At 37.4% G+C, this 70,365-nt stretch overlaps 6 protein-coding genes and 1 non-coding gene across 11 annotated transcripts in view; 6 read left to right on the top strand and 1 right to left on the bottom strand.

Annotated features, from left to right (window-relative positions):
* Positions 1 to 4,896, top strand: part of LOC137710696 (glutamate--cysteine ligase, chloroplastic-like) — a 6,413-nt gene extending 1,517 nt beyond the window's left edge. Inside the window, exons 3-16 of one of the 2 annotated variants that reach the window (XM_068449797.1) lie at positions 124 to 274; positions 460 to 567; positions 734 to 826; positions 1,243 to 1,326; positions 1,484 to 1,552; positions 1,629 to 1,699; positions 1,816 to 1,884; positions 2,598 to 2,691; positions 2,800 to 2,889; positions 2,977 to 3,057; positions 3,353 to 3,445; positions 4,073 to 4,153; positions 4,242 to 4,311; positions 4,502 to 4,896. In XM_068449797.1, coding sequence (XP_068305898.1) covers positions 124 to 274; positions 460 to 567; positions 734 to 826; positions 1,243 to 1,326; positions 1,484 to 1,552; positions 1,629 to 1,699; positions 1,816 to 1,884; positions 2,598 to 2,691; positions 2,800 to 2,889; positions 2,977 to 3,057; positions 3,353 to 3,445; positions 4,073 to 4,153; positions 4,242 to 4,311; positions 4,502 to 4,590 — 1,243 coding nt within the window. In that variant the 3' untranslated portion in view covers positions 4,591 to 4,896. Of the gene's footprint in view, positions 1 to 123; positions 275 to 459; positions 568 to 733; positions 827 to 1,242; positions 1,327 to 1,483; positions 1,553 to 1,628; positions 1,700 to 1,815; positions 1,885 to 2,597; positions 2,692 to 2,799; positions 2,890 to 2,976; positions 3,058 to 3,352; positions 3,446 to 4,069; positions 4,154 to 4,241; positions 4,312 to 4,501 lie in introns of those variants that run through there. The other variant, XR_011065002.1, reaches the window with a different exon arrangement.
* Positions 4,897 to 6,095: 1,199 nt separating this feature from the next.
* On the top strand, positions 6,096 to 9,487 carry LOC137709896 (cation/H(+) antiporter 2-like). The gene is made up of 4 exons (XM_068448877.1): positions 6,096 to 6,248; positions 6,519 to 7,514; positions 7,843 to 8,780; positions 9,205 to 9,487. Exons 1-4 carry the CDS (start codon positions 6,096 to 6,098, stop codon positions 9,485 to 9,487), a joined length of 2,370 nt encoding a protein of 789 aa, XP_068304978.1.
* Positions 9,488 to 19,758: 10,271 nt separating this feature from the next.
* On the top strand, positions 19,759 to 20,319 carry LOC137710056 (uncharacterized). The gene has a single exon (XM_068449014.1). The coding sequence runs from the start codon at positions 19,759 to 19,761 to the stop codon at positions 20,317 to 20,319; it is 561 nt and encodes a 186-aa protein (XP_068305115.1).
* A 19,195-nt stretch (positions 20,320 to 39,514) lies between these two features.
* On the top strand, positions 39,515 to 42,951 carry LOC137711537 (glutamate--cysteine ligase, chloroplastic-like). Its single transcript, XM_068450784.1, has 15 exons — positions 39,515 to 39,762; positions 40,278 to 40,428; positions 40,529 to 40,636; positions 40,794 to 40,886; positions 40,990 to 41,073; positions 41,157 to 41,225; positions 41,301 to 41,371; positions 41,487 to 41,555; positions 41,656 to 41,749; positions 41,877 to 41,966; positions 42,050 to 42,130; positions 42,291 to 42,383; positions 42,497 to 42,577; positions 42,659 to 42,728; positions 42,827 to 42,951. The coding sequence occupies exons 1-15, from the start codon at positions 39,515 to 39,517 to the stop codon at positions 42,913 to 42,915; spliced, it is 1,491 nt and encodes a 496-aa protein (XP_068306885.1). The 3' UTR covers positions 42,916 to 42,951.
* A 4,627-nt stretch (positions 42,952 to 47,578) lies between these two features.
* LOC137710589 (tubulin beta-4 chain-like) lies at positions 47,579 to 50,264 on the top strand. The gene is made up of 3 exons (XM_068449656.1): positions 47,579 to 48,124; positions 48,703 to 48,972; positions 49,318 to 50,264. Exons 1-3 carry the CDS (start codon positions 47,731 to 47,733, stop codon positions 49,983 to 49,985), a joined length of 1,332 nt encoding a protein of 443 aa, XP_068305757.1. The 5' UTR covers positions 47,579 to 47,730; the 3' UTR covers positions 49,986 to 50,264.
* A 1,986-nt stretch (positions 50,265 to 52,250) lies between these two features.
* TRNAC-GCA (transfer RNA cysteine (anticodon GCA)) lies at positions 52,251 to 52,322 on the top strand. The gene has a single exon. It is a non-coding gene; the product is annotated as a tRNA-Cys (tRNA).
* A 504-nt stretch (positions 52,323 to 52,826) lies between these two features.
* Positions 52,827 to 61,601, bottom strand: LOC137710619 (serine/threonine-protein kinase BSK7-like). 4 transcript variants are annotated; one of them, XM_068449689.1, is made up of 12 exons: positions 61,258 to 61,601; positions 60,492 to 60,752; positions 59,600 to 59,814; positions 59,293 to 59,510; positions 58,215 to 58,350; positions 57,389 to 57,522; positions 57,175 to 57,280; positions 56,815 to 56,900; positions 56,224 to 56,412; positions 55,625 to 55,780; positions 54,917 to 55,030; positions 52,827 to 53,566 (listed from the first exon to the last, which is right to left on the bottom strand). In XM_068449689.1, the coding sequence occupies exons 3-12, from the start codon at positions 59,679 to 59,681 to the stop codon at positions 53,321 to 53,323; spliced, it is 1,467 nt and encodes a 488-aa protein (XP_068305790.1). In that variant the 5' UTR covers positions 59,682 to 59,814; positions 60,492 to 60,752; positions 61,258 to 61,601; the 3' UTR covers positions 52,827 to 53,320. The 4 variants fall into 4 exon arrangements, 3 of the variants coding, with proteins under 3 accessions (XP_068305790.1, XP_068305791.1, XP_068305792.1); XM_068449690.1 differs by lacking the exon at positions 60,492 to 60,752; XM_068449691.1 differs by lacking the exons at positions 60,492 to 60,752; positions 61,258 to 61,601 and adding an exon at positions 60,154 to 60,425.
* Positions 61,602 to 70,365: the final 8,764 nt, after the last annotated feature.

The raw sequence follows: 70,365 nt of genomic DNA, 5'->3' as shown, positions 1-70,365 counted from the left end.
TAATTCAATGTGGATTGAAAGTCAGTGAGGATACAGAGTGTTATTTCTGTATATCTCCCTCTATATACCCAGTTTGTTGGATAACTGGTCATAAGTGAAAATTCACACTTGCTCAATCCTCAGAATTGGCACAGAGCACGAGAAATTTGGTTTTGAGCTGAAGACCTTACGTCCTATAAAATATGAACAAATAGCCGAGTTGCTTAATGTTATTTCCGAGAGATTTGATTGGGAAAAAGTTATGGAAGGCGACAAAATTATTGGACTCAAACAGGTATTCTTCTTCTACTCTTCAACTTTAGATGATGCTCATAAGTTGTTTTACTTCCCTTGATTATCTGTCATACGGAAGTTAATATTTTGTAACCCCTTGTAACTCATGCATCCTCATATTTCCATTTGAAATTAGTTATCATGAAACCCTTGTCATTTGAAAAAAAATATGACATTATGGGACAGGGTAAGCAAAGCATATCACTGGAGCCTGGAGGTCAATTTGAACTTAGTGGCGCACCTCTTGCGACACTGCATCAAACTTGTGCTGAAGTCAATTCGCACCTTTATCAGGTCAGAAAAAACAACAGTACTTTACAATGAAGTGCAAAGTATTGTCATATTTCATGCATAAATTGATTTTAAGTAAAGTCTAGTTGACAAATGAAGTTTCTATTTGTTGTTTTTATTGTTGTTTTGTATTTGGTGAGTAAATTTGTTCTCTATTAACTTTTATTAGGTCAAAGCAATTACAGAGGAAATGGGAATTGGATTTCTTGGAATCGGTTTTCAGCCCAAATGGGGACTTAAGGACATACCTATTATGCCCAAGGTATTTTTGAATCCTCTTCTCAACCATATGGCAATGCACGAACCCATCTTTTGTTTAGATTGGAAATTGAGATGCACAGCCGCACAGTTGCTGAAGCGTTCCTCTTTATTCCACTTTACTGGTTATTGGAAGGCTATAGAAGGGTTGCAGCTTTATTTGATGGATAATTTTAATCATTTTCTTGAAACAACCTCTTATTAGTTTTATAATGAGAAAAGGAACACCAAAGCACATCACTCTTCTAAAGTAACTCTTGTCATTAGATGAGTAACTCTTGTCATTGGATGCTAATATCAAACGCTGCTTTTGAAATTTCATCCTGTATTTACTTGTTGTCCCAATTTGGTCTAATAAAAGCTTTACTTTCATTGCTTTTATATACTTTGGTTGCATGCTGATTGAGAATTTTGGTTCAGGGAAGATATGATATTATGAGAAATTACATGCCAAAAGTTGGCACCCTTGGACTTGATATGATGTTCAGAACTTGCACTGTACAGGTAAGATCTTTGTTACTAATCTAATCAGGTACTTTTGACGAATACTTCTTACGCTAGTTATGTTTCATAATCTGGTATTCCATTGATTTTGGTGAGGAGTCAAATATTTGTAGCTCATGCAAATCCTTTCTCCCCCTCCCCCCAACCAACTTTTTAGGTTAATCTGGACTTCAGTTCTGAAGCAGACATGATAAGGAAATTTCGTGCTGGTCTTGCCTTGCAGCCTGTGAGGAATTGTGGTATCTTGTTTTGATGTAAAATTGTTACTTATGTGGTATCTAACCTCTCAACAAATGAAACAGATAGCAACAGCTCTATTCGCAAATTCACCTTTCACTGAAGGAAAGCCAAATGGTTTTCTAAGCATGAGAAGGTTTCTATTGTTCTCATGTTCTTGTCGTATATATGCTATTAAAATTTTCTGTGGTGTCCGTATTGTTTTTGGTTGAGACTTGGCATCTCTATTGATTTTTCTACATGTTGGAACAGCCAAATTTGGACTGATACGGACAATAATCGCGCTGGCATGCTTCCTTTTGTTTTCGATGACTCTTTTGGGTAAGGCTTTTACTTGTACTTTATGAATTAGTACTTGCTTTTTGTGGCTAGAATTTTGTACTTCAGAATCCAAATATTTGATGATAGATGACATCACTTAGTATAGAAAGTTCAGTGTCTGTTAAGAAACAGGTCCTTGATCTCCCTGTTATGCCTTATCTGCTTTTTTGTTTGTTCATTAATGTGCTATTCTTAAAAATATCAGCCAAACAAATCAAAACCTGATGTGAGAACATTCTCTGATGTTTGGTCTGCGTGCAATTTTGGTCTTTGGATATACAACTTTTGGCTGTTTACCAAAGTATAGTCTCGTTGGTCATACTTTCTATCACTGCTCTATTTGGATGCTAAAAACGGAGTTATGTCTGGTTTGTGATTGGTTAATGATTTTTTTTATATGAATGGTTTTGTATGGAGAATTGAAATATGGAGTACATGAATGGTATAATGAATTTAGAATGGTTCTAGATGATATATAAATATATATATGTGTGTATATATATATATTCTCACTTAACTTCTATTGTCTATACTATTTAGCTCTGCACATAGTGTGTAATGCTTGAATTGATTTCCAGTTGTAACTTTAGTGGCCATTTTTGTGTGGTCATTGCTTACTGAAGGCTTATACGCCGTTCGAAGTTGTACAATTATCTATTAATGATTCAATTATTTTTATATGTATTGTTTATTTTATTTTATTTGATATGCAGGTTTGAGCAGTATGTAGATTATGCTCTTGATGTTCCCATGTACTTTGTTTATCGGAACAAGAAGTATATCGATTGCACTGGAATGACCTTCCGGGTTTCTATCTTTCCTTTACGGTCTTGTAATTTGAGGCTTTCTTCTGTAGTTATCTTTGTTTGAAGCTACTAATTTTTTGAAGACATTGGTATTGTTATCTCCATACAGGACTTTTTGGCAGGGAAGCTTCCTTGCATTCCGGGTGAATTGCCAACCCTGAACGATTGGGAGAATCATTTGACAACTATATTCCCTGAGGTTGATGCTAGCATCAAATAATCAAATTACCTCCTCATGTTTTCGAATGCTGTTCCCTAATTATACGATATTTATTTTTTCATTCAGGTCAGGCTAAAAAGATACTTGGAGATGAGGGGTGCTGATGGAGGGCCTTGGAGGAGATTATGTGCTTTGCCCGCATTTTGGGTAAGTGACACTTTATACATAACTAGTTAATCTGAACTTATATGCAAGTCACAAGCGTACATTTTAAATATTTCACTTTTTATTAACATTATCTTCTCTTAATTACGTACAGATAGAACAAATAATTATCATCTTATATCTACCAGTGTTTCTTTTTTTATCCTCTGTGGCTCATGTGTTGTCTGTGAAATGCTAAAACAGGTCTGAATGACAGCTATCTAGCTTCTGTAGGTTATGCTATTAACTACTAATAGCCAGCAACATAAGCTGATTGTGATTTTGTCTCAAACTTCAGGTAGGTATTTTGTACGACGAGGTTTCCTTACAAAATGTGTTAGACCTTACAGCTGATTGGACCCCTGAAGAAAGACAGATGCTGAGAAATAAGGTGATCCTATACAACAAAGCCCATTTGTTTGTCTTAATGAAAAGAAAGTATAAAACTCCTTTTCATTTATCTTTGCATGCATGAATTCAAACTTGTGTCATCTGAGCTCTATTCTAGACATTATGTGCGTTTGAAAAAGTTGAGAAAAAATCACCCTGGGGAGTGGTTGACACTTGCACATACGGCTTATGCTGTCAGGTTGCAAGTTTTTTGCATTTGTTTGTAGCTTGTTTTATGCCACTTTTGGAGCCTAGGAAGAGACATTTGGTGCTGGAATGGAATCACAATGTGGGCAGCCAGGGAAATTAGATGGCCTAGCCATTGTGGTCAAAGTCCAGCTATAGGGATCTAGTGATATGTTTTACTAATTTCTTTCCCGTTTGCTAATCTTCTGAACCTGTGACCAATCTTCTGTCTTTCTGTTTTCTCCTAATAAAATCAATAGCGAAATTGCACGGCTTTGGAATTTGCTTGTTTAGCTTTCCTTCAAATCTATATTTATTTATGAAGTTTGAAGTTTGAACTACAGGATAAATTTCATACTTCTGTTCTTTATTAGAGATAAACCTCTTACGTTTCTAAACGGTGATTAATTTGCAAACCTAATTGTAAAGTTACTTTTAGTAGGTCCCCATAACTGGTCTAAAGACGCCATTTCGGGATGGATTGCTCAAGCATGTAGCTCAAGATGTTGTAAAGTTGGCAAGGGTAAATTGTGCTTCTCTCGGTGCTCTCTTTAAGTTTTTGTGAGCCTGTGTCTGTGCATGACCAGATTATGGCATCCTTTCTTCTACAGGATGGCCTGGAAAGACGAGGCTTCAAAGAAACAGGATTCTTGAATGAGGTGGCGGAGGTGGTTAGAACTGGTATGTAATGGGGAGTGCCTCTCGGATCTCTTTTGTTTTTCTATTTTCCCATATGATCGCGCTGTTGCACCATCTCTTTCGAAAAGCCAAGCCAACTTTCTATTATCGACCATGATGTGCACTCTAGTTTCTATAGGTTGTCCTTTTCGGGGGAATATGGTGTTTACGTCGAACGTTAATTGTATTGCAGGTGTAACACCAGCTGAGAAGCTTTTGGAATTGTACAATGGGAAATGGGGACAACAGATGGACCCTGTTTTCGAGGAGCTACTCTACTGAGGCACGAGGCGGCTTCAGCGGCGTCATTTTGTGTGTAAACCTTTTCAAATTTTCAGGTGTAATCCTATTTTCCATTTTAGCCGCTTTCAGTTTGTGCCTTTTACAGAGGAATAATTTGTGATGTAAATCTTAGGCATGGGGTAAACGTTTACTTTGGACCGAACATAGTCAAATCATTGTTCCGGTTTAGTCTTGGAAGGTTAAAATAATTCAAAACTTGTTGAGATGAATCCATTTGAACAACCTAATGATATTTTGTGGGAGAGAGTGAACACAAGTTCATCTTTGTTTCATCCCACTTGAATAGATCTGTTATTTGTTTTTCTTACATGCGAAGTTTGAAACTAGAAGAATTCGAACTTGGGTGCAAGGAGGCGAACTCATTATCCTGATGAACAAACCTAAGTCACGTATATAGTTATGCTATTCAGTGTAGTAAAAGTGGCAATGTCTCATGTCATGGTAGATAGTTCGATGCAGTGTTAAACTCGACACGCTTAACCACTTGAGCTCCGCTCCAAGCTCATTGCTTACGACGATGCATTTGTCGAGCTCTGGCATTATCAAACGAAAAGAAGAGGGTGGTTGTACGTGACAGGGGAAGAAGAAACAACCCTGATGTTAAATTCTAATCTGCGTATTATTGATGTTATTAATTCATATATTACAGTAAGTAAATGTAAATTATATTTTTTTAACAAAGACCAATTCATTAAGATAATTAGAAACTACAAGAAGAAAAGGGTCCAGGAAAGACTCCAGGACCCCAGCAGCTAAGCAAAGACCCCCATAAGGGAATTCCGGCCCTAAGGCTGGGTAAGAAGACCAGCAGCATAGCTCGAGTCGCCACCCAAATGGACTAGTTCATTTGTTCTTAAATACTTCATGCTGCTGATTGTGATTTTCTTTACAATCCCAGGTTAGTTTATCGTACGATGAAGTTTTCCTACAAAATGTGCTAGATATGATAGCTGATTGGACCGCCGAAGAAAGACAGATGTTGAGAGATAAGGTGATGTCAAATTCTGAACGAAGCTCATTCGTCTGCGATGGTTAATAAGCGATAATATGAAACTTAAAATTTTGGATGATTGAATCTAATAGTACATGTCCAGGACTGTGTTCTAAGTTTTCTTTCTTACCTGTTTGTGCTGTGTTGGGGTTAAAATGTTGTACCAAACTAATTTTATACTGTATAGTTTTGGGCTAGGAAAAAGGAGACCAGCTTGACTATGTCAAATTTACTAGACATCTGGAAATGGCGACACGTGGCGTTATTAAACGATAAAAAAAAAAAATTCCTCTCTCTCCCCACTTTCTCTCTCCTCTGGCCGTGGGAGAGGAATTATTTTTTTCATTGCATAACCTCTTTCCTCACAACCATAACCTCTTTGTTGCATCTCTGACAACAAAACAAATCTGCAGGTCTTTTGTCTCCTCCTCCGATCAATATACAATATTTCTGAACATATTCATTTACGTTAATTTCCATACTCCTCACAAAAATGGAGGCTACTCACAAATTCGTATGCCAAGACGATTTGGTCAACCCTTTATCCTCCATGGGCATGCAAGTAGCTTGCATCCTTGTCATCTCACATTTCTTTCACATTCTTCTCAAGGCCTTGGGACAACCAGGCCCCATTGCTCAGATTCTTGTAAGTATATCATTTTCCTCATCTGCAAATACATTTGTCGGTCCGAATCGTTCATCGAGGGTATTAATGTTCGAACTTGGGATTTGGATTATAGTCTCATAACATACGTAACATGTTAAATTAACTCGCATACATATGTTATATCAGGCTGGTTTGGTTTGTTAATAGAAATCATCGGTCGCAATTAACATGTGATTTTGGTTGGTCGTCTCATAACAAAATATGTCAAATTAACTCGCATGTACATGCTATTTTGTTTTATATATTCAGGCTGGTTTGGTGTTGGGTCCGTCAGGGTTGTCTAATATTTCTGAAATAAAAGAATTCTTCTTTCAAGCTTCTGCTGCAGAATACTACGAGATGTTCGGGTTCTTCTGCCGGATTCTCTTCATGTTCCTATTCGGTTTGGAGATAGACATTGCTTATATACGCCACAACCTACGCATTGTGTGTATCGTTGCCTACGGTGGTGCCTCAGTAGGCGGCATTTTTGGCCTTGTTGCCTCCTTCTTTATCTCCAAGCACTTAATGGCTGAAAATGCCAAACTGAACGCTAGTTTCGTTTTTTGCATCATGTTACTTGTAGCGTACACATCTTCACCAGTTGTCAATCGCTTAGGAGCAGAGTTAAGGTTTTCAACTTCTGACATTGGTCGCTTGGCAGCATCTGCAGCTATGGTCGTCGAACTTACCTGCTTACTTGTTTTCAATTTGATCATCGCGTTCTCAAAAGTTACTAATATACGGGATGGCTTCTTGATCCTCCTAGGCATGGTTCCAATACTTTTTGGGTTCAAGTACTTGGCAGTCTGGTTGAACAAACGAACCAATAAGCAAAAGTACCTCAGAAACCCCGAGGTGTTTCTCATTTTATCTATTCTAATAGCTGGTTCAATGATCATTGAAATGCGCATGTTTAACAGTGTGATAGCTTGTTTTGTTGCCGGCATGGTGTTCCCCAAGGAAGGCAAAACGGCAAGAACTTTGTTGCACAAACTTACTTACTCTGTCCACAACTTTGTACTCCCAGTTTACTTCGGCTATATTGGCTTCCAATTTGATGCGAGTCATTTGAAAAGCTGGAGAAATGTACTGATTGTGTTCATACTTGTGCTGTTGAGCCTCAGTAGCAAGATTGGTGGAACTCTTGCGGTTTGCCACTATTTGAAGATTCCACCAAACGAGGGGCTTTTCCTTGGTTTTGTCTTGAGCTTGAAGGGACATGCTGATATCTTGTTTGTTGGCAGCGCCTCAAAGGCACTAGTTGTAAGGTTCTTAACTTCGATTACGTTGTTTGGAAATTTTGATTGCACATTCAACTGCAAAAGACTAATCTTGCATATATCAGTAACATGTTTAATGACTACATTGCTGATCCCATCTTTCAAACGGCCGAGAGGAAACTTTAATAACGCTACTTATACCACATTCACTAGTCATCTCGAATAACAGACACGAGACACGGCTATTCAAATGAGTTGGTTGTTTCGTACGTGTGGTGTAAGTAGTTTTATTTGCAGATTTCATGCACCAATTCCATGCATCCTTACCTAAATTAATTGGGTATTAAATTTTCATTTTTCTATTGTTTCAGACTTGGAACCCGACGGCTTACAACTTGTTACTAATGACAATAGTGATTAACACCGTAATATCAGGGCCAGTTGTGGCTTTGTTAATGAAAAGAGAAGAAAGACTCTTCACTCATACACACACATCCCTTGGCTTTGAGCTGGAAAAGCCCGATCAGAGTGAGCTTCGACTGCTGGCCTGTGTGTACGGCCCTCGCCACATGTCAGCCATACTCTCGGTCATCGCCTCAATGCGGGGCTCCCAAACAGCCTCCATCATGCCCTACATGGCCCACCTGATCGAGCTGAATCGGAAACGCCGCACCAACGTGTCGTATCACGAGCTGGAGGCCGACGAAATGAGCGACGAAGAAGAGTACGGTGGAAACGATGTGCTCGAAATCCACGCAGCTGTGGATGCCTTCACTGCTGAGACTCGAATACTAATCAACCTCAATAAGGCCGTCTCGACAGTGTCGAATTTGCATGAGGACGTGTGCAGCGCTGCCGAGGACTTGCGTGCGACTATCATTTTATTGCCCTTTCACAAGCATCAAAGAATCGACGGGAAAATGGAATCTGGAAAAGAGGCGGTGCGGACGACAAACCAAAAAATTCTTCGTCATGCTCCGAGTTCCGTTGGGATTATTGTCGAAAAGGGGCTTGCTGGGGCGCTAGGGTTTTCGCAGTTGTTCACGGTGGACGTTGTGCAACATGTTGCAACCCTCTTCTTTGGCGGACCGGATGACCGCGAGGCGATTGCTTGGAGTACAAGGATCGCGAATCATCCTAGAGTTAATTTGACAGTGATTAGGTTTCTGCCAGCAGAATCATCGAATACGAGGAATATGAAGGTGGAGAATGAACTGGGGAATAATGACATTGAAGTTTTCATGGCTTTGTCGAGTTTAGAAACCGGGAATGACATTGACAATGCTTTTCTCAATGACTTTTATAATGGGTACGTACGACTCTTTCTTAATTAATTTGGATATGGAAGTCTAATATTTGTCACTTTATATGGGACATCTCATATCATTTTTTTTGGTTGAAAACGGGGCTTATAGCCCAAACAAAGAAAGCAAAAATAAGTCTAGGCCACATCCCAAGTCGATTCTCATAAACAAACATTTGAACAAGAAGGAGGATTATCAAAATAGTGATTTCATAGGTGTAGAGCAAGACTATAGTTAGCTAAACTATTAGCTACAAATTCTTTTCTCTGCAGACATGTCGTAATTTGCATTGCTAAGATCTTAAAAGCAACTCTTGACAAGTAAAAATAATTGAGTCTCATATAATTTTAGGCAAAACGTCTTAAATTAATTTAACTAATTTTGCAAATTTATATATTCTAAACATTTGTTTCTTAATTTGTTGGCTAGGTATGTGGCATCAGGTAAAGTTGGGTATGTTGAAAAGCAGGTGAACAATGGAGCAGAAACAGTGGCAGCTCTAAGAGACATAGGGGACTTGTATTCTCTTTTTATAGTAGGGAAGGGTGGACGAGGACACTCTCCATTGACAACTGAACTAAGTGACTGGGAAGAGTGCCCTGAATTGGGAACCGTTGGGGATCTCTTGGCTTCTTCAGATCTTAATATCAATGGTTCAATTTTGGTCGTTCAACAACATAGGAATTCTAAGAAAAACCTTATAGATGATTAGCTATAGTTAATTTATGTTCTTTAACTATATTATATAATATTGTGATTTAGTACTTCTTCAAATATTGTATATACAGAAATATAGATTTTGAATTTTGGTTGGGCGTTCCCATTTTTATGTCTTACCATTTTTCACTTACTGTTTGTTAGGATGATAGGAAATAAACTTGAAATTTAGACAAAATTTAGAATTTGTAAATTGATATGACCAATTCCATTGTTGAAGGAAAAAAAATGTATGAAATTAGAGGATTCGTTAATTAACTCATGCTTAAAATCAAATTAAATGCAAAAGCTAGATATGCGTATATTCAAAAACCAAATCCTTTACAAAATCTTCATGGCCTAAGGGTTGATATTGTTCCAAACAAAAGTTGAAGGATGATATGATAATACTCTTGAAGCTCTCTTTGGTTCCTAGAACTAACGTTATCACCTTTGAGGAAAAGACCTTCAAAGATGTAGCCTTCATTTGCTCTCCTTGCATTCTTCTAGGTGTGAGTAAGATCTCCAAAAGTCACCATGATAGATGACCTCTAAGTATCTTCACCAACCTTGATTTGAAAAAAAGATGAGATGACTATATATGAAGAGAGAATTGTGCTATCACTCTCTCCTCATAGTAGCTAAGTTTTGTGGAGAGAATGAGAAGAATGGTGGCTCTCCTCCTTTTCTTTGCTCTCCAAAACCGCTAAGTTAGATGTATTTATAAAGTGGCTTATATAGGTGGGTCATTTGTGTGAAACCTTGGCCATTTTACTCCCCAAACCGGCCATTTAGCGTAGGTGTGTCTTTTGGGATCTCCCACTTAAGTTGTCATGCACAACTTGAGTTAAATACCCAATGGTCCTAGGAACCCGAAAATTACTTTTAAGGCTCAATACAATATCCTATGTGCATATAATTAATTAACTAATCTTAACCTACCCACATTAAGAGCATCTGCAATGGAGACCCTAAATGGAGTCTTTACAACCGTATAGTCCCTAAATATAGGGACAAATGACTTTCAATGGACCGAATTGAAGTCCTCAAATTATCTCAATACATAGGGACTCGCCAGATACCTCATCAAAATTCTTAAATGTAAGGACTACATATAGGGACTCAAATAGTGGACTCCATATTAGTTTTGAATGGGAACGGTGCTGCTCTTTATGTTTTTTTTTCTTGTTTTTTGAACCCACCCAATTGGATTAACTTCTCATTTGCATTTTTTTTTTCTAATTCTTGAAAAATCAATGGTAGAGATAGTTTTTTTTTCCCCTTCTTTCTTTGTTTCTTATCAATGGTTACAATATTTGAATGATATGAATAATAATTTTTTTAATATTTTAGTCCCTACATTTAGGGATTATACTATAAGGAATTTTCATTGTAAACAATATTCTTTTACGGACTCGAATATTCCTCTAAAGCTCCTAAATGAGTCCTTAAAGGTGGTGGTGGGAGTCCCCAAGTAGGGACTCCTATTGGAGATGCTCTAATTAATTGATCTCACCATCTTCTGAAGTTTCCAGAGCCTTAAGCTTATCAGTGTGCAGTCCATTAGGTTATAATTAGCGAAGTATTGGGAGGATAGAACTCTTACTAATCAATTAAAACTATCTTTTATTTCTACCTTTAACAAGGATTAAGTATTGATAATCAACATGGCTGCATATTCAAAACAAGTTGGAATGACAAAGCAAAGACATGACTAGGCCTGGTCCCTGCCTAGTTGGAATGACATTCAAAACAAGTTATTGAATAAGTTCTTTTCAACTCAGAAGACTAATGAACTGAGAGACAAGATCATGCAATTCACTCAATCAACAAATGAGACGTTTTACAAGGCTTGAGAATAATTCAACAATTTGTTTACTCGATCATTTGTCTTTCACTGTAACGAAAAAAATTTCATCCTAAGATGTTCTCCAGTGATTCCTAGAAACCATGTTAGAATATCTATAAAATGAGTCAATGGATCTTTAGATTTAAACCATAAAAAGATGACATTATACTAATATGAACATTTTCAACTCAAAGTTTCTGGCAGCATCGAGAAGGACAATGCTTAATGGCAACGTAGGAATAGTCGAGATATCAAAGTCTCCTATTGTTTCATTCTATACTAGTTGCATCTTTTCTTCCTCTAGCCGATCGTTCTTCCCATTGTTTCATTCTCTTACTACTCTATGTGTGCTCGCGTACGAATGGTTGGCTTGTAGCATCCATATATTCTTGTGAAGATGGCCTAGAAAGAAGAAGCCTGAACAAATCTGGATTTTTGGATGAGGTGGCGGACGTTGCTAGAGCTGATATGTAATTAGGAGTTAAGCTAAGCCGATTTTATATTATTAAGCAAGATGTACACCAAACTAATTCAGATGGTTTAACTAAACTACTCAGTCTTGGGGTTAAATATTTACCAAACTAATTTGTTACCGTTTGGGTTAATATTTGAATATTGGGCTTGAATGAATGAAAGCCCAAGAATGCCAAATTAAAGGAAGACTTGCCCGAAGCACCAGCATCAGGCTCAGAAGCAAAACGAAGCCTTTTCAGCCAAGACATAAAGACATAAAACACGTGTCTATAACTTAAGTGACAAGTGATGGAGACTAACCTATTATCAGCCAAGAAACACTTTCCAGTGGCACTACATGTAAAAAGCTGATGACTCACTACCCTTCAAGAGCTATCGGGTAAGAGCAATACCCTGACCTTCGGGCCAAATTGCCTATAAAAGGGAGAAGAAACAACAGAGACAAGGACACTCAACCGATCAAACAACAAGTATACAAACTCTGCTCTCAAGCCAATTCGTACTCTTTAAGCCTGAAATAAACTCAGACTCAGTCTCTTTAGCAAAAGTTTCCTCATAAAAGCTATCTTTTGTCTAGTATAAAAACTCTACTACCTCCCTTAGTGTTGTAGTATCGATTCCTTAGTGTAAACTTGTTTAGCATCCATCCCTTTTTAGCATACAAGCCCTGTAAATTCAAAGAGAAGTGGACGCAAGAGGTTCAACCTTACTAAACAAGGTGAAATCTTGCATGAGTCTCTTTGTTTGTTCTTTAAATTAGTAGATCTATTGATTAATGTACTCTTCAGCATGTATTCAAGTCATTTCCACCTTGTTTTCTATTTTAAAAGTCTTATTTGCATCGGGATCTAGATAACTAAATGGATTTATTTTCATTAAGAGCAATTTGGAACAAAACAAATGACTTAAGGGGATCCAGACTCCCTCTATTCGAACATACGAGATCATGAACTAAAAGCCCTTGTTTACAAGGCAAGAAAAGAACTTAATACATACTTAACCCATCTGTGACAATCCTTTGATTCAAGAAGTTTAGTAACTTGGGGTGTAAGTAATCGACTTGAAACACATTTGTTCTACATCTACTATACTGAGATAGCAGTGGCACGCCTAAACACTTAGTTAGTTTTGATTGTGAGCCTCAAGGCCTACACCTAAGGCCCCATAAAGGCACATTTCAGAACTAACTTCAAGCTCTTATTACGGACAAAAGCCAGGCAAGAGCCCGATTACCAAATATACACGTCTAAAGTGCCAATTCCTTGGGGACCTGTGCTGAGGTTCAGAAACCTTCTCCAGAGAAATCTTTGCCTAAACATAGTTTTGGCACGCCCAGTGGACCCATTTAGTCTTGTATGCAAAGAAAGAGGGGAAAGGAAAGACCCATTTAGTCTTGTATGCAAAGAAAGAGGAGAAAGGAAAGAACCTTAATGTGGAATGCGGAATACGGGCCACCGCAGTGTTTACCAAGATCAAGCATGACAGATCATTCAGAAGATTTCCCTTCCTTACGAGGATCAACCATTCTAGAAAGCCTGAATTCATTTGAGAAGTCAGGAGGAAAGGTGACTGATGAAGACTTGCAAGCTGTCATGGTGCAAGTGTTGAAAAGTATAGAGAATATTACTTTGGAAACCAGAGGAGAAGTGAGTAGACTTTGTTCCTTAACAGGGAGTCTACAAAGAAGATTAGATCTAGAGTACTCTACTCTAAAAAATGGTTATGCTAGGGAAATGATGAGAGAAACACGTCATGAGAAAGAACTAGTTATTCCCCTATTTCCTTTGCTTGAGGAAAAGAAGGATAAAAGGGAAAAATAAGGAGGGATCTGGAGTTAGTCAGCCAATATCAGAGGAGATTTTGGAAACATAATTGCTTGACCCTCTATTATTTTCACTAGATAGTAAGGGGCAGAGTGGGCAAGAAAGAAAGAAGTATGGGATGCCTCAACTAATTGGAGAATCCAGCAGGAAATGTGAGCTCATAACTACAGAAAAACCTCCCCCTTATAGGCTACCACCATTGGCTAATAAGGGATGAGATGCCAGATGGAGACAGCCTGAACTAAAGAATAAGACTTTCTCGGGCAATGATCGTAGCCTGAAGTAGGGACCACTTTATACCCCACACAATAATGCGGTCAACCAGAAGCTTATAGATAAATTGGCCGAATTAAGAAGAATGGTGGTAGGGGATGCTTAGCCTTAAGTTCGCTCGCTGTTTAGAATCATGTATTAGAAGCCTTACCTTGAATACATTGATGAGCATAACCCTTTTCCCCTTAACTTAAAGATGCCCGCGTTCCCAACATTTAGTGGATAAGATGGCAATGTGTCCTCCAGAAATCACATCTTCAAGTTCTTCAATCACTTTGTGGTGTTTGAAGACAATCCTAATTATAAGTTAAGATTTTTGGGAACTCGCTAGTTGGCCTAGCATCTCTACGGTATTCTCTGTTGCCCCCCAATTCTATTGCTAATTGGGGCAAATGGAGATGGCTTTCCATGACCAGTTTTATAGGGTGAAGCCTGAGATGACTATCAACGATCTAGTTAAGGTCAAGCAATATGAGCACGAGTCTACAGAAGACTTCATGATGACGTTTAGAAAGACAAGGATGAAATGCTAGTTTCTTATTAATCATGCCCAACTTATATCCATTACTCAGAAGACATTGAGGCTGCCTTTGAGAAAGAAGTTTTATGATGTACAGTTCAATGAGCTACAAGAGCTGGTAATTCCTACCACAAAGTATGATAAGCTGTTGATTGAAGAACACAAGTGAAACGCTTATCCAAGGTGTCTTCTTTCTACAAAAATAAAGCTGCAATTCACCAAGTAGAGTTTGAAGGAGTAGAGCTAAAAGAAAGTGATGGTCATCAAGGAGAGGGAATTGAAATGTGTACCGCAGAGATGACTACTCCCTTTAAACCTATGATGGTAAAAAGGTTAGTCCAACCAATCAAAGACCAGAAAGTGGTGATGAATGATGGTAGATTTGTCCCTATGAAGCCCCCTAAATACTAGAGTTATTCTTTTGATTTAACTAAAGCCAGAAACTGGTGATGAATGATGGTAGATTTGTCCCTATGAAGCCCCCTAAATACTAGAGTTATTCTTTTGATTTAACCAAAGCCTTGGAGATCTATGAAGAGTTGGTGCGAGCAAGAGTGATTGTGTCTGATAGCACCAAAAAGATGCCTAAACCAGAAGAATTAAGAGGAAAGAAGTATTGCAAGCTGCACTATACTTTCAATCATTCCATAACCAATTGTGTCCAATTCAGGGTTTGGATACAAGACTTCATAGTCAAGGGAAAGTTGTTCTTGGAGAAACCGTAGGCTAACATGATGATTGACACAGATCCATTCCCAGAAGCCCCAATAAACATGATTAACCTGACTTGGGCTGAGAAAGGGAAGGGAAAAGCCACTTAGGAAGTGAAAGTAGAAATGAAGCAAGTTGACAGACCTACAAAAGGAGCTATCAAGTTGCCCGAGAAACCCAAAATAGCTATAATTAAAGGGTTGTTGTGTAACAAGTGCTAATGTGAATGCGAGCTAGAAGTACCAACATCAGGAACTATTGTTGATCATAATAAGAGAGAAAGAAAAGCAAAAAGCCCACAAAAGCATTATGCGGACAACTGAAAAAGAGACTTTCATAAATGTTTTCCAAATGTTAAGGGGAGATTCTGAACCAAAAGGGTTGTCCGAGGTATTCAGAAACTATGAAGCCTCAAAAGAAATAGAGGACAAGGAGGCCAAAATGCCAAAATGGATGAATGTAAGGCTTCCCCAACTAGGTTATAATGATGTCATAATGAAAGGAACAACAAAAAACCCAATTACCCCAGTCACTAAGAGAGACTTGCACGAAAATGGTATATGGTAGGGAAGGATAGAAAACCAATGAAGGAAATTGAAGCTTTTATGATCATGAAAGTCCAAAGGCAACACAAAACTCATATGAAATCATTAAAAGTCCCTGTTATATCAGAAGCCTCTGAAAATATGAAGTTTGAAAAAGTGCCTCATAGGGGAAGAAATCAACTTCAATGGAGAAGCAAAAAGGAGGTAGAAAGAATAGCAAGACTGAGGGAGAAGAAGATCATGTACCACAAAACCTTCATCCTAGAAAGTACAAAATCTTGAGGAGAGCTCAATAAGATATGATAATGGTGCTAACCCCAAGATGGAGTTGAGAACCAATATGTTTTGGGACTATTTCACCTGAGAGAGAAATACGCTCACCTTTGTTGTTTGAAACCATTTGTGAAATTCCAGGGCAAGTGCTAAACTTTGGTATAACTAGGAATGAAAAAGTGCCCGAACTAATGTTGCCAAAAGAAGCACAGGCTTGGTTAGATGAGTTTACAGACCATATTAGAGGAAATAAGAAGGATTTACATGGACCTAGAAACTTCCACGTAAACATGACATATGTACTATCTACCATGTTTTGCACTGAACCTGGTTAACCTACCACAATGGAAGGTGATTACTTGGCGACAAAACCTATGGTAGCATATGTTAATGTTGAAGAAACAAGAAAAGGGAAATCCAGCCAGACAGGTTTGCTCGAATTATCAAGGAAAGAGCCCGAGAGAGTGTATTCTGACAGAATGGTCTTCAGCCGCCCGAGTATGTCTTTGGCTAACCATCTCAAGCCCATATACGAAACTGCTTATCTGGAGGGAGTACCCTTCAAGAGGGTTCTGATTGATGGAGGAGCTGCGGTCAATAAAATACCATTGAAACAAATGAAGAAGTTAGGAAGAAGTTAAGAAGAAGTGAGGAAGATCTTATTCCTATTGACTTGACATTTTCTAGCTTTCTAGAGCCATTACCAGAACTTATAGGATACTACCCTTGAAAGTTGACTTGGGATCTAAGAAAATCATGCTAACTTTCTTTATGGTGGATAGTAGTTCCATTTATGGAGCTTTATTTGGCAAAGATTGAATTCACCAAAGTCTGTCTATGCCATCTACATTACATCAACAGATTACAGTTTACCATGAAACCAAGACCAAATAACCAGGGTTTTGGGAGATGGTAGAGGCCGAATCACGACCATTTTTCCATACAGCTAATATTGCAAAAGCCATCTTTTATAATTCCATCATTGGAATTCTGCAGTGCCTAGGAGCTGATGAGAACGGTCGCCCGACCAAGGTGACGGCCCAAAAGCTCTTGGAACGAGGATTGTTTCTTAGTAGGGAAGAATGGGATAAACCCCATATCATCCCGGCTCCCCAACACCAGCAATGTCAGAACAAAGAAGAAATGACCAAGTAGTTGCAATCAAATCCTTAATCAAAAGACTGTTGGTGTATGGGAGAGAGAGGAAGCAAGAAAGGGAGAGCCCAACCTCAAGTAGGAAGAACACAAGAGAGGAAGAGTTTTTTGAGAAAGAGATAGAGGTAGCCATACACAAGGCTGAGTGTATATATGACTTGGATTGGCCCAATGACACGCTTGAGAGCCCATAATTAGTTGAATTTTTGTGTACAGAACATGACAAGCCAACATCAGAGGTACAAGACCCCTTAGAAACCATTGATTTGGGAACTAAGGAGGATCCAAAGCCTATACAAATTAGTGGCCTGTTAGAGGCAGAAGATTGGGCAAATATAGTTAGCCTTCTGCACAAGTTTAAAGATTGTTTTGCTTGGCATTACACTGAAATGCCAGGTTTAGATTCAACCTTAGTAGAACATAAGATGCCTATCAAGGAGAGATATGAACTTGTAAAGCAAGCAACACGAAGGATGTCCAAGGAGATAGAAGAAAAGGTGAAAGAAAAAATTGAAAGGCTGGTAAAAGTTGGATTTATTAGGCTTGCCAAGTATGTTGAGTGGTTGGCCAATATTGTACCTGTATTAAAAGCTATAACTAATGCAGTTCGATGTTGTGTTGACTATAGAAACATTAATGGAGCCACGCCTAAAGATGAATACCCCATGCCAATGGCTGACCTATAGATAGATGCAGTTGCGAAACACAAAGTTTTATCTTTCATGCTGGTTATAATAAGATAAAAATGGCAAAAGAAGACATACATAAAACAACTTTTAGTTGCTTAGGACATGTCGGAGTATATGAATACTTTATAATGCCATTCAGACTAAAAAATGCTGGTGCAACTTATCAAAGAGCAATGAATGCCATTTTTCATAACTTAATTGGCCATAGCGTGGAAGTATACATTGATGACTTCGTGGTGAAATCTAAAACTGAAGAACAACACCTAGTCGACCTCAAACAAACCTTAACAAGAATGAGGACCCATAAGTTGAAAATGAATTCTAAGAAATTTGCTTTTGGGATAAGATCGGGCAACTTCTTGGGATTCTTTGTTCATCAAAGAGGAGTAAAGGTCGACAAAACCAAGGCTTGGGCAATAATGGAATCACCCTCTCCCACCAATAAAGTACAATTGCAACGGCTTTTGGGAAAAGTCAACTTCAAAAGGAGATTTATTGCTAACTTAGTGGGCAAGATTCAACCGTTGACTCCTCTATTAAGATTGAAAGATAAATAAGAGTTCAAGTGGGGCCCACCACACCAAGAGGCCTTTGACAGAATAAAGGCTTACTTGACGTCTCCACCAGTGTTCATGCTACCTCAGAGAGGGAAGCCTTTAAAGCTTTACATCTTTACCTCCGAAAAGTCAATGGGAAGTCTGTTAGCCCAAAACAATGAAGGTGGGAAAGAGAAGGCGATATACTACCTCAATAAAATCCTTACTGAGGTAGAGACAAGATATACCGCAGTGGAAAAGTTGTGTTTGGCTTTGTACCTCACTGCTTGCAAATTAAGGCATCACATGTTGCCTTGCCACATTTACATCATTGCCAAGACCGATGTAATCAAATACATGCTATCAAAACCAATGCTAACTGGAAGGATTGGAAAGTGGATTCTAGCACTATCAAACTTCAGTTTTCAGTATGTACCTCAGAGACTTCTTGGCCGAGCACCAAGAATCACAGGATGAACTTTATCAATATCCAGGGACTTTAGAGGTATCCAGTCTCTAGATCCCACCAAGCAGAGCTCTCTCGAGCAAAGAGGAATGGATTCAACAAGAGGTAAAAAGGATAACTAGCCTCTGGATCACTCATTGGAAGTTGTATTTTGATGGATCTTGTAGTCAAAGTGCTACTGGGGCTAGGATCATCATTATTAATCCTAAGGGGGTTCACCATTGCTATTCATTCCTTATGGATTATCAAGATACTACCAACAATCGGGTAGAGTATGAAGCATTGATAATTGGTCTAGAGAACTTGATAGAGTTGGGGACAACTAAACTGGAGGTGTTTAGTGATTCAAAGTTGGTTATTACAAGTGCAAACACATCACTATGGCCGGTTATTACTTGGTAGCCACTCAATTGTTGAGTTATTGGGGCACTGAAATGGTGCAGTTGGCTTCTGGAGCACATCAAGCTGGAACTAAGATGAGGTGGTTGTTAAGAAGATATGACTACTTTTGGCCCGAGATGGAGAAGGACTGCAAAGCCTATGCCCGAGGGTGTGAAAAATGTCAAAGGCATGAACCTTTCCAACATGTGCCCTCAGTACCCTTAAACCCTATGGTTAAGCCTTGGCCATTCAAAGGATGGGCCATGGACTTCATCAGGCAAATTTATCCATCTTCTAGCAAAAGGTACATATTCATAATTGTGGCAACAGATTACTTTACCAAGTGGGTGGAAGCTTCAACTGTGAAGATTATCAATTCAACTGTTGTCAAGAAGTTCATTGAAATTAAGATCTTACATAGGTATGGGGTGCCTAAGACAATTGTTACAGACTGCGGGCCATCTTTTATTTCAAAAGAAGTAGAGGAATTTGCAAGTTCAAGATTAAGATGATCTAATCTAGTCCTTACTACCCCCAATCAAATGGTCAAGTTGAGGTCAGCAACAAGATCTTGGTGAACATTATTAAAAGCATGGTGGCAGGTAGTCCAGAGAAATGGCATGAGAAGTTGGGAGACACTTTGTGGGCTTACAAAACCTCCAAGAGAGTGGGAACTGGAACTACTCCCTATGCCCTCGCCTTCAGGCAATATGTTGTGCTTCCTATGGAGATCAATATAAGTTCGGTTAGACTTCAAAACCAGTATGGTTTACATAGTGAAGAATACATCCAAGCTATGTGCCAAAGAGTTGAAGATCTAGATATAGTCCAAATTGAAACTTTAAACAAGATTCAAGAAGGGAAGAGAGGTATTGCCCGAGCATATGACAAGAAGGTAAAGCTAAGAGCCTTCAAAGAAGGGGAATTAGTGTGGAAAACAATTTTTCCCTTTGAAGCTCAAGTTAGAAGCTTTGGGAAGTGGAGTCCCATTTGGGAAGGCCCCTTCACTGTTAACCAAACACTGGATAGAGAAGGATATTACTTGGTAGATTTAGAAGGAAGCTTGCAAAGGCATCTAATTAATGCTAAGTTTTTGAAGAAATATCATCTAACTTTATGGGATGCAAGAGATTGTTATATTAAAGAGATTTAAGCAAATTGAGAAAAGTTGAAGTTAGTTTACTATAGTTAAAAATTTGAAGGACAATAAGACAAGTAAAGGTGAAGAAAAGATTCATTTCATTTCATAAGGAGATTACAAGGATCTTAGCCTAATAACTTTTCATCTTCGGCCAAGGCAGCTATCCTAGAATAATAAGTTTGCATAATGGTGAAGATTCTACCTGGCTCTCCTAGGTACATATTGCTATTGGCAAGTTGGGCTTTGAAATCTTCAACTTCTTGGGTAATCTTCTTCATTTCTTCTACCTTCTGAAAAAGATAGTTGGTTAAGGTTATCTTTTCAGCCTTCAACGAAGAAAGTTGCTTCTCCAGTCTTTGAATCTCAAAATCTACTATTGCAATCCCATTATCCATCACTGACCCTGCCTCTACTAGTTGTTGGAGTGTGGTACAAGTTTGATTATGTTTCTCTTGATAACACTTTACTCTATTAGATGCCCGCTCCGCCCGCTGGTGTTGATCCCTCAACGCTTGAATGTTCTCAAAGAAACTGAGAAATGACTCGTAATGAGCATTTGACAGTAACTAAGCCTTGTAAAGCTCAATCAAGGCCTTCTCAACATCATGAAGGACCTTAAGACGAAAGGAAGCAGTAAAGTCGCTCCTCATCCAATCCTTGAAGATTTGGCAAACATTTTGGAGAAAATGAACTTGGAGGAAGGCGAATGAGACTACAGCTTGGTCTTGATTTACCTGATCCTGACCAGCTCGGGCAAAGATGCCGCTGAAGAAGTGGACGCTAAAAGTGGAGACATCTTTCCAACACCTTCAGTAGTAGTAAAAGGGGCAGTCTTGGTTGGCAAAGAAAGAAGGGACTCACGATGAAGAATGGAGGTGGCAGCAGCAGTGGCTTTCTTCTTGTGCCGAGGAATAGGAATCCCCATGACCCCAAAAGCCAAGGAAGGCCTAGGAAAATCTGCCTTGTGCACTAGAGGTGGAAGAGACTGGCCCGAGCCCTCGCTAAGACTTTGTTGCAAACAAAGGGAAGAAAGATTAGAAAATTAGTCTGTAATAGAAGAAAAGAAAACTAGAAAGGGAAGTTGGTATACCTGAATTGAACCTGAAGCCTTGGAAGGAGGTGGAGGATGAGTTCTTTCTTTTAGTTGTTGAGATGGATCATTTTTGCTTACTGAAGAAGAATGAATAATGCCCGAGCCCTCATTAGAGGCCTATAAACAACTTGCCTGTAGCACCAAAAAGTGTCAGTAGCCAACTTATGCAGAAAAACAAATAGAAGTAAAAGTACTTCTAAACATGAGCAAGATCTTGAATAGGATGAGAAAGTTCCTCTGTGGTTGCTGCTGCTTGAGGAGAAGCCTGTGGGCTAATCACCTATGAGACCACAAGGATCTCAGGGACTATGGGCTCCCAAATATAGTTGTTACTGGTTAATGAGACTAATGTGTTGGGGAAGACTGGGAAAAGCAAAAAGAAGATAAGTATAAAAGAAGGAGATGACTTTAAGCACAAAAATGTCAAGATAAAAATGCTCACTAAGTTACTGTTGTCCTCCACAAAGTGCAACATCTCCCCAATACTTGGATTGAATTGGGAAGTTGGAGTCACCACCAATACAGGGGGAGGAATAGAAGACATGTGAGTTAAGCCTTGCCTGATTGAAGATGCAGCTTCCCCAATCTTGGCCTACAAAAGAATGGAAATCAATCATTAAACTCTAACAGTGGTGAAGATATAAGTTTAAAGCCAAAAAAGAGAAAGAGGTATATCGTTGAAGGCTTAACCCGAGAGGGGAAACATGCACTGATCGGGTAGGAGGAGAAGAAGGCTCGGGCTAAATAGACCTTTCACCTTTAATGTCCTCTTTTAAAACAAAAGTGAGGAATCAGTACAAGTATTATGAGAGATAATTATGAAGAAAAGTTGGATGCTCAAAATAATAGTTTATACCTTCAACTCCTTGATGGTAGTGTTAAGGAGGGGCTTGTCCTTCTGATACATCTTTGCCCCCAATGGCTTCTCCCTTGAAACAAAAGTTGGTTTTTTGGTTCCTTGAGGCCCTAGTTGTAGAAAGTGGTTAATTCATATTCCAAGACAAAGTGAAATGACAATAAAGAAAAATAGAAGATTGTTTACTAGAAGACTTTTGCTTCTTTCTGCCCGTCTTAGTTGGAAAAACAGTAGAAGTAGTAGAGGCAGAGGGGGCTTTGGAAGCTTTGGAGGTCTGAACCTTTGTCCTCTTCTTGGTAGGAGTTGCTCGCGGAATAGACAAAATAGGCCAAGTCTTGGGCTGATCTTTAGGCTCGAATTCTGAGGTTTCCACCACAGTTACCCTTGCCTGCTGTGGTGCCCGAATCTCCATCTCAGCTTTTGCCTCTGAATCTCCAAAAAGTTCAGAAATATATTCACTCCCAGCTCAGTTGTTGCCCCTTGAAGGACAAGTTTGTCTGTGGCTGCTTCATCTAGCCCGACATCCACTTCTCTGATGTTGCCTTGCAAGTTCAAAATAACCAAGGAAAAAATTAGAAGAGGGCCTGATGATAAAATATCATAAAATACAAGTTAAAAGAATAAAAGGTACCTATTAGGAGAAGTTGGTTCTTTTGGTGGACCATCTCTTTCCAGTTTTCAAGCTCATCTGGCTTGGGATAAGACTTGATTGAGAGTTGGCCGCAGAGATGGTCATGGGTTTCCCGCAAATCCCATCTATACTTTTTAGTCCACTTAGCTTCCCAGGAAGTAGAAAATGAAGGAGTACACTCAAAATTCAGCACCACAAGCTTATGGGCAATCTTGCTCATGACTTCAAGACTTCGTTGAGCAGCTCGAAATGTGACTTCTAGTGGAGAGTGAAGATAGTAGGAGGTGCCACAGTGCACAGAGTAAAAAAAAGAGGCTGGAATGGCTTGCTTGAAACCTAGCTGCCTGCTGCAGAAGTTTGGATGATAAACCTCCAGCCTGAGTTCATAATCGTCGCTCCTTACACCCCAAGCCAGATCTTTTGGCTGAATGCAACTTATCAATTTCTCCTTGAAAAATGGGCTGGCATCATCCCCGAAGGCATTATGGAAGATTTGGTCTAAAAACCAAGGGTATATTCTCAGTATTGAAGCTCTCCACTCCAAGTTTGCTTGAGTCCTGCAAACTTTGAAAAAGTATAGGCAAGGGAATGTGGAGTAATTGGTGGATGATGCCTTGGCTAGATTATGGACGGGGGCCACTCATTCGGGAAACTTGAGATTTGGTGCCCGAAGCTCAAGAAAGTACCATTACAACCATGACTGGACCATTCAGGTTGGCTTCATTGAGGTTGGTCTTGAAAAGAGTGCCTCGAGCCATCTCATAAAGAAGATGATAAAGATGAGCGAGGAGGAAGGGGCCCGTGGCCATGTCATCAAAGTTATAGAGAGCTTCCACCAAAGGGATCCACTCAACCTTTACTCCCTGCTTGTTGAGATAGTACAGAAGAAAGTTCATGTGCTCTTGATTTCTGTTGGCATTGGTGGAGGAAGGACCAAAGTTCTTCTTAACAAACGAGATAAAGCCTGTGAAAAAAGTCCGATAACTCTTAAAAGTAGAAGAGTTGTACTCCAGATGAGTCACAATATCAGAAGTGCTCAAGCTTCAGCAATCGGGCGTGAAAAGGGAGACTAGTCGTAGGTAACATCCACAACTTTGCCCGAGGGCCTTAGCCTGAAGACTTGAGCCATGTCGAGAATGGCTGGGGACATGGGACCCATCCTGAAATTGAAGGTATTGGCCTTTGAATTCTAGAAGAGAAGAGCTGTGGTCAGCAGCTTGGGCTTGGCAATCACGGTGGTCTTGGAAAACATGATTAGCTCATATATGTCGTCATTCATCCATTTCTTCTTGAAGATGCGCTCAAGCCCATTTATCCACTGCGTCCAGCCCTCGTCTTTCATCAAAGGAAAACCTCTTTGATGGCTAGACCACTTGGAGGTCGAAATACCAGTTGGCCTTGGGTATATTGCTCTTTACTACAATTAGGACCTTAGAGGCCTATGCAGGTCCCAGGGAATGCACTATTCCCTCTTCGAAGAAAGTGAGGTTGGCAGGCTAACTCGAGGGTGATGAAGGTCGTTGAGCAAATGACGCATAGTGGCAATGCCTTCGCCAGATTCACTGGAATATTGGGTAGCTTTGGGTGCTATTTGATGATTTTGAAAAGAAGATGGGAAGAAAATTAGGACTAAGAGCAAGAATTGAGAGAACAAGAGAGTTTTGGGAAATTCAAAAAATTTGAAAGCTTTGGAAATTCAAAGTAGGGCTGGGTTCAGTTTGAAACGGTTTGGTTTTTTGCCAAAAAAGAAACCGAAACCAAACCGAAATTTTGGTTCGGTTCAATTTTTTTTAGTTGGTTTTTTTCCGGTTAGGGGTTTTTTTTTTTTTTTTTCTCCTTTCAATTGCAAAAAAATTCCTAATAAAACATTGTTGTTGATTCAGTTCAAAACGTCACAAATGATAAGGGTTAGTGAATCTTTTAGATGTAGAAAATCACAAACAAATCATTGCAACTAGGATCTAGAATTATTTATGTGAACAAGGAGCTATCCCACTGTTCCCACTTGCATTTCCGAAATGATGCTCAGTAATAACCACTCGAATTCCATGGTTTCCTACATCAACTGTCTTTTGAAATGGATGTTTAAACACATGAAAGTAAACATAAGTATATAACCTTTCCATAAAATTTGTAAGATTACTGCACTGGTTTATTAATTTTTTGCTTTCATGTCAAAATAAATTGCATAATTTATTTATCCTAACACCAACGATTTGTTGGATTACCAAAAATTAATGGAGAAAACGAACAGACAATATGGAAAACCCCAAAAATATGAACAATATGCAAAAACCCAACAAAATAATTAAGAGAAAAACCCATTTTAATTCAGCAAAACCACAATACAAATCATATTTGTTTTGATTTGAAAATTACCTGTGAGAGATCGGAAAATCCGGAGTAGAATCTTCCAATTTGGAGGGGGTTCCGATTCGAAAGGGATGAGGGAAAATCATGGTTTGGAAGAAGGAATCCGCGAGAAGGACATGAGAAGACTGGAGAGAGAGTGATTTGGAGGAAGAGAGGAAGGAGAGAGAGAGAGAGAGACTGAGGAGGTAGAGAGGAAAAAGGCAGAGGAGGGAACAGAGAGAGAGAGTTTGAGAATGGGAGTGAGCCGTGTGATGGCTAGGGTAGGGATTTGTAAACTTAAATTATTTTTTTTTATAAGGCATTAAATATTAGAATCCGTATAAATAACATATTTGTACAATTATAGCAAACAAAACTAGCAGTCAAGTTGGCTTAAAGCAACTATCAGCAACCTGGAGGAAAGGGGTTTGAATCTTCATGACATCAGGTTTTGAGGATTTATATATGATTTTCATATATCAGTTCGGTTCGGTTTCCTAACCTCAAAAACCGAAACCGAGCCAAATTAGATTTGGTTTGGCTTAGTTTGACAGTTTAGGTTTGGTTTTTTTTTTTTTGGTTCATTTCGGCTCGATTTTTTTCGGTTTTCGGTTTTTCCAACCGACCCGTAATTCAAAGGATTAGGATTGCTAAGGTATTTTGGCCAAGAGTTTTAAGAGGAGGTTATATAATACACAGTTAGTTAAAACGTTGAAAATCGTGGGTTAGTGAAAAGGTTTAGTTAAACAAAACGGCTATTTCAAAATGGTAAAAGTCTCAAGTGAAAGCATGCAGCGGCTGTTTAATCATCATTAACTCCTCGATTTCCGAACTCAACAATTATTAAAGGGGGCACTGTTTAGGTTAATATTTGAATATTAGGCTTGAATGAAGGAAAGCCCAAGAATGCCAAATTAAAGGAAGACTTGCCCGAAGCACTAGCATCAGGCCCAGAAGCAAACCGAAGCCTTTTTAGCCAAGACATAAAACACGTGTCTATAACTGAAGTGACAAGTGATAGAGACTAACCTATTATCAGCGAAGAAAAATTTTCCTGTGGCACTACATGTAAAAAGCTGATGATTCACTACCTTTCAAGAGCTTTCGAGCAAAAGCAATACCCTGACCTTCAGGCCAAATTGCCTATAAAAGGGAGAAGAGACAACAAAGACAAGGATACTCCACCAATCAAACAAACAAGCATACAAACTCTGCTCTCAAGCCAGTTCGTAATCTTCAAGCCTAAAATCAACTTAGACTCAGTCTCTTTAGCAATAGTTTCCTCGTAAAAGTTATCTTTTGTCTAGTATAAAAGCTCTGTTACCTCCCTTAGTGTTGTAGTATCGATTCCCTCATGTAAAATTGTTTACCATCCATCCCTTTTTAGCATACAACCCCTGTAAACTCAAAGAGAAGTGGACCCAAGAGGTTCAATCTTGCCAGACAAGGTGGAATCTTGCATGAGTCTCTTTGTTTGTTCTTTAAATTAGTAGATCTATTGATGAATGTACTCTTCAACATGTATTCAAGTCATTTCCACCTGTTTTTCTATTTTAAGAGTCTCATTTGCATCGGGATCTGGATAACTGAATGGATTTGTTTTCATTAAGAGCAATTTGTAACCAAACAAATGACTTAAAGGGATCCGGACTTCTTCCATTCGAACATACAAGATCATGAACTAAAAGTCCTTGTTTACAAGGCAAGAAAAAAACTTAATACAGACTTAACCCATATGTGACAATCCTTTGATAACAAGAAGTTTGAGTAACTTGGGGCGCAAGTAATCGACTTGAAACACACTTGTTCTATATCTGCTATACTCAGATAGCAGTGGCACGCCTAAGCACTTAGTTAGTTTTGATTGCAAGCCTTAAGGCTTACACCTAAGGCCCCACAAAGGCACATTTTAGAACTAACTTCAATCTATTATTGTAGCACACAAGGCAAGCAAGAGCCCGATTACCAAATATACATGTCCAAAGTACCAATCCTTTGGGAAGGTGTGCTGAGGTCAAGAGACCTTCTCCAAAGAAATCTTTGCCTGAACAGTTACTATTTAATGTTTCTATTTTATATGAAGAAAGTGTCAATAAATTGAAGGAAACGGGACAATTGAAAAGTTTTAAATCTTTCAACTCGGCTAACTCCGCCAAGTATTCTCTTCAATGGTTATGGAAGGTTTTCTTTTTCATGCACCACAGCCTTCAATTAAGGTGTGGTTTTGAATTCTCCGTTGCCTTAAGAGAAACAGAAAAGGAGGAATTTAGGAGTTTGAGAGATTTTTATGAAGTTTAATTGGTATGTACATATTCTATGTAAAATTTTGATTCAATTCCCTCAAAATCTCATGGGGAGAGGTAAGATTTGTGGATGCTTAAAGTACACTACAAAATCTATCCAATTCCCTCTAATTCCTTAACTTTTTCAAATTCCTTAAAATCAAATTGTAATTGAATACACCTGGAATGTTATAAACTTATTTAAAATCCTAATTGAATACATCCGGATTTCTAATGATTTTAATAAACTATCTTAAAATCCTAATTGAATACACATTGAATTTAAGAGAATCACTTAAATCCTAATTGAATACACGTAGATTTGTTAAAAGAATTAAAATCACTCAAAATCCCAATTGAAAAATAAAACGGAGCACCTAACAACATATCTTCACAGACTAAGAACTATGAGATCGCCTTTTTCATTATGGGGTGACGGAGGGATCGTACTATTCAAGCTTTTTTTTTTCATGCTTTTTGTGGAGGTCTGAAGAAAACAGCAATCAACAGGATTTTCCTAATCCTCCCCCTAAGTGAGGTCAAGACTAAGTGAAAGAGAAAGACAAAAGGTAGAGGTGGAAGAGGTGGAGGAGATGTGGAGGAAGAGGAGGAGGAGGAGAGAATGAAAGAAAGAATATGGGATGATAAATCATTGGAGTTAGGATTGACGCCAGTGATGAGGGATGGTGGCACAGTAGATAGCATTATCAGCAGTGAGGTAGGTCTGGGGTGGAGTTCTTTCCCTTCTTTCTTTTTTTTATTTTTTATTTTTTTCTTAGTGCCACATCAGCACAAAATGGTTTTTTTAATGCCATGTAAGATGAAATAACTTAATAACTCTTCCACGTCAAAACATTTGACGGCCTTTTGACAGAATTGACGGAATCTCACTAAAATGAAACGAATATTGAGTTCCAATGTGCAAAGTAGTGATATTTTAGTTTCAAGAGAAATAAGATTAAATTCGAGTTCTAGGAGCATTGAAGAAAATAGTTTTCTCTTAGTGATCATGTAACTATTGTGTTCTCAACAACCGACTTAAATTTCTGCAATATTTTATACAACCTTTTAGAATCAGAAACGCATTTCTGAAAATTGTATTTGGCATATTAGGGTGTCATCCCCCACATGTTTAACGTGGGCATTTTCTAAGGTTGAATTACAAATTGATCCCTATTATTAATTGTAGGTGAAATGTAGGAGCTGCAGCTGCAGTTGGATCCCTAGCTAGGATTAGTTTATGTGTATCTGTTAAGAAGGGAACAGTTGATTTTTCTAGTAGAGTTCATTATGGAGTTTTCTTGTCATGTTCTCTTTTGAGTTTTCACATCACGTGAAAAGAGATAGATGCAAGTGACCATATACCTTGTGCAGCCAAGTTATCGACCTCGAAAATACTTGGCTCCTTACAGATAAAGATTCATTCTTTCTTAGAATTGGAGACCAACTAGATTACGACGTGTACATAAAATTTTCGTTATGTAGTTTTGAATAAGATATTTTAGTACTATCTAACAGTTTCTAAAATGTAAGGAGCCAAGCAATGCTCTATTGCTTAGGTCAGGATGATAGTAGCTTTTTGTTTATGTTGCACTGTTGCTGATACTTTTATGATATCTTTTTAAACCCTATAGAGAGCAAGAAACTCATTGTGCAAAGTAAGATAAAGATTGCATTCTATTAATCCTCACGTGTTAATCATGCATGGGCATAATGTTACTCTACTTTATTCATTCATTCCGCATGTTTAGTCTGCAGAAGAGTGGCAATGGTAATAAAGAAATGCAGGAGCTGTTAAATTTATGACATGTTGGTGAAATGGTCTACATTATTACGAGAAGTTGGTGAAATAGTGTACATTATCACGACCCGCGCACACGCACATATACATTCTCATTCCTCAAGGGTCACCATATTCTTATCAAGAAAGATCAAAGATCATTGCAATCATTTGTCACACATGGCACTCGTTTCACAGACCAGTTCATCGTCCTGCATCCGCTTCTCTTACTTACCGCCCTGCAGTGGCAAAGCCTGTTGGAAATCAATTTAGAAACAAAAATAACAGAAATACAGAACTTGAAATACTTATACTTTATTACTAAAAAATACTTGCAATACAGAATTTAAAATTACACAACAAATATAGAAATAAAATGATACTAACTTGAATGAATCAAAGGTAGAGGCTAGTGCAAAAGCTATGTTCTTTGAACAGTATTTCCATCCCACTATTGTGCTTGTGGTTCTACAACGTCTGCTCGACCAAGATACAAATACCTAATTCAACAACCCGCACTGGATTATAGAATTCTAGCGAATTGCTTTGTGTGTTTACTCTCTAGAAAGTTTATATGGAAGAAAAGGAGGAAGAAAAGATGATCTACGATGGAAATGAGACTCCAATTATATAGGCTCTTTCATACATCTTCAAATACCCTTTGGTTGTATCCCATTAATCAAAATGTTTTTAATTAATTTTAATTAAAAACTTAATTCAAATTTAAAATTAATGATCTGATTAATTTTAATTCTTAGGCCCCAAGTGCCCAAGGCCCAAGGCCTTTGTCTTGATTAATTAACATTAATTTATATTAATATTATAGTATAATCATCAAGCCTAATTCACACAATTAGTGGCCCAAACCTTAATCCCTATTCCAAATGGTCCAACACCTAATCACTAATAAAGGAGACTAAATTAATATAAGGAACTCAAGTTCCCTAGAGTTCCCCAATGTGGGACTTAAAGGAGCTCAAAACTCCAACAAAGCTAAGAATTGTATGGAGGAGGGGCGGAATTTAAAAAAGCAAACGTTCCAAAATAAATGTAGATAACCAAATTCTTTTATATAATATACAATATTAATTTTGTTCGTATATTTATCAAGACAAATAAGTTACAATTGTTGCCGATGAGATTTTATGCTGTAAATTTGCTACTCGTTCAATATCTTTAAGGGAAGGGGGCATTGCAGTGATGTCCATCTCTTTGATCATATACTATATGGTCTCGTTTGGTCAAGAAGACTGAATTTACGTGTTTGTCCCATTCATATAAAATCCTAGAATCCAAACGAAGCCTATATTTGATACAAGCAAACACATTTACCTAATAAAAATTTTAATTTTCAATATAAAAACTGCAACTTTAACTAATAGCTGATGTGTCAACCCCTTTCAAGCATCAAATTTTTACAAAAGTTACACCTTTTTGAAAAATGGTAAATTTTGCCTAAAAATCTACGATTTTGAGGCACCATCTAATTCCCACAGTGAAATTAGCAGCAAAAACGAAGGATCAGACTGGTTAAAAGCTAGTCTAAATCAAAGATCAAATTGCAAAAAAAATCGGGTAAAAAAATGCTTCAAGATTCAATTCTTTAAATTTCAAGCAAGAACAAACATATCCACTTATTCATCAATAATCATATGATTCATATCAATAATCAATACCCATATTACATTATAATTCTTATAAGGAAAGTCAACTAAGAAAACATTTATGTTAAATTAGGAATTAATAATTTAAATTAAAAGAAGGCAGAAGGCAGGACAATGGGGTAGAAATTGGGGAAGGATTTGGATCCCATCATGATCCAAATTATGGGGATCCTAGAGATCCTTACATCTTAGCTATTCATCGTGCATCGTGCGGTCAAAAATCATTTGATTTTTTTATTAAAAATTAAATAAAAATAGTAATTGATGAAAACTGACTGCATGATGTGCGATGAAAGGTTAGGATGTGGAAATCCCTAGAATCCCCACGAAAGGAATTCAGAAAGGATCCTCTTCCATATGGGAAGTGAATATGTGTGGGTTAATGGGGACAAGTGGTCCCTCTTCTGTTGTGTTTATTTTTTTTGTTATTTTTTTATGCCCAAACGACGTCATCTAGCGTCTATGTCGTTTTCATGGACTTGTTAACAATAGAAAACATAACCGCTACATCCTGCAGCAGCCATGGCTTCCCCTTGCAGGTTTTCCGACAACATCAAAAGGGCGAACCGTTGCTCCTGAGCTTGATTTCTGACGAAGGGAGAGGCGGCCTCCCCTTCCAAACCCTCTGTAACTTCACCACTGCCGCCATGTACTGCTAGGAAGAAGAAGATTTCGTATGCATACAATGTAGGAGTGGGGCAGATGAAACCGTGACCCATTGTGATAGTTGCTGCAAGTCCTCCCACAGAAGCTGCTGTAATAGCTACCTCACTAATAAAAGAGGATCTTATGGGGTATCTTGCCTCTGGATGCAAGCCTAAGGAAAAATGGAGGTAATAATATTGCATTATGTGTTTATGTTGATCAAAATTATTTCCATGTGGCTTAAGATTCAATAGAATTCCCCTCGTTATACTTTTTATCTTAGCTTTCTCTCTAGCTATGCTTTGCCTTTAGGATATCTTGCCCTAATTTTTCTACTTAATCGTGCTCCATCCTCATAATTGGCACTGAACATGAGAGGTTTGGGTTTGATCTGAAAACTTTACATCCTATGACATACGAACACATTGCTAAGTTGCTTAATATGATTGCTGAGAGGTTGGATTGGGAAGAAATTATGGAAGGGGAAAACATTATTGCACTTCAACAAGTAAAATTGCTATAGTTCTTGTTTATTTTTCTTGCATGTCAAGGAACCCTTTCCACATTTGTGTGATTTTTAAAGCAAATGCATGATATTGTCGGCCAGGGTAAGCAAAGCATAACGTTAGAGTTGAGAGGTCAAGTTAAGCATAATTGTAACAACCCGTTCTAATTTTGGAGTGTAAATTTTTCCTTTGTGTTGGGTTTTGTCCATCTGGCCCAATTCTTTGGGCTGTGCTACCCAACCCAAAATGCGGCCCATTGTTTTATTTCTCTCCCGTGACTACCCCATCCCTACCTATCTCTCTCACCTGCCTCACAACCCTCCATCGCCATCTTTGCAAACATAGTTTTGGCACACCTAGTGGGACTCCATTAGTCTTGTATGCCAAGAAGAAAGAGGAATGACAGAACCTTCAAGTGGAACACATAATACGGGCCACCCCAGTGTCTACCAAGATTAGGAATGATAGATCATCCAGAAGATTTCTCATCTCTACGAGGACCAATCGTTCTGGAAAGCCTGACTTCATTTGAGAAGTTGGGAAGAAAGGTGACCAATGAAAACTTACAAGCCATCATGGTGCAAGTGTTGAAAAGTATGGAAAATATCTCTTTAGAGACCAGGGGAGAGGTGAGCAGACTCTATTCCTTAACAGGAAGTTTGAAGAGAATACTAGATCTGGAGTACTCTACTCCAAAAGAAAGTTATGCTAGAGAGATGAGGAGAAAGGCAAGCCCTGATAATGAACTAGTTATTCCTCTATTTGCCTTACTCGAGGAAATTAAGGAAAAAGGAAAGGAGAAAGTAAGGCCTAGGGCCAGCTAGCCAGCCAATATTAGAAGAAATCCTGGAGACTGAGTTACCCAACCTACTACTATCCTTACTAGATAGTAGGGGCAGGCCGGGCAACATAAGAAGAAATACGGAATGAACCATCAAGTTGGAAAATCTAGTGGAAAAGTTGTGTCCACAATCGTGGGCAAGCCTCTTCCTTATAGGCCACCACCACTGGTTAATAAGGGAGAAGCTCAGGCAATAAGTGTAGCCCGAAGTGGGAACCTCCTTACAGCCCACATAATAATACAGCCAACCAACTGCTTAGAGATGCGTTAGCTGAGTTAAAAAGAATGGTGGTCCAGAATGCTCAACCTTAGGCTCTCCCGCTGTTTAGGATCACCTACCAGAAGACCTACCCTGAGTATATTGATGAGCATAAACATTTTCCCCTAAACTTCAAGATGCCCATGTTTCCAACTTTTAGTGGAGAAGATGGCAATGTGTCCTCTAGAGATTACATCTTTAAATTTTTCAATTACTGTGTGGCATTTGAAGACAATTCTAACTATAATTTAAGATTGTTTAGGAACTCGTTGGTTGGCCTAGCGTCTCAATGGTATTCTCTATTACCCCTCAATTCTATTGTTAACTAAGGGCAAATAGAGATGGCTTTTCATGAACAATTCTATAGGGTGGAGCTCAAGATGACTATCAACGATCTAGTTAAGGTGAAACAATATGAGCATGAGTCCACAGAGGACTTCATGATGAGATTTAAAAGGACAAGGATGAGGTGCCAATTTCCTATCAACCATGCCCAACTTATATCTATTGCTCAGAAGGCATTGAGGTTGCCTTTGAGAAAGAAGTTTTATGATGTATAGTTTAATGAGTTATAAGAGCTGGTACTTGTTGCCATAAAGTATGAGAATCTGTTGATTAACGAACTACAAGTAAAGCACTCATCCAAGGTGCATCCGTTCTTCAAGAATAAAGCTACAATTCACCAAGTAGAGTTTAAAGGAGCAGAGCCAAAAGAAAGTGATGGTCATGGAGGAAAGGGAATTGAAATGTGTGCAACAGAGATAACTACTCCCTTTAAGCCTTTAATGGTAAAGGGGTTAGTCCAACCAGTCAAGGATCATAAAGTGGTGATAAATGATGGTGGATTTGTCCCTATAAAGCCCCCTAAATACCAGAGTTATTCTTGTGATTTAACCAAAGCCTTGGAGATCTATAAAGAGTTGGTGCGGGCAAGAGTGATTGTGCCTGACAACACCAAAAAGATGCCTAAGCCCAAAGAATTAAGAGGAAAAAAGTATTGTAAGTTGCACTATACCTTCAACCATTCCATAACCAATTATGTCCATTTCAAGGATTTGATACAAGACCTCATAGTTAAAGGAAAGTTGCTCTTGAAGAAACCTAAGGCCAATATGATGATTGACATAGATCTCGTCCCAAAGGCCTCAATAAACATGATCAACCTGACTTAGGCTGAGAAAGGGAAGGGAAAAGCCACTTGGGAAATGAAAGCAGAAATAAGGCAAGTTGACAGACCTACAAAATGAGCTACCAAGTTGCCCGAGAAACCCAAAGCAGCCATAGTTAAAGGGCTGGTGTTGTGTAGCAAGTGCCAATGTGAATGTGAGCTAGAAGTGCCAGTATCAGGGGTTATTATTGATCAAGAGTGGATCAGAAGAAGAGAGAAAGAAGAGCAAGAAGCATGCATGAGCATCATGCGGACAACTGAGAAATAGACCTCCAAAAATGTTTTCCAAATGTTAGGAGGAGATTTTGAACCAAAAGGGTTGTCTGAGGTGTTCAGAAACTATAAAACCTTAGAAAAAGTGGAGGATAGAGAGGTAAAAATGCCAAAATGGATAGAGGTAAGGGTTCCCTAACCAAGTTATGATGGTGGTGCTATCAGAGTAAAAGGAAGAATAAAGAACCTAGCATCCCTAGTCACTAAGAAAGATTCTGCCCAACTCGGGCGAAAATGGTGTGTAGTAGGGAAGAGGGAAGGATGGAAAACTAGTAAAAGAAATGGGAACTTCTATGATCAGTATAGTCCAGAGGCAACATAAAGCCCATATGAAATCATTAAAGGTCCCTGCTACATCAGAAACCTCTCAAAATGTGAAGTTTGAAGAAGTCCCTCATAGGGAAGGAATCAACTTCAATGGAGAAGCAAAAAGGAGGTGGAAATAACCAATAATAAGATTGAGGGAAAAGGAAATCATGTGCAACAAAACCCTCATCCTGGAAAGTACAAAATCTTGAGGAGAGCTCAAGAAGATATAATGATGATGTCAACCCCAAGATAGAGTCTAGAACCAATTTGTTTTAGGACTATTTCACCTCAGAGAGGAATATCCTCACCTTTGTTGTTTGAGACCCTTTGTGAGATTCTGAGGCAAGTGCCAAACTTTGGTATAACTAGGGAAGAAGAATTGCCCAAACTAATGTTGCCAAAAGAAGCACAGGCTTGGTTATATGAGTTTACAGACCATATTAGAGGAAATAATGAGGATTTACCTAGACCTAGCAACTTCCATGTAAACATGACATATGTACTATCTGCCATGTTTTGCATCGAACCTGATCAGCTTGCCACAATGAAGGGTGATTACTTGGCAATAGAACCTATGAATGCATATGTTAGTGTTGAAGAAGTAGGAAAAGAAGAATCCAGCCAGACAGGTTTACCCAAACTTTCAAGAATGGAGCCCGAGAGAGTGTATTCTGACTAATCTTCAGCCACCTGAGTATGTCCCTAACTAACCATCTCAAGGCCATATATGTAACTACTCATCTAGAAGGAGTACCCTTCAAGAAGATTTTGATTGATGGAGGAGCTACGGTGAACGTGATACTGTTGAAATAGATGAAGAAGTTGGAAAATGTGAGGAAGATCTTATTCCTACAGACCTAACAATCTTTAGCTTCTCTAGGTCCATTACCAGAACGCTTGGGATGTTGCCCTTGGAAGTTGACTTGGGATCCAAGCAAATCATGCTAGCCTTCTTCGTGGTGGATAGTAGTTCCACTTATGGAGCCTTACTTGTTAGAGATTGGATTCACCAAAGTCTCTATGTGCCCTCCACCCTGCATTAACAAGTAGCTATTTACCATGAGGCAGGGGCCATAGGTCCAGGATTTTGGGAGATGGTAGATGCCGAATCATAACCATTTCTCCCTACAACCAATGTTGCAGAAGCTAGCTTTTATCATCCCAATGTTGAGATTCTGCAGTGCCTAGGAGCTAATGAGAACGGCCGCCCGACTAAGGTGACGACCCAAAAGCTATACGAACAAGGATTGTTTCTTACTAGGGAAGAATAGGATAAACCCCATATCGTCCTGGCTCCCTAATACCAGTAATGTCAGAATAGAGAAGAAAGGACCAAATAGTTGCAATTAAGTCCTTAATCAAAAGACTATTGGTGTATAGGAGAGAGAGAAAGCAAGAAAGGGAGAGCTCAGCTAAGAAAGAAGCTTCAAATAGCCAAAACACAGGAGAATAAGAGTTTTGTGAGAAAGAGACAGAGGTGGCCATACACATGGCTGAGTGTATATATGACTTGGATTGACCCGATGACATGCCCGAGGGCCCAGAGTCAGTTGAATTTTTGTGTACAGAACCTGACAAGCCAACACCAGAGGTATAAGACCCCTTAGAAACCATTGATTTAGGAACTAAGGAGGATCTAAGGCCTATACAGATCAGTGGCCTGCTGGAAGTAGAAGATCGGGCAAAAATAGTTAGCCTTCTACACGAGTTTAAAGATTGTTTTGCTTGGCATTACATTGAAATGCCAGGTTTAGATTCAATCTTAGTAGAACGCAGGATGCCTATTAAGGAGGGATATAAACCTGTAAAGCAAGCACCACAAAGAATGTCAAAAGAGATAGAGGAAAAGGTCAAAGAAGAGATTGAAAGGCTGGATTTATTAGGCTTGCCAAGTATGTCGAGTGGTTGGCCAACATTTTACCTGTATTAAAAGTTATAACTAATACAGTTCGATTTTATGTTGACTATAAAAACATTAATGGAGCCGCACCTAAAGATGAGCACCCTACACCCATGGCTGACCTATCCATATATGCAGTTGCAAAACACAAAGTTCTATCTTTCATAGATGAGAACGATGGTTATAATCAGATAAAAATGGCTAAATAAGATATACATAAAATATCTTTTAGATGCCCAGGACATGTCGAAGCATATGAATACTTAATAATGTCATTCGAACTCAAAAATGCTGGTGCAACTTATCAAAGAGCAATGATTGCCATTTTTCATGACTTGATTGGCCATAGCATGGAAGTATACATTGATGACATTATGGTGAAGTCTAAAATTGAAAAACAGGACCTAGTAGACCTCAGACAAGCCTTAACAAGAATGAGGATCCATAAGTTGAAAATGAATCCTAAGAAATGTGCTTTTGGGGGTAAGATTGGGCAACTTTTTGGGGTTCCCACCAATAAAGTACAACTGCAAAGGCTGCTGGGCAAAATCAACTTCTTGAGGAGATTTATTGTAACTTGGCAGGCAAGATTCAGTCGTTGACTCCTCTATTAAGATTGAAAGATAAAGAAGAGTTCGAGTGGGGCCCACCACACCATGAGGCCTTTGACAGAATAAAGACTTACTTGGCCTCTCCACCAGTGCTCATGCCACCTCATAGAAGGAAGCCTTTAAAGCTTTATATTTCTACCTCTAAAAAGTCAATAGGAAGCTTGTTGGCCCAAAACAATGAAGGTGGGAATGAGCAAGTAATATGCTACCTCAATAGAATCCTTACTAAGGTAGAAATAAGATATACCCTAGTGGAGAAGTTGGCTCTGTACTTCACTGCCTGCAAGTTAAGGCATTACATGTTGCCTTGCCACATCCACATTATTGCCAAGACAGATATAATCAAATACATGTTGTCAAAACCAATGCTAGTTGGAAGGATTGGAAAGTGAATTCTAGCACTATCGGAGTTCAGTTTTCAATATGTGCCTCAAAGAGCAATAAAGGGGCAAGCAATTGCAGATTTCTTGACCAAGCACCAAGAACCACAAGATGAACTAGTTAACATCCCATGAACTCTAGAGGTGGCCAGTCTTTGGATCCCACCAAGTAGAGCTCTCTGGGGAAAAGAGGAATGGATTTAGCAAGAGATAAAGAGGATAGCTAGTCTTTAGACCACTCCTTGGAAGTTGTATTTTGATGGATCTTGCACTCAAAATGCTGCTGGAGCTGGGATCGTCATTATTGATCCCAAGGGTGTTCACCATTACTATTCATTCCTTATGACAAAATTGAGGGAATCTCACTAAAGTGAAGCGAATATTGAGTTCCAAGGTGCAAAGTAGTGATATTTAGTTTTAAAACAAAGTAAGCTTAAATTCGAGTTATAAGAGCATAGCAAAAAATAGTCTTCTCTCAATGATCATATTACTATTGTTTTCTCAACAATCGACTTAAATTTCTTCAATATTTTATACGAATTTGGATCCTCGTTGGATCCTCTTTGTGAGGATCTCGGGATCCGTGAATCGTGTCCATTTATCGTACATCGTGCAGTAAAAAATCATTTTAAATATTTTTATTTTAAATTAAGCACAAACAGTACCTTATAAAAACTAACCTTACAATGTACGATGAACGGATACGATTTATAAATCCTTAAAATCCTCACCAAAAGGATCGGAAGAGGATCCTGTTGGATTTTATACAAGCTTTTAGAATCAGAAACGCATTTCTGAAAATTTTATTTGGCATATTCGGGTGTCATCCCCCGCATGTTTAACGTGGCATTTTCCAAGGTTGAATTACAAATTGATCCCTATTATTAATTGTAGGTGAAATGTAGGAGCTGCAGCTGCAATTATTGGATCCTTAGCTAGGATTAGTTTATGTGTGTGTATCTGTTAAGAAAGGAACGGTTGATTTTTCTAGTGGAGTTTATTATGGAGTTTTCTTATCAAATTCTCTTTTGACATCACGGGAAAAGAGAGACAGATGCAAGGAGCCATGCACTTTTTGCAGCCAAGTGAACCACATTGAAAATATTTGACTCCTTACATATAAAGAGGCAGTTTTCTTTAGAATTAGAGACCAATTATTTTATGACATGTACATAAAAATTTTCATTTTGTGGCTTGAATAAGATATTTTGGTACTGTGTCACTAGCAGTTCCTAATAAGTAAGAAGCCAAACAATGTTCTATTGCTCGGGCCGGGACTATAGTAGCTTTTTGTTTATGCTTAACTATTGCTGATACTTTAAGATGTCTTTATAAACTTTATAGAGAGCGAGAAACTCATTGTGAAAAGTAAGATAAAGATTGCATTATATTAATCCTCACGTGTTAATCATGCAAGGGCGTAATGTAACTCTACTTTATTCATTCATTCCTTCCTAATCTGCAGAAGAGTGGCAATGGCTATAAAGAAATGCAAGAGTTGGTGAAATAGTGAACATTATCATGACGCACGTGCACATACATACATACATATATATATATATATATATATATATATATATATATATATATTCATTCCTCAAGGGTCACCGTATTCTTGTCAAGAAAGATCAAAGATCGTTACAATCATTTGTCACACATGGCACTCGTTTCACAGACCGGTTCATCATCCTGCATTCACTTCTCTTTCGTACCACCCTATACTGCTAGGAAGACGAAGATTTCATATGCATACAATGCAAGAGTGGGGAAGATGAAACCGCGACCCAGTGTGATAGTTGCTGCAAGTCCTCCCACAGAAGCTGCTGTAATAGCAACCGAGCCACTGACAAAAGAGGATCTTATTGGGCATCTTGCCTCTGGATGTAAGCCTAAGGAAAAATGGAGGTAATTAAATGGTTGATTTGATTTATATATAAATTTACTTTAGCTTATATGCAAGGTAATAGAAAAGAGTTGTTATTTTTCAGTTTGTTATAAGGAATTGCCCCTTGTCTAAAACTCATACGCTAGATTAGATGGATGGCTAGGATTACAAGTTGTGAGTGCAAGACTCTCTTACATCCTATATGTTCATTGTAAATCGTGCAGTCAACAATTATTTTGAATACTTTTATTTAAAATTAAATACAAACAGTACCCAACGAAATTATATTGCATTATGGGTTTCGTATTTGATCCTTGTGAATCTAAGCTTCTACATCAACACATTACAATTTCAAATACTCTAACAATAACTATATTGCATTATGTGTTTATGTTGATCAAAATTATTTCCATGTGGCTTGAGATTCAAGATAATTCCGCTCGTTATACTTTGTATCTTAGCTTTCTCACTAGCTACGCTTTGTCTTTTGGATATATTGCCCTAATTCTTATACTTAATCATGCTCCATCCTCAGAATTGGCACTGAACAGGAGAGGTTTGGCTTTGATCTGAAAACTTTACGTCCTATGACATACGAACACATTGCTAAGTTGCTTAATGGGATTGCTGAGAGGTTTGATTGGGAAAAAATTATGGAAGGGGACAACATTATTGCACTTAAACAGGTAAAATTGCTATAATTTTTTGTTTCTTTTTCTTGCCTATCAAGAAACCCTTTCCATATTTGTGTGATTTTTAAAGACAATGCATGACATTGTCGGCCAGGGTAAGCAAAGCATAACGCTGGAGCCGGGAGGTCAATTCGAGCATAGTGGTGCACCTCTTGAAACTCTGCATCAAATTTGTGCTGAAGTCAATTCACATCTTTATCAGGTCAGCGAAAATATAGTTTTTGCTTTAGCATTCACATGCAACTATGCAAGCAGATTCACACTGTAAGCATAATGTTCTCTCAGATAAAGTTTAGTTCACAAATGGAGTTTCTGATTTGTTGTTTGAGTTAACTTCTCCATATGTTCCTTTTTACTAGGTTAAAGAAGTTCTAAACGAAATGGGAATCGGATTGATGGATATTGGTTGTCAGCCAAAGTGGGAAGTTAAAGACATACCTATGATGCCTAAGGTATTGTTGAACTTTGGTTACATATCAAAGACTCCTTTTCAAATTCATGCTGCCATTTTGTATTTTAATTACTTACATACTGATCGAGTATATTTTGGCTCAGGAAAGATACGAGATCATTAGAAATTACATGCCCAAAGTTGGCTCTCTTGGACTTGATTTGATGTTCAGGACTTGCACTGCACAGGTTAGATGATTTTTACAAGCTAAGCTGATCAGGAGGCAGTATCTTTTAAACTAAGAACAACTTCTTTGTTCATTTTTTTTTAGGTTAATCTGGACTTTAGTTCTGAAGCGGACATGACAAAGAAACTTCGCGCTAGTCTTGCTTTGCAGCCTGTGAGAACACTGAACTTGTTTTCGGTGTACATTTTTCTGCTTATATGGTATCTAACTTTTCAACAAATGGAACAGATTGCAACAGCTCTATTTGCAAATTCACCTTTCACTGAAGGAAAGCCAAATGGTTTTCTTAGCATGAGAAGGTTCCTTTGATTCTCAATTTTCTGGTCTTATGAAATTGGAGATGTCATTCATGGCATCTCTATGTTTATTGGTTGGTACACGGGTCTGTATTGAATCTTCAACTTTTTCTAACAGCCAAATGTGGACCGATACTGACAACGATCGCACTGGCATGATTCCTTTTGTTTTTGAGGAATCCTTTGGGTAAGATATTTTTTGTTTTTCATAGGTGTACAAGCCTTTAAATGCATTTCGCTGGTGTTATCTTTCTTTTCTTTTCTTAAATTGTTTTTTTTGTATGCAGGTTCGAACAGTATGTTGAATATGCTCTCGATATCCCCATGTACTTCGTTTATCAGAACAAGAGGCATTTTGACTGTACTGGGATGACCTTCCGGGTTTCCATCTATCCTTTTTATAGTCTTGTAATTTGAGGCTTAATTTCTTCTGTAGCTGTAGCCTGCAGTCTTTATTTGTCTCAAGCTACTGAGTGGTTAAAAATATAGTGTGGTTGTATTCATGCAGGACTTCATGGCAGGAAAGCTTAGTTGCATTCCCGGTGCATTGCCAACCCTCAATGATTGGGAGATGCATTTGGGAACTATATATCCCGAGGTTCATAATAATATCAATAATGAGATAGCTTTTGTTTTTGCTATGTTATTGCCCAATCATGCCATGTTGCTCTTTCCATTCAGGTTAGGCTGAAGAGATACTTGGAGATGAGGGGTGCTGATGGAGGACCGTGGAGTAGATTACAAGCTTTGCCTGCCTTTTGGGTAAGCAGCATTTGGTTCCTTACACATAACTTGTCATCATTTGGTCACTTTTCAACATTATCTTCTCATAAGAGAGGTTGCAAATACTTATCATTTTGTATCTACTAGCATTAATTTACATATCTGAATGCCAGCTGATTGTTTTCATTTCGAATGTCAGGTTGGTTTGTTGTATGATGAGGTTTCCTTACAAAATGTACTAGACCTGATAGCCGACTGGACAGCTGAAGAAAGACAGATGCTGAGAAATCAGGTGAAGTAGTGAAATACTACAAGAACAAAAGCTTATTCTTCTACAGGCCTCCTACATTCTACTACAATGATTAAGTTTCCAAATCTTATTGTATAATGGCATTTAATTAGTAGGTCCCTAAAACTGGTCTAATGACACCATTTCGTGGCCGATTGCTAAAGCATGTTGCTGAAGATGTGGTACAATTCGCAAAGGCAAGTCACGCTTTACTAGCTTGTTGCTGCTCTTGTGGTGCTTTGTGCGACTGAGTCATAGAGTTATTCATTCTTCTGCAGGCTGGCCTGGAAAGAAGAGGCTTTAATGAATCACGGTTTTTGAATGACTTGGTGGAGGTGGCTAGAACTGGTTTGTAATTAGGAGTTTAGACACATTTTTAATAGTTTTTTCGTTTTAAATCACCAGATAAATCGGTATTTATAAGGAACGTTAATTGTATATTGCAGGTGTAACACCAGCAGAGAAGCTGTTGGAGTTGTATTACAAGAAATGGGGACAAAATATAGAGCCTATCTTTGAGGAGCTACTAAGCTGATCAGGTGGAAGGCACTGCAGCAGTGGAGCCTTTGCAAATTTCCTGGTGTGTAATTTTGTTTAGGCATGAGGCTTTTCATCTAATTTCAATGAATGTAATCAGATCATGGCTTCAGGTTATGTAAAATGGAAGATTAAAAATAAATAATACGAACACTTCTTGGGTTGAATTCATCTGGACAACCCATTGGTATGTTTTTTTTTTTTTTTTAAACAAATAAACACTATTTATTGAAAAAAAAAACGTTAACAATACATTAAAGACAAATACTAATCGACACAAATCTCAACAGGACAGTAAAAGCAACAATGGGGAATGACAAACCCTAACATGTGTTATGTGACAGAAAGTACCGGACAGGAGTCCATTTTGTTGCAGCCCACTTTTTTTCACTCAACCCTTTACCTTGCATTTTTTTCATAAAACCCCTTGCTTGCATTTGTTTCAAATTTTCAGCCCAAACTCAGATTGAAAAAGAATCATCCATGCCTCTCATTTACTTATTTTTCATCTGTTATTTGGAAGATTAACAATCTTGCAGCTTCAGTGAATGCTAATGACGTTTGATTAGTTAAACAGATTCAAATGTATGTTGCTCGTGTTTATATAATTTGTGCTTGGGGATGGATTAGACATATATTTTGACTTGAAAAGGTAAAATGGTTATGCGCATGTTCATGTACTTGAAAAATCGTGAATGAGAATAATGAATGATACCCTGTTCGGGTTTGGAATACACAACTCCCTGTTCAAGTTGGCATACCAATTTCAATATACAAGCTAGGGTAGTCGTTCTGTTGGGGTGTTTAACCGTTTTTAATTGTTTTGAGTCAATTCCAGAGTCTTGGTTCTTTCTAACTGTCTTGTGCGGATTTAAAGAATAAGGCTATTTTTGTGGTCCGACAACCAAACATTATGTGCAGTTCGACTCGCCTAATCTATTATCATCCTTTCATTAAATAAAAAAAAATTCAATATTAGCTTTTATGAAGGGGACACAAATCATATTATCTTATTGCAATATGGAAGGGAAGTTTGAGTTAGATTGATCTATGTACTTATAAGGGACTTACATGTACTTATAAGTAATTGGACTACACTTTCTATAATGCCAATTAAGTTTATGATGAAACTTCAACTTTATGACATAGTTGGTCCAAAAAAAGGAAAATTTTCTTGATATGAATTCATTTGTTTGTCCTACCTAGCTAATGATTTGTTGTGGCAATCCAAGCCCAGGTCATGTGGCTACCTATATGTGCCATGTGCTCCTGTTTCCTGTCCAAGTACTTACATATTACCATCATGTTTTATTTTTTTCTTGTGCTTCTGCACCTATTTACCAATGTCTTAATACTCTAGTCTATTGATTTTTATTGTGTTTATGTTCGCATGTGTATTAAAATTATTCTGATTCATGACAATCATACAATAATTGTCATATATGAAATCAAAAAGTATGTGAGTTCCACATTACACTCCATAATCAACACCTAAAAAGTAAGAAACTAGATTGATTATGGTAGGATAATTGATCTGATGATCCATATTCCTTCTCTCCCCTAATTTTTGCTTTCATAATCCATCTCATTCAAAGTAAGTAAACATGTAGTCTTGAGCGTATTTGTAAATCTAAGAGCTTAATTGTAATCTGTTAATTAATTTGGATATATAGGTAATTAGCAAGTGTTAGGGTTGAAATGGATATATACAAGAAGAGAAGAATAGATGGGAGGGGTGTGCGAGATATGCCAAATGCATCTGTCCACCTGGATTGATGGGTGTGTGGTTGCTGTCGAGGGAACATCCCAGCATAATTTTGTGATAGCTTAAGATGTGGATGGTTCACCAAACGTATGTATGCATATAAGATGCTCCAACAGCCCATGATATCTTCTCCCCTCTCTTATTCTACCTTTACATTTTGAAGTTTTAGTATAATTGAGTTAGTAATATGTTATTGGATTACTTTTATTTTAGGGTCATTTGATAATTAATTTGTTTTTTATTTTTATTTTTGTGTTAATAATAGAGGAAAATATGAGGAAATCAAAAGATGTAAAAGAGCGGATGAAAGATGATAGAAGATATGGAAAAGTACATAATGAAAACTAAAAATTATTTTGATGTTGTTTTCACTTTCGAAATTTTCTTTTTACTTATTTTTATTATTTCTTTTCCTCCCTCCCACATTCCTAATACCTTTGTTTATATTACGACAAAATAAAATGGTTATCAAACAATTGATTAGACTATGAAGTTTCCCACAAATTGCATGTTTATATATATGTGGTTCCAATTTTGGGAAGAAAAAAAAAATCAGCACCCTTACATATCAAAATCATGGCAATTACAGAATTACTGCACCTTACAGATTGACAAAAAAATAAAAAAAAATTGAGAAATGGGAATTTTAAATTCAAGACCTCCAACAACCAAAATTTTGTTATCATATTTTACAACCCACTAGTTCCCAAATTTTTAAGCTGATAAATGCTTTTATTTTCCCCTTAAGAAAACAAATCGCAATTGATGTGAAGATTATTAGTGGGAAAAATCAACACTAACCTAATTAAGAATTATATTTTGTTTAATTAGAGTAAGCTCAACCGTCAACATTGGATTCCAAGCAGCCAAGGCAACTAGTCCTAGTGGGGTGTTGGAATTGGAAACAGATGCAGGGATTGCATCCAATAATTGCCTCTCTCTCTCTCTCTCTCTCTCTCTCTCTCTCTCTCTCTCTCTCTCTCTCTCTCTCTCGTACAAATATACACATTATAGTATACGTATACATTGCCACAAGGCACCTCAACTTATCTGGAAATCACGTTCTTCTGGTGAAAGTCATAACTTAATAGATCATTGACTAAGAAAAGGTCGATTATTGCGAAAGTTGTTACTGTTCATAATTAGACAGTATTATGAAAGATAATATGTCTCGTTCTAATTGGTATAGGATCAAAGTAACGTAAATCTAAGTTACTTTGTTTTTAGGACATGTTTTCAATCTCTGGGTAGGCAGATCAAATCAGCCATTAACACAATATCTATAAAAAAAAAAACTTTAATAAATTTAGATGGAACCCCGTAGACTTGTGCAAGTAACCCTTTACCACAGTGGTGGAGAGGAGTGTTGTCCTTGCACCAAAGTGTAGCTTCGAACTCCGTCAACTCCCTAATCTAACATCTACTTTAACAAATCTTTCGTTTGACAAAAATAAAATTAAATAAATAAAAAAAATAAAAAAAAACTAGATGGAATATCTGTTTAATTATGAAAATAATTTCTTGGTAGAAATCTGTTTATGAATACTTTGCGAATAATATGCATGGCATGTACGAAAACAAAATTTTCGAATATAGTAAGCATTATTTTAAAATAAATAAATAAATAGGAGCTTTGATTTCAACATACATGAGCAAAATGTGTGGAGGTGATTTCCAAATTCTTGTTGATGGTCTTCTTCATCAATGTTTGATGCATTGGCGAATTAGTAGTCTGCATGGACATTTTAAACTTAGCAAGTGATTTCTCTTCTATTTTCCTTCATCATATTTGTAGAGAGACCAATTTTTACTGATGCTATTTGCTAATTTTAGGCATCAACAAGCTTCTGAATGTCAACTGTTGATGACCATATATTCATCAATGACTTACAATTATGTCAAGATCTTAGAGTCGGGTCAATGGTCCTCTACTAATAACACCAATATTGTATCAATTTAACCACATGCAGAGCTTGACATGCATCATCAGTAGTGAAACCATTCATTGATAAGTAGTGATGTATTTATGCCATGTTTCTGATGCGAGATGGCATTTTTCAACACTCCTCACGTGCGATCATTTTTTTGTGGGCCACAAGTTCAACCAAGATTCATCATCAGGTCAATCCAAGTCAAGGTCTTGTTCACAATTAGAATGTCCGGGTTGGGTCTTGTTCACAACTGGAACGTTTAATCGGGTCGAGAAAACCTGCTATGATACCATGTCAAGATTTTAGAATCAAGCTACCGATCCACTACTAATCACACTAATATTGTCGCAACTTAACCGCCTACACACACGACATGTGTTGGGCTTTATCAAAAAAAGCCTCAATGTTTTTAGTAGTGAAATAATTCATTTGTCATTTTTCCAATGTAAAATTACATTCTTCAAGAAATTATTCACATGTACATAAACAACTGTTCTCAACTCATTTGTCAAAAATATGTAACAACCGCATGATCAAGTATATATAACCTCTACGTACATGTGCACGTATGATGTATGAGTTGTTCTTGTCATAACATATAATACTTTCATATACTTCCACCCTTGAATTAATATAGCATTCCTCGTTGGGTTAACATATCTTTGATTATACTAAAACAGAGGATAAGTATAGCATATTAATGACAATAATCCTCATAATGTGTTAAATAATTAACTCAAATTAGGTGAGAGAAAGGATCAAAACCCCCAGATTAAGAAATGGGCATTTTAGGAATATCCTAAGTAATGACAGAAGTGAAATGAAATGAGCAAGCATGAATCTTCTTGTCGCTTTCCCTTATCCAGCTCACAACTCCTTGTTGGAGTTTTGACATGCCACTCTGAACAAACCCACATGAAATTATTGAATGATATTATTAATAGCTATATATTTGCATTTAATTCAACAAGAAGAAGAAAAAAATCAAGAGACTTGAGCAACTACAAAAAGGCCATCACCAATTATAATTTTCCATTGTTCTTCCCTTCCACTCTCAACCTTTCTTTTCTCTTTCTCCCCATAAACCCTAATTTATTTTTGTAGTACGGTTTAGAAAATGAGAGAAATCTTGCACATTCAAGCTGGACAATGTGGGAACCAAATTGGAGGGAAGTTTTGGGAGGTGATGTGTGACGAGCATGGGATCGATCCCACCGGAAAATATAACGGGAACTCCCACCTTCAGCTTGAGAGGGTAAATGTCTACTACAATGAAGCAAATGGAGGAAGATATGTGCCTAGGGCAGTGCTGATGGACCTCGAGCCGGGGACGATGGACAGCTTAAGAACTGGTCCTTATGGGCAGATTTTCAGGCCGGACAACTTTGTGTTTGGCCAGAATGGAGCCGGAAACAATTGGGCTAAAGGGCATTACACAGAAGGAGCTGAGTTGATTGATGCTGTTCTTGATGTGGTTAGAAAAGAGGCTGAGAATTGTGATTGTTTACAAGGTATTTAATTTGGGATTGTTGGCCTTTTTTTTTTATCTTTCTACTTCTTCTTTTTTCCGAGTCCTAATTGATGTGATCGTATATTTGTAGAAAAGTTGGGTCCAATAGAAAAGAAATGTGGTTTTCCTAGATTCTAAACATGGATTAAAATTAGTCTGGAAGAATTATTGTTAAGTACTGCAATACCGCGATGTGGTATAATTAGTTCACGTGTTACAATATAAGCGAATATCTATTAGTATACACCCTTCAAAATATATGAATCTCAACTCATATTATAACATGTGAACTAGTTATACCGCATTATCATGTCCCAATACTAGACAATAAATTTTTACCTTTTTATATGCTTTACCTACGAAAAAAACACTCAGATAACACCGGAAAATACTAAAGACAACATGGTTGACTAATTTGGGCTATTTTGATTTTCTTGATTATTTTTTCATTTTTTGAGTTTGGTCTTAATTGATTTTATTAAATCTAACCCCTCTAAACACAATTAAGCAAGGCAAAAATCACCTGCTTTGTCCATCTTTTTACCAATTTAATCAGTTAAATGTATAAATTTGTTATAGGGTTCCAGATTTGCCATTCACTAGGAGGTGGGACAGGGTCAGGAATGGGGACCCTACTGATTTCAAAGATCAGGGAAGAGTACCCAGATAGAATGATGATGACTTTCTCAGTCTTCCCCTCACCAAAAGTCTCAGACACAGTGGTCGAACCCTACAATGCAACCCTCTCTGTTCACCAATTGGTTGAAAATGCTGATGAGGTCATGGTCCTTGACAATGAAGCCCTCTATGATATTTGTTTCAGAACTCTCAAGCTCACAAATCCAAGCTGTAAGTATTGGGTAATAGCTTTTTAGTCATATAAATGCAAGTTTTTTGACAATTTAATGTGATACGTTGTTAGACTATAGTCATTTTGGATCATTGATTACGTGAATTTGTTTAAATATTTGAACCGAATTAAGAGTGCAACAACTTAACATGCATATTCTCTTATCAGATAGTATGACATGTTATGTCGTTAAATTGTCAATCTGAATTTCTACCAAAGTGGAGATCCAAATTGAGAGTTTTGATACCATAACTTGTCAGCCAAGAAATAAAAAACATTATAATTTTCCTATTGTGCACAAGTTTTAAATACTAAAACCTACATTTTCATTCTACTTGTTACAGTTGGTGATTTGAACCATTTGATTTCCACAACCATGAGTGGAGTCACATGTTGCCTCCGCTTCCCGGGACAGCTCAACTCCGATCTTCGAAAACTAGCCGTGAATCTCATCCCCTTCCCCCGCCTCCATTTCTTCATGGTTGGTTTCGCACCTTTGACCTCCCGCGGCTCCCAACTCTATAGAGCCCTCACAATCCCTGAGCTCACACAACAAATGTGGGACGCCAAGAACATGATGTGCGCCGCAGATCCACGCCATGGCCGATACCTGACAGCATCGGCTGTGTTCCGCGGCAAAATGAGCACAAAAGAAGTGGACGAGCAGATGATCAACATACAAAACAAGAACTCCTCATTCTTTGTGGAGTGGATTCCAAACAATGTGAAATCAAGTGTTTGTGACATTCCACCAACCGGGCTAGCCATGTCCTCTACATTCATGGGGAATTCGACATCAATTCAAGAGATGTTTAGGCGGGTTTCGGAGCAGTTCACGGTCATGTTTAGGAGGAAGGCCTTCTTGCATTGGTACACAGGCGAGGGTATGGATGAAATGGAGTTTACTGAGGCTGAGAGCAACATGAATGACTTGGTCTCTGAGTATCAGCAGTACCAAGATGCTGTAGCACAGGATGAGGGAGAGTATGATGAGGAAGAGCTGGAGAACTGAGGATTGGAGGTTTTCCAATTTTAGGTTGCTTGGGATTGAAGAAATTAAATTGAATTATGTATTGGGGTCAGTAATTTGTGCTTGTTCTAGCTTGGTTCTTATCTCTTTTTTTTGGTTATCAATAATGGGTTATTTATTGTAAAGCCTTCCCATTCTTGGGGATTTGGGTTCTGTTGTGGATATGTGATTGCTGTAATGTTTTTTTAAAAGAGAAAATAAATAGTTATGCGTCTTGTTATTACAAATTATATTTTTTATGGTACAAAAAAATTGAGTGAATATTGATGTTACTTATAATGTTGAGACCACTTTCTACGCATTGAAAAATTTGGATTCAAATTTAATTTTGTATTCAAACATACGTTCACCTCTTCATAGCAACGAATTTTTAAACTCATATATAAGTTTTTTTAGAGAGTGCTACTAAAATCACTCTATTGTCGTAATTTCCCGCCCCACCTTTTAATAAAAATGTTAATCACATAATTATCCTTTTAGCAAAAGACTTTTAAATCCACATATATAAATTCGTTATAACTTTAATTAAATAAACTAAAAGAGAATAAAGAAAAACTAAAAGTAACAAAGTAAAAATAAATCCATCCTCCTCCCAAATCATCCACGATGGACTAACGACTATCAAATCCCCAATCATCCATTACCCTCGCCAGCAACAAACACCACCGCACCCTCCCTTTCAATTCTGGTACTACCACCTCCACGCTCTCCTCCTTTTACTCATAAACGAACAAAGACGACAACCCAGATTTTAAAATCGAAGAATACCCAATTCCAGTTGGAATAAATCGATTTGGAGCAATCTGCCTCTGTATTGGAAAACTCCCCCTATGCTTCTGTCTTCCTTCCCCTTTGGTTTCTCTCTCTTTCCAAGTGAGATGCCGCCAAGCAGGTGTCAAAGGTTTTGGTTTTTTTATGGGGGTGGGAGAAGGTTTTGGTGCGGCTAGGGTAGTGGCAATTAAGGAAGCATGAAGTTTTTTTTAAAAAAAAAAAACATATTAATATTATTGTTTAAAAAATTAGACATTAAAGGTTATTTTAGGAATAATGGTGGGTGGAGAAATAATATTTTAATTTTTTTAATTTTTATGGTGGGTGAAATTATAATGTGGGTGTAGAAATAGGACAATGGGGTAGGTCTATCATCACTCTTTTTAGAGGAGCAATTGTAAGCACAAAAATTTTGTAACGAATGAAACAAGAACACGTGTACACGTGTACAAAGTAGATTTATATTGATGAATTTGTAGGGTTACAATCTCTGTTTACAATTTTCCTCTAATTCAGTCTTCAAATTTGATGTAGATGCCTAGGTTGTTGATCCAAGGGTTGCGATGACTTGATCTCGGACGAACGATTGAACGATTGCTTCAAGTTTTGAGCTTGAAACAAAGCGTGGATAGTCTTCACCTCTAGGTTTGTGTATGACCTGCGGCAAAGGTGATGTTGATGTGGGATTTTTTTGATTCAAGGGTCTTGGCGACTTGATCTTGAATCAAACGTCGTTACAAGTTTTAAGCTTTCAACAAAGTCTTGAAGGAATCGGCACAAGTGCTTGTTGATTCTTCAAGGGAATGCTTTGGCTTTGGTCCAAAGAAAGCTTCGACTTTGGTTGTACGTTCTTCGAAGAGAGCTTTGGCAGCATATTAGTCTTCAAAGATTTGGCAGAGGTTCTCCTTTTGTGAGAATTTTGGCCCTTCAATGCAGAAATTGTCGACCTTTATGCTTGTCTGAGGACCTTGTATTTATAGACGTCTCAAAGTTTTCCTTTGGATGGATTTGGCTTTGATTTGTGTCTTGATTCGTCCATGGGAGAATTTAGGCATGTTTTGTATCTTATTTTCAGCCACTTTCCCTTGCTTGGCCAAAATCTATAAGGCTTTCTTGCCTATTTTGCGAGCAATCTTTAATTCTTGCTTGTTTTGTGAAGATGTTTTAGCTTTCATTCCAATTTTGGGAGCAATTTGGGCCCCTTGCTGATTTTAAGGAGATTTCTTCCCCTTTGCCGCATTTTAGAAATGCTTTTGAGCTTCCTTTGCTTGATTTGTGTCACGTGTCATTAATGACGAGTCATATGCCACGTGGAGCTTTATGATGCATCATTTGTATGCAACGAAATTTACATGTAACTGATAAAATTGAATAGATGTAATTCATAATTAAAGAAAAACAATTTGATCTATCAAAGCTCTTACCTAATAATAATATTCAGTATATAAATGAAAAAAAGAATTATCTTCGACAATTGGGTCCATAGCTCAGTGGTAGAGCATTTGACTGCAGATCAAGAGGTCACCGGTTCGAACCCGGTTGGGCCCTTTTTTGTGTTTTTCTGTTTTATTTTTTGGTTTCTTCCTACATTCGTTCATTCATCAACGCTTCTTTTGCTGGTCAATCATCCAGCAAGGTTTTTCAGTTCAGAAATGCAATGTCAACGTCCACCGTCTTCGTTCCGTCTGTCTTCGGTTTGGATTTTTTTCTACATTAGTAGTGATTAGGGTTTCTTCAACATTTATGCATACTTCGCGTGATTACAGAAAATATTTCAAAATATTCAATTTTAAGAGTAGATGGTCAAAGATAGAGTTATTTTTACCCGGACAATAGCACCGGAGACATCGCTATCTAAGGAGGGTTTTGTCGTTCCGCTCCTTGCAAACGATGTTAGGATGCGAATCGATACCCAATCAATTTTCATGGAAATTATTTGGCAAAATAAGGTAGCTTTGCTTATACATAGCATGACTATTCCACCCAAAAGTTTGATTTTAGTTCAAAATGATCAATATATAGAATCAGAACAAGTAATTGCAGAGATTCGCGCACAATAAACAACAAATTTTATTTCAAAAAAAATATATAAAAAAAAAAATAGTAAAAAGCAGAGAAATTACAAGCATGCCATTGTCAGCATTTCTCTTCACCTCTTTTTCAATGCAAGATCAAAACAACAGAATATTAAATCCTTTACAAATATATATAACGTTTCAAATGCATCATATGATGTGATTATTTCCCCAACATTCTTGTATTGGAAACAGGTCATTTGAACAACAATGAAGGGCAAATTCGTCATAAACAAAAGAGACCAAACCAACCCGTCCAGTAAATTTTGCCAAAGAATGCTTCAACATCCACAACGCACGAACCAGTCATGCAATAGAAGATTAATGACTTGCTTCTCTTCCGTCTCTGCGGCCTATTCGATGACTGATTAACCTCCTGACTAAGAGTCCCTGTCCAGTGCTCATCTTTCCGGAAAAGAGCGGTTCAATACAAAGGAAAGAGATTCATGTTCCACCTTTAGCAGCTAACCGTCAAGCGCTTGCATTCCTTTTACTTTCAAGTACACTACCCTCTTTGAGGGCTACCTGTGCCTCGTCATTCTTTCCAAGTGCCAAAAGTGCTGCAGCTTGCAAATACAAGGCAATGTGCCAAACAGGGAAAATCACTTGGGCTTGTGCCGCATCATTCAAGGCTTCCTGTGGCATATCATTCATGAGGTATGACAAGCTACGGCGTGCAAAAACTGTCGGGGAAACCATGGTTCCGACATCAATAAACTGCAAGTTAAATGAACAAACTGTCAGCTATATGAAACCAATTTTGAAACCGACTTATATAAAAGAACTAATTTCAGGTTGTAGTACAGTCCATCGGAAAAGGCTAGCCCCAGGACAAAGCTTTTACTGAATTGGCAGGGCCAATCTTGGCAGGATTTTAGCCCCCCCCCCCCCCCCCCCCCCCCCCCGAGTCAAGGCTAACTCAATGCCCTACATCAATCATGAAAAAACCCAGAAAAAATGTGCACAAATAAAATGTGATAACAGACCATACAATTCTAAAACAATATTGCCTCAATTTATTTTCATTTCTCTAATGGAATGTCTTACAGTCCTCTGCTGAATCCTTCTTGATCAATTACACACGGAATGATGGAAAACGAGATAGATAGAAAGGAATGGGTATTCGCCTCGTGTTATTTAGTATATTTTTATGGGAAAAGGAGGGTACCCCGTTCCCTCGTGTAGTCGTGGTATTGCATGTAGGTGTGAAGAAAAGATAAAAATCTTCTTATCTAGTTACCATTCAACTTCTTTTCTTCCCAAAACAGATTTTAGGTAAGGGTAAACCTAAAATATAACTGAAAGCAATTAATTCCAATCCATACTTTGATCCAACCAAAGTTAGAAAGTTGAAAAATGGTATGCCTGGTAGATGTGCTACCGCTCCACTTTTCCTTGCTACCAAGCAAGCTTCCCTTTTCCCCCTTCACCCTTCTCTTTTCTTTCCTTTTCCAAACATACTGTTAGAATTAGTTCTCCTGAAGAGTAATCCCCATCCCACCATCGGGACATTAGAAACTATCTAGCTTACACCTAGACACCATTAACTTTAGTTTTCAGAAATATCAGAGCTTACACTGTTGGTGGCTGTATTTGGGCTTTGTGGTTGTGCTGGATATAATGACTGAGGGGGTTTGTATATCTGGAAATTGACATGCGGTGAAGGTGGTCAGGATGGCAACAGATTATAGATCTGATAGTTTTAGTGGCTGTGCTCATAAAGGTGGATCAGTCTGTCGCTATTGAATGAATTTATGGAAAGTCTGAGGCTGCCAAGTGAGGATTGGAAAACCCCATTTCTCATTTAGGCTGGCCCAAACTAAGCCCAAAACAAAAAGATACTTATGCAGGCTCACTCTGGATAGGGTTACTAGAATGCATATGCCTTGGGCAGCGCTTGGACCAGCCCCTTCAACAAGTGATACTTCACTTAAGCCCAATGCATATGCTTTATCATAAACATTAAAGTTACTTTATATGGTAATGCAAGTATTGATTGCCAAATGTGGTGGACATCTATCTACTCAGAAAGGTTAAAAATTTGAAAGGACGGCAAACTAAATTGACCTGGGAGTAGCACTCAATTGCAGCTCTGAAATCTTTATGACGGAAAGCAACATCACCCTTTTTCTTTGAGTTCAATGTCTCCTGCATCTGGTTGGTCCACATCTGGAATGAAAGCTGAAAGCTAGAAAAAGCAATAATTAGCATACCATATGTGAGTACAGGATGCAGCTGCAGGACAAATATCAGGGAATCACAAAATCTAAGAGTGGCAGCTATAAGTACATAGCTGACAATTGACAGAGAGGGTATGAGTTATATCACATTTAACAATCATCTTGTTACGAAGATTAACAAAAATAAGAATACACGGAGCCATTATCTAAATGTGCATACTGAAAGTGAAAAACCAAACATCTAAAGAGGGACATGGTTATACAATGACCAAAGCAAAGAAGCTAAATAGATAGCTCGTTGGTTCATTCCAACTGATTTTTTTTTTCTAAATGAAGGATTGACTTGATTCTATGCCATCATGATTTATGACAAAGTATAGACTATAGTCATAAGTAGATCTCTCTATGAGTCCTCATGTGATTTTGGGGTAGACATGCACCTTCATGTTATGGATACCAGTGAAGGATCAAATTACACAAGTATTATGCTTGCTATGATTATAATTGATATATAAGAGAAGTCTACACAACCTACTGGATTATGACAGAACAAGAGAATTTGGCATTCCTTAAATATGATATATTAGAAACGAACCTCAGTTGCTGCACCTTCATCATCCTTGTATCCAATACTTTCTATGATCTCATGAATAGCCGTTAAATCCGTCCTTACACAAGCTTCACCAAATGGTGATAGATTAGGTAAAGCTGCTGCACCATGTGGTATACCCATCAATACATGAGAAGGAACCTGCAGAACAACGTACTTAAAGCTTCTCTAGATTGCAAAAGACTATTCAACGTTTCAATACAAGCACAGATATTAATTAATCATGATTTGCTGTTGAGGATGTCCACAACGAGTGAAAATTGAACATACACTTTAGAATGAGGTATAGACCTTCTGCCTTAATAATATAGATCAATAGGCCACATGAAAATATTCTTTGAGTTTATTACTGGACAACTCCAAGATCAAATGGTACGACTTATTCAGAATTGAAGCACAAAAATGTGAACTTCTTCATTAAACATGGCTGTATTTTCTTTGGTTTTAAGTTGTAAAGAGTACCAGAGTCTCTGACAAGAAGAGGTATCAATAGTACCAAAATCACAAAATTTGATTGTCACAACACTTCGAAAGAAAAGAACAACCAATAAGAATAATAGTGTCATGAACAAAAGAACACCAACCTCTGTGTCCTTCTGAAGAGGAACCAAGGCAGCAACTAATGACTTTGGATTAGGACGCTCTCGCGGTTCATATTGCAAACATCTTGAAGCCAAACGGACTAATTCCGTTCCCTCATCATTTGAGAATTGGCCTTCCAAACAAGAATCTGTTAGCATCTGAAGATTCCTGTCGCGAATAAGGTCAAGTGCCTAGAACATTGTGCAACCAAATATTAGAAATGCAATCACATAGAATTGACAACTGAGCTCAACTGAGAACAATAAATCACCAAAAGAACTCCTATGGCTAGAGTCAAATGTTTTTTAAGTGAGCAAGGAACCCTGAAACCCTCAACCTTCACAAGAGTTTAATGAGAAAAATAATGGAAAACAACATCCATGAACTACTCGTGAATTTTGAGGTTGAAAGATTATGCAATGTCACTAGTATACCTGCAGTTGCTGCTTCCATAATCATCGTTACTTCTATGAAAACTTCCTGTATGGTACAAGTACTAGTACCACACAAGTAGTTCCCATATTACTCTTAGATGACACAAGTGGTGCGTTAATTGATCACATCGAAAGAGTCTTATTGCAAAAGAGACTTACATGGCTCGGAGGAATATGTTTTCCACTGAGGAGGTCAAGCAAAAGGGTGCCAAAGCTATACATTACACTTTCTGCAGTAACTCTTCCTACAAAAAAGATGGGGGAGGTGATCAATATTCGTAATATAAGGTAACCATATGAGCAGAACAAGGATATGAGAATGGAATTAAACATAAGATCACAAGTCAAAACAAGCAAACATCACAATGATCACATTTAAAATCTTATTATCAGTGTCCAGATGGTAACTAGGGTTCAGCCGTCATGATGTTGTCTAATCAAGAGGCCAAAGATGTTACTAATGGAATGTCAGCACGGTCATCTGGAAGCTGAGGAATTTTACTTCTTGAAGATGCATACCTGTCCTTAGATACTCAGGAGGAGTAAATGCCAGGTTTGTACTGTAGCTTTTTCCATCTCTACTGTTTTTCATCAGACCAAAGCAAGAAAGTCTAGGGTTACAATCCTGAGATTTAGGAAGAGCAATTCATATCAGACTCACACTATACAAGAGAGATGAAAAACACAGTACTACATTTAGTTTGAAGATAACAGTGAATTGATAGATACTCACATCATCAAAGACAATTCTATATGCATTTAAATCATGATAAAGGGCACGTCCTTTACTGGTACAATATTCAAGGGCCTGTGCAAGATATAAAGCCACCCTTAACCGCATTGCCCACTTCATGGGTTGTGTTTCCCCTGAATCAATACAAATTAAAAGCAATAAATATTGTTTTCTTTGGAGAACCAAAAGTTAAAACAAAAGGAGGAAACATAACTACACAGAGGAGCATCACTACATAACAGATGTCAATGATAAAATAAAAGAGATTCATAAATACTTCAACAGATATGGAAACCCCAAAAAAGTCCAAACAAAGCAATTATCACGATTGACGATGATGAGTGGTTTCCGCACCTGATCCCAACGTGCCAGGAATGATATTTAAAACAATAAATTATATGAAGCTTTAAGAAATTGAAAAAAAAAGATAATATATAATATAACCAAGGGAAACTGCCAAACCAAGAAGCTATTGCACCTTATCAACATTTATAATCATTAAAAATAAAATAAAAAAACTTAGCACCTGATACCCTACAAGTGATTTTCATAATAATTTTTTTTTTTTTTTTTTTTTTTTTAAAAAAAAGACCCTCAACCAGCTAGTTGAGAAATACAATTACAACAGTTAAACTGTTTAACAGTCAGATAATCAGATAAAGGTGAGAAATAATTGCTCAATAGAGAAACTTCAACCTTCAGACTCATAATTAAAGTATTTCAGTCTCAACTCAGAGCATATAGGGAAATGAATTCACACAAAAACTAAAGGCGTTAAAATTGCGAACAAACTATATATAAAAATTAGTGAATCTAATGAACTTACAATGGAATAAATGCTTTGCCAATGTATCATTGGGCATATATTCTGCAACAAGTAGTCTCTCGTCACTTTCACAGCAACAACCAAGTAAATTTGCCAATCGGGTGTTCCGGAGCTGCCCAACAGCCCTTGCTTCTTCCTAAAATTGTAAAGGTCAGGTTAGAGCAAGAAATAAAAAATCATAACTCAAGGAGAGGAAAAGAACTATGTTAACGACTATGTAGAAACGTAGACATTGCATAATGCAAGCATTGCTGAAGAGGTGAAGATGGTAAACAAATCTCTTACATATTCAAAAGATACATGACATGCATAAAATGTTTGAAATCAAACTACTTGGTTTAGCCAATTATTATATGCTAAAAACAGACCACACATAATGTCATTTTCCACTCAAACTAGTGTAGCTCAATGTGATCAAAAGGGGAGAAAAAGTGTAGCCGAAAGAAACAATTTTGCTTTCAGGACTTCTTCCACTGGAGGGGGGTGAACATTAAATTTAAAGTGTATCATAATTAACTGAAACAAGATGATGATCTTAGGAACATCAAAGCAAATGATAGCAGTTACCACAATATTAAAAACAATGATGACGAAAATATGTTGGGGATTAATTCTTTTGGTGCTATCAAGCTGGATGTGCAAATCATGTCAAGAGATTCATACATCACAAAACCATTTAAAGGCAGTGAGGCATCCAATTTCAAACACACTCCAAAAGTTGAACTGCTCATGTGTAAACCATGGTACAAACTCCTTTTCCGAGGAAAAAGATCAATTTAGTTTAACAGATTTTGGTACAGGAAAGAGGAATTCATATTACATAATGTTTAAAATAGTAACAAGGATGGAAAGAAGTTACTCAGCAATCAGCAATATCAAGAATCCATCTATTGGTCAAAAACATCTCTAGCCATTCTAATACATTATGAGTAACGCAAATAAATTATGAGTGACGCACTGACAGGGAGAAAAAAAAAAGACATGAACCTGGCAAAATCTTTGAATGCTGATCAGCAAGAGCACTTTTTGGAAATAGATATAATGACATCATAATGATTGGGAGCCAGTACATACTTACCAAAAATTGTCGGGTATCAGGCCAAGCTGATCTGTTGAATCTTTTGACAGCTATCCGTCTTTGATCCTCAAGCTTCCCTTTGTAAACCACATTTGGGGCCTTTTCCCCGTGTTCAGAAACTATATTCTCCACAGAAAATCCAGATGTTGCCATCCTAAGTTGCTCGATTGTGTATTCATGAAATGCAGGCAAATCAAGTTCATTGCTCTCCTCATTTTCTACAAAAGGACAGCAAACTGTGATATTGCAATCATTCCAAACAGAATAAAAATGAGACATGATAGCTACACTTCATTAGTTCGCTTACCCACACTTTGGGTCTCAAGAACTGGTCCGTCAACTTCTGGGCCCCAACAACACGCAGAGAGGTTGGAACACCCACAACCCATCCTAATCTCAGAATTTGACAGCACACACTAGCAAGTCTTGAGGCTTCAAGATTTTATACAAGTTTGTAGAAACTGAAAACCGCCATCTGCCCCTTCGATACCAGCCAAAACAGATCCTGTCACCGTGCAAGACCTGCTAAATATTCACCACTCAGAAACTACAATCATATGGAAAACCTCAAAAACCCCATGTCAAATTCCAGCTCATTTTCTTAAAATCTGAGACTAACTTCAACAATTTATTCTGCCGAAAAACAATTCCCTCCGTTCTTTTTGTGGACAGCTTCTTTCAAATGTTTCTTTCCACATAAAGCAAAAATGAAATCAGGGGGTCAATACAAATCATTCAAATTTCAATGATTCAAGTCAAGGGACACTTTAGTACTAATACTGATGCCAAACACAATACACACAGAAACAATGCAGAGGATGCAATCATTAAACCAATTCCCAAAAAGCAGACAAACAATACATCACCGAAAAAGCAGCAACTCAGCTCAACAAAGGATTCCAATCTGAGTCAACTCACTATGATCCGAGCTTAGTCAATTGAGTCCAGACTACCAACTAGGCCAAAATAAAAAACCCAGTTGTCTGAAACCACCAAACACAAAAAAGCTCGTTCCTTTTGCAGCAAACGAGCCGACCCAGAATCCAAAACAGGATAAAACAGAGACCCTTTTAGCTCAAATCAAAGATCACAGAAGCAAACCACAGCACGCCCAAAATATATAAACACGAAATCGAAAATATAAAAACAATATTTATTTTCGAATAAAAATGAAAATTCGAGAAGAACTTTGAGAGAACCTGAAATTGAATGAATGAGCCAAGCAAATTCCCCGTCCTCGATTCGGTCAAAGGCAAGGAAAGCAAAGGGGTATTTTAATTTTAATTTTTTTACCTCGTTTATTTTTTTATTTTCTTTATTTTTTGAGTGCTGAAATTATATTATATATATATATGAATACTGTGCTGAAAATGAGTTGTATGGACAGTGAGAGTTGAGGGACTTTTGAATCATAAATCGTCGTCGTCGTCTTCTTCGTCGTTGTTTTCGCGTTGCTTTCTCTGCGGAACAAGAAAATAGAGAGAGAGAGAGAGAGAGAGAGAGAGAGAGCGAGCTTCGAGATTTAGATGAGAATTATATATAAAAAATGTGAAATATTTTAATTTTAATATTCACGGATATATATATATATATATATATATTTTTTTTTTTTTTTGAAACAAACATATTAAACAGCCGAATTCAAGAATTATTTATTTAATTTAAATTTTTTGTATTGGTGTTATATAGTGGGTGGGTGCCGGCGTGTGGGATTAGTCCTCCATTTCTCTATTTCCACCGACATGACCCCTTTTTTCTGATTTTCACACACCCAGGTCACTCCCTCCCCATAATCAACGGGTGTGTGAAAGCAAAAACAATAAAAATAAAAAAAATAAAAAACAACGACAAACTTGAATGGAATCAGATGGAAAGCACACTTGCAGCAAATCAAGAACCCCCAAAATCACCAACTCTACAAAACCCTAATTTATTCTTCAATCCTAAATCCCTGTAATTGAATACCTTTTGTTTGAAGATTTTGGCTTCGAGATGGACCGTCAGGTGGTGGTCGGAGTCGACTTCAGAGGAGCTGAAGGAGGGAGCTCAGCTATCGAGATTCGAGTGGGAGGAGAGTCAGTCAGTCAGGCTGGGAGATAGAGTTCGAGAGGGAGGAGAGTCAGTGAGTCTGAGAATCGACGACCAAGATTTGAGAGGGAGGACTGAGTTGTGGTCGCGACGGCGGTGATGATGGGGTGACGATGGTGCTGAGTCGGTGATAGTCTGGGGAGGACTCAATTGCAAAACTATCTCCCCCTGTAAAAGGACAAAACCCCAAAAATTGGAAAGAAAAAAAATAATTATAATATTTAGGCCAATAATTGTGCAAAATATAAGATATAATGGGAAAAGGGGCGTTTAAATTTCGATGCATCATTGCCTACTTTTATTGATTAAACATTTATTTTTTTATTAAAATGCTTTTTTAATTAATTAACCCATTTGTTTGTGCAAAATTACGCATATGATATTGAATTTTTTTTTTTTTTTTTTTTGAGAAACATGATATTGAATTTAGTAAATTCTCCTAACTAATTAATTGCCTAAAACTAGAAGATTTATTACAGAAAAATAATTTCATATGAACAGAAAATTTGTCAAGATATGAGGTATCCGCGAGTTGAAAGGTAGGACTAGCTTGGAAAGGCTAAATGCATTTTACTTCTCGTTTCAGTCAAATGACACACGTCCTTCTAAAGCTCTCAAGTAGAGAATCACTCGTGTTTTTGCCAGCTTTGTGCCTTGAACCCAAGACCATGGTGCATGCCTAACTTGGAATTCTAACGCATTTCAAATGGACCACTTTTTGTGGTTATAAATAAAAAAATTGGTGAGGTGTGTTAGTACATAGGCATATATATCTTTTTTCATGTAATTTCATATCTCATTTAAAATTTTATTGTGGGCTAGTAGGCATTACTCTATTCTAAAGTTGAGATTGAAATTGAACTAATCATCTTGCTTATGGAAATGGGCTTTGATTTTGAAATTATAACAATTGTGCCATTATGAGTGTGTGAGTGGGTCGGGCTTCAACCAAAACAATCAGGTTGGGCTGTTGCATTTGGGCCCAGCCTGCAATTCTCACACATTTTGGGTTGGGTTTTACTAAAGTAGTCAAATGACTTTTTTGCCATCTTCAGTCCAAATCCAACAGTCACTTTTAGGGTGTTTTTCATGTCATTCTGTAATTCAATGTGAGGAGGGGGATAGGTGGTTTCGATCTCCTCGAGGAAATCGTGTGAGGGCTGCAAAACAGAAGGTTGACATCGGGTCAGGGTTTCTACAATGAAAGGCAAGAACCTTGATGGGAAGGGTTGGGGGTGACACAAGGTAGATTTGGAGAGTAGGAGCTAGAGGGGGGTGGGTTGTCCACTGGCGTTAGTTGTGGAGAGAGATGGGAAAAGCAAAGGGTGAGGGTAAGCAAAGGGTACATAGAGGAGCAATGAGAGAATAAGGGACACAGGACCTAGGGGTATGGGTGAATTTGCTGCATCCATCTGATTCAAATGTAACAACTAGTTTTCAATTAATTTTTTATTGTTTGATGTAATTTTCATTGTTCGGTCTCTGGCTATAAATTAGGGATTTCAATTGTTATTTGTGTGGGTTGCTTTCTGCCATTTCTGATTTTGAAGGAACCTAATTGCAGGTTCATTTTTGTTTTTCATTTCTTGGTTGCTTTTTGATTGTTTGGTTTGTTTTCCATTTCTTGGTTGCTTTTCCATTACTGCTTTGTATCTGCTTTTGGCTTTGGTAATTTATGCAACTACACAAGGACAATGATGCATTTCTTGGTTACTTTTGGCTCTATTTTTTATCTGCTTTTCCATTTCTGTAACACACTTTTTTATTTGATACTTGACATGCATACAGAAAGAAATTGTTCTAGATCAACATGGAAAATGAATTTAGTTTTTTAATTTGCTTTTGGGTTCAATCATTTTCATTCTCCAAAGTGTCAGTTTAGTTATGATTTGATTAAGAACTTTTTTTTGCATTTTGTGATTGGGATCTAATTGCAGGGTTATTTCTCTCTTCTCTGTATTTCTTTAGAGGTTTAAGGTTATGTTTTGGAATGGGTTCAATCCTTTTCTGTAACGCCCAACCTCCGAAATATTTATTTTGTTGATAGGCCCAAATTAAAATTTTGTTTAGTTAACTACCATTAACTCTGATTTTCTAATTCAATTCATTTTTTCCTTTAGTACAAATTCACAACAAAGAATTTCTCTTGATTATTTAATTATCAACTAACGTGATTCCTTAATTATATGCCTTGCTTCCAACCATACTAAATACTTATAATTTTTTTTTTTACCAAAAGTATAATTTCATTTCCAATATATTACATTTCTCTTTCATAGAGATTTCCATTAGAAACATGCTTAATCACATTTCATCATTCCCACGATTTAATTCTTACAAATTTGTCCATACCTTTAATTACCAAAACAATCAATTAAATATCAATTTAATTCCCCAAATTATTTTATCAAACAACCTCTAAACAAAAGATTAATTCTCAAATATTTAATCTCACTTATTTTATGGTTGCATCTAACGTCTCGTTAGACTACTTACGTATCCTATACAGGGATCAAGCCATTCGTAGTTCGTCACTTCAATTTCAATTAAATTCTGAAATTTTCTTTAAGTGACAAACAATCACCATCGTATTTCAAACAAGTGAACCACACCAAATGCTTATCAAATTTGGTTTTAGAACATCAAAATTAGCTTAAAAATACGGCGTCGGCTCAATGGCCACGCGCAGCCACCGTTGGCTGTCGGCCGCCCCGAATTGTCTGAAAATATCAACTATTTCCAAAAATTACCAAATTTTACAGGAAAGTAGATCTCAATGAGTGAAACAACTTTCATACCTTTGCCCAAGTCCAATTGGCTGGGAAACACCTCAAATTGGCCACGAACCACCGAAAACCCTTGAATTTGGGTGTGTTCAATTCGACCTCAAACGAACTCCAACGCCCCCAAACTTGTTTGGGCTTAAAGGGAGGTCTAATGGTGGTAGAGATGGATGTGATTAGTTTCAAATTTAGGTGATTCAAACCCGATTCCGCCGCACCTTATCGTACGGGTTCTCCCAATTTCAAGGCCAAATCCCTTAATTTTTCGGGTGTAATTGGAAGAGGGAAGGTCATGAAGGGTTTTCCAAGTGGTGGTATGTAATTCGCCGGAAAAATTGGCGTAAACCCGTAAAAAAAACAAGGAAACCGATCGGGTTGGATCAAAAGGGCGCGGGTCGAGGATCCCCCACTTCCCCTCTCTCTCCATTCCCCTCCTTTTTCTTTTCTGATTCGTCCACCTCCCATCTTTACTCTCCTTTCCCTTGCACCTCAGCCACACTATAAGGGTGGATGTGTGAAACTGGGTGAAAAAGATCTGTGAATGTGAAATTGGGCATAATGACCCGTGAATGTGCAATTGGGCACAATGACCCGTGAATGTGAAATTGGGCGAAAAAGGGCCCGTGGTTATAAGGGTGGATGTGTGAAATTGGGCAAAAGACCCGTGGATGTGGAATTGAAAAGAAAAAAAAAGAAAGAAAGAAAGAAGAAGAAGAAAAGAAAAAAGAAAGTGTGATATGTATTGGCCAGGTATATTACAATTTTTTCCAGTCTACTAAACACTGTTTGGGGCAAAAAGGAAAAAGTGATGAAAGCATTGTTTTGACAATGATAAGTATGGCTAAAAATTTTAAGTCAATGATAATTGTGGTTGGAAATTTTAATATTTATGGATGTTATGGTGATTTATTGAATGCAAATGAAATTATAAACTGTGGTTATGGATTTACCATTATAATTAAAATGGTGGGTGGACATGAATGGAATTGTGGAATGAAATTTGAGTTCATTTAATATAAATGATTCTGTAGCTGAGTTTTTTCCGTTTGATGAAAATAATTGACGGGAAAAGTTTATAATTACAAAATGGTATCATAGCAAATGATCCTACTCTGTAATATGCAATGTTTTCGAGTTCTTGTCGGTGTGAATAAAGTGGCATTTATGTTTTATATGTGAAATACATATATAAATTGTATTATGACTGTGGTGTAATTTCCTTGGTAATTATGAAAGTTTCGTTAATGGGAATTGTGATTTGCGTTTATAATGCATTATGTCTTAGTTCTTTGAATAATGAGAAAATTATGTGGAATATGTATATGTTGTAAATCATCATGAAGTGAATTGAATTGGATGGAAGATTTTTAAAATGTCATATGTCATATAATAGCTTTAAAGGTGAGCACTTGATTAAGTTTTGGATTAATCTTGCATTGAGTTGATATTATGTTATGCTTTATGAAATTGTTGAATGTTAAGATGATAGTGATATTGTAACATGTAGATGGAAGAGTTGTATTATACCTGTGCCAGTAAGAATATGTGACTGGGCGTTACATTTTCCTTCTCCAAACTGATAGTTTATGGATGGTTTCATTATGAACTTTTTTGCATTTTGTGCTTGGAATCTAATTTCAAGTTCCTTCTCTTTTTGTGGTTCTTTGGTGCTTGGTTACAATAAACACTTAAGAAATCTTGGGATTGCGTTTTTTTTTTTGTCAAAAAAAAAAAAAAACTTAGGCTTATGTTTGATAAGGGTTGTTAAACAAATTTGATTTGGTAATTAGGGTTTAGGGTTCTGTTTTGGTAATGGGTTTAATCCTTTTCCTACTCCAAACTGTCAGTTTAGAGTTGGGTTGATTAAGAATGTTTTTTGCCTTTTGTGATTGAGATCGAATTGCAAGTTCCTTCTCTTTTTGTATTTGTTTGGTGCTTAGTTACATTAGTTTTAAACACTAAAGAAATCATGGGATTGTGTTTTTTTTTTTTTTTTGTCAAAAACCTAGGATTATGTTTGTTAAGGGTTTGTTAAAAACTTTGATTTGGAGATTAGGGTTCATGGTTCTGTTTTGGTATTTAGAGTTCTATTTCCATATTTCTCTCTTGATCTCATTTTTTTTAATCAATCTAATTGCAAGTTCGATTTTGAGTTCCAAGCTTTGATTTTGAGTTCCAAGCTTTGATTTTGGTTTAATTATCTTTCATTTTGATTCTAGTTTATGTTGCTGTGATTTAGCTTTTCTTTTTCATTATTCTGAATCAAACAAAATGTTTATGTTCAGTTGTGGTAACTACAATCTAATATTAATCTAATGTTTTAGCAATACAATTGAACATGAGAATTTTGAGTATTTGAAGTCTATTTTTTTGTAACTAAAATTTCTTTTGTTAAAATTTCTTAATCCAACATCTTTTGCTTTTTGTATTACATCCATATTCCAAGTCATTTTTTTGTATATCCACTTAATTTGCATTGTATTCAGATTACACTTTGATTCAATTGAAATGTGTTTTTTTGAGCTTTTGATTTCTTTGGTGAATATGTGGCAATATATGTGTGGATGTGTGTATATGTGTGAATTTGTGGTAGTTTATGTGTGACTCTATATGAATATGTGGCAGATTCATTGTATGTGTGACACTATGGTAGTATATGTGTGAATGTGTGTATCTATGTGTGACAATGCATGGGCAAATGTAGGAACAGAAATGAAAATTGACATTTTGAAACTTACCCTTTGTTTGGTAGTTGAGAGAAATGGGGGGAAAAGGAAAAAAAACAAAACATATCACCAATCTTCTTTTCCTTTTCTAAGCAACAAAAAGAGAATCATGATCCCTATAACCAGTCAACTCATCCTAATGTAATGGTTTAATTTGGTTGAAATTGATTAGCTTCACAAAAGAATGGATAGAGATGTGGAGCTCACAGGTAAATTAACGTTCTCAATGCCAGTAAACCTTTAAATTTGTAGTTAACAGTTTTAATAGACTTCATTTTACCGTGATTCTTATGACTATACTCTATGTATTTGTTTTTGGTTGTTTAATGGTATTACAATAAACTGAGGATGTGATTGTGAAAAGTATCACGGTTGAGAGAAAACAAAACCTATAGATAAAAAATATGAAGTCAATAATGTTTATGTTAAATTGTTATTATAAATTTATACATGCATAACCATATAAACATGAGGTTGAGAACACTAACTGCATTTTTTTTATTCTTGAGGAGAGCAAATGAGGATCACCCTGTGGCCAGAAAGTGCAACAGGTTTTAAGAAGGATACACTAAAAGTTTTGGCGTCGCCTGTGTTTATCGCTTTGACTAGTATAAACAGAGGTAAATCAACGACTCTTCTTTACCGTTTTACTAAATTATTGTTTTACAAATTATCTTCTTGTTACTAAACATGTACAAACTAAGTTTCAATACCTAAACTCGATCGTTGAGGTGCTACCCAAGACTGCTGAAATGTATGCAAAACCCTTATTACTATTGGTTTTGAGTTGAAGACTATAGAAGAGTTACGTCTCCTCAATCTTGCACTAAACAAGGTTAGTGCACCATCCTTGCACGGTTAAATAAAATGTCTTTTCTTTGCGAATTGTATTTTGCAACCACTATTATTTTTTCTCCTTTGCCTAAACACAAAAACATGATAAATGCATATCTTCGTGTCTACTTGAGTTTCGATGATTGATATATTTCAAGTTGTTTATCATTTTTTAGAGGACGTTTCTTCTCTTTTGAATTTTGTTCTAATCCTAATATGTTTGGTTTGTTTTCATTTTTGCATTTTGATTACGAAAATAAGTAGTCGCCAATTTTGTTCCGCTTTTTGGGTGTTTCATCTCTTTTGCTTAAAGTTTTAGTGCAATTAATGCATCATTATTACAACAGGATGCAAGATTGATGTGTTGGGCGACATTGTCAATTATGATCTAAGTAAATGTGGTGGTACAAATTTTGCCTGTTTTGCCACAAGGTTGTGAAGAAGACTATGCAACCTTTAAATGCTATGAACATGGGTTGCTAAAAAAAATTGCATGAACCATGTAAACACTCAAATCCAAATTTTTATCTCTTCACACAATATGTATGGTTTTAACTGCATACATTGTCTTTTCTAACTGGTTGACGCAATAATGTTATCATGTGTTACTTAGGTTCAAGATTAATTTTATTGTGGAGGACAACACAAATCAGTTCAATCTTAGTATGATAGGAATGCACGCTGAAAGCTTTTGGATGTATCTTGCCACTTTATCGTCCTAGAAGAAGGGTATGATGATTCTTTATGTTGCCGCCGCAACTTAAAAAATTGGTTGGCATCACAAAAAAATTTCGACTTCGATTTGGTAATTAGAAAAAGAATTTGGTAGAACGAGGTCTATTATTTACGGATTAGTTCAGGAGCAACCAGCATTTGGTGCAATAATTAGCTTGGTTAAACCGTGCACACTTGCTACCAATATTGAGAAGCAAGTTGTTAATGCTGCAACCTCTGTCTCTTTTGAGAAAATTATAGCAATGATCCTTCAACTAAAAATTCATGATCATTGATCCGTTAACTCATCAAAACATGTAGCTATGGTCCTTTTCTTCAACTCTGTTAAAACTTTCGTCAAAATGAATCACTTAGCGAAAACGTGAGGTTAAAATCAAGGGGCAGATATGAGAAACTAAATGGAAAAAAAAAAAAAAATTATAGAAAGGGTCTCTCAACTTTAACCCAATTATAGCAATGATTCTTCTAATACGACTCGTTTTAATGCAAGTTCTGATGGATTTGCAAAAAAGGATCATGACTGCATTTTTTGAGGAGTTTAGGGATCATTGGTCATAGATTTTTAGTTGAGGAATCATTGCTACAATTTCCTCATCTTTTACACCCTTGGAAGGGCACACTGAAGAAATTTAATCACTTCAAATAAGAGTGTAAAAAGAGTATAGTTTGCTGAACCGGAACTTGCAAAAAGCAAAAGTTGATTTTCCTTTATATTACACAACTTCAACAATATTCTGTGTACATTTGGAACCTTTAATTATGACATTTTAACTTGGACATCAATTAACTGCAAAACATGTGTGTGAAGTCTAGTTAGATTTGGGGTTAAAATGCTACTTTAGGATCTTGCTGCTGGACATATCATTTTAAGAGCTTAACTTCTTACATCAAAGGTGTGCCGACGAGGACGTCAGGCCCCTAAGGGGGGGTGGATTGTAACATCCCACATCGCCCAGGGGAGTGATCCTTATATGTATATTCTCATCCTTACCTAGCACGAGGCCTTTTGGGAGCTCACTGGCTTCGGGTTCTGTAGGAACTCCGAAGTTAAGCGAGAAGAGGGCTAGAGCAATCCCATGATGGGTGACCCACTGGGAAGTTGCTCGTGAGTTCCCAAAAACAAAACCATGAGGGAATGGTAAGCCCAAAGAGGACAATATCGTGCTACAGTGGTGGAGGGGGCCCGGGAAGTGATTCGCTCCGGGCTGGGATGTGACACATGGAAAGAAGTGAGAGACAAAATAAGGTGTAGAGTACAAGGAATGAATCTCGAATTTTCTTGGGTGGTAGTCAATAAGAAGAGGCTGGAAACGACTTTCAACACGTTGCAAGTAATGCCAACCCATCAAGTGAGCCGCATAGTATGGTGGAGGGTTATGGGTTGCTTGGTGGCCTGACCTAACTTGTTTTTTGACCGATAAATCAGGTTCAGTCAAGAGGAATCTTAATTCAGGAGATGAGATGCGAATGATATGCTAATATGGATTATAGGTAGCCTAGACCAATGAAGTGTGACAATTGGTTAGTACCATTGAATCACAATAGTCCAACTGAGAACTTATCTGAAAGCCAGACAAAGGTTATGCTAGTAGCGGATAATCCACAAGCCCAAATGTCTCAGGATTCTAGGGCTATTATGTAGGGAAAACAAAGTTTGCAAGTTAGAGAGGATGAGGTTAGACAAGTTGAAAATCTTCTTATGGGAATGAGACTAAAAATGAGGGTTGATGGTGTGGGAACTAGTAGATACTAGCCACCAACAAAGAAGTCAAAAGGAGTACAAGGAAGTTCTTGGAGAAGACGAAGACAAGGTAGAAAGGGTCGTGTTGCAGAATGTGAAAAAAGTCTATATGTTCAGGATGACTTACTAGAGGTTCTGGTTTGTCAGGATAGAACTTGGTCTTATT

This window comes from Pyrus communis, chromosome 12, assembly GCF_963583255.1.
Source record: "Pyrus communis chromosome 12, drPyrComm1.1, whole genome shotgun sequence".
Lineage (NCBI taxonomy): Eukaryota > Viridiplantae > Streptophyta > Magnoliopsida > Rosales > Rosaceae > Pyrus > Pyrus communis.
This window is presented reverse-complemented; position numbering and strand designations above follow the sequence as displayed.

Excerpts from the sequence above, each read along its gene's own strand:
- LOC137709896 (XM_068448877.1), top strand. The coding sequence starts at position 6,096 with ATGGAGGCTACTCACAAATTCGTATGCCAAGACGATTTGGTCAACCCT. Across the intron at positions 7,515-7,842 it reads GCGCCTCAAAGGCACTAGTT|ACTTGGAACCCGACGGCTTA; the intron begins GTAAGGTTCTTA and ends CTATTGTTTCAG. Across the intron at positions 8,781-9,204 it reads CTCAATGACTTTTATAATGG|GTATGTGGCATCAGGTAAAG; the intron begins GTACGTACGACT and ends TTTGTTGGCTAG.
- LOC137710056 (XM_068449014.1), top strand. The coding sequence starts at position 19,759 with ATGGTGGCAGGTAGTCCAGAGAAATGGCATGAGAAGTTGGGAGACACT.
- LOC137711537 (XM_068450784.1), top strand. The coding sequence starts at position 39,515 with ATGGCACTCGTTTCACAGACCGGTTCATCATCCTGCATTCACTTCTCT. Across the intron at positions 41,226-41,300 it reads CTAGTCTTGCTTTGCAGCCT|ATTGCAACAGCTCTATTTGC; the intron begins GTGAGAACACTG and ends CAAATGGAACAG. Across the intron at positions 42,384-42,496 it reads GACAGATGCTGAGAAATCAG|GTCCCTAAAACTGGTCTAAT; the intron begins GTGAAGTAGTGA and ends TTTAATTAGTAG.
- LOC137710589 (XM_068449656.1), top strand. The coding sequence starts at position 47,731 with ATGAGAGAAATCTTGCACATTCAAGCTGGACAATGTGGGAACCAAATT. Across the intron at positions 48,125-48,702 it reads GAATTGTGATTGTTTACAAG|GGTTCCAGATTTGCCATTCA; the intron begins GTATTTAATTTG and ends AATTTGTTATAG. Across the intron at positions 48,973-49,317 it reads CAAGCTCACAAATCCAAGCT|TTGGTGATTTGAACCATTTG; the intron begins GTAAGTATTGGG and ends TACTTGTTACAG.
- LOC137710619 (XM_068449689.1), bottom strand. The coding sequence starts at position 59,681 with ATGGGTTGTGGGTGTTCCAACCTCTCTGCGTGTTGTTGGGGCCCAGAA. Across the intron at positions 57,281-57,388 it reads ATAGAATTGTCTTTGATGAT|GATTGTAACCCTAGACTTTC; the intron begins GTGAGTATCTAT and ends CCTAAATCTCAG. Across the intron at positions 55,781-56,223 it reads CTCTTCAGAAGGACACAGAG|GTTCCTTCTCATGTATTGAT; the intron begins GTTGGTGTTCTT and ends GTTGTTCTGCAG.